Below are 60,948 nucleotides of genomic sequence, written 5' to 3' on the forward strand. Positions count from 1 at the left end.
ATGGAGAAAAATCTTCGTGAGATTCAAGAGCATATAAGGTTAATTCAGGAGGAAATCACTGGGTTAAAGGAACAGATGGATCAAAAAGACAGTGTGATATTTCTGAAGGTGAGGGATTTTATTTCAGTTTGTTTCTGTCAAAGGGCACTAAATGAACAGTGGTATATTTGAAATAAACACAGCACAGCGGCCAATTCTAACAAGCCAATTGCTGCCGTTGGCGACGTCACACACATTGTTATGATTGTATGACGAGCCCTCCAATCACATGAATAACGACCTTCCAAAATGTCGAAAATATGTATTCAGTCCTTCATCTGCAAGATACAATCATGAAGCGATGAAACATCAGCGTAATTAATCATAAATTAATCAGCCACGGAGCGGTCAACAAACGATACGATATTGGTCCGTCCTCAGCTCAAAACTGCCCAGAACAAAGCACAAATACGTAACTTATGCCCTTCACTATTACCAGGCCCCCACACACGTGACTAGTTACTATAACAATCACGTAACACAGAAAACAATGCAGACAGGGCTATCAAAGACAGAAGACAGATGCGTCGCTCCTACACACAGCATTAATAAATGGCAGTAAACTGTTTTTCACTGGACAATTGATGCATCTATTCAGGGTTGTTGTTGTCCCAAAACTGGACTTCCACGACTTCTGTACATCCAGCACAGAATGCAAACTTCTCTGAAATAATTTATTCTGATCATAACACAGAGCTGCTGATTGTGTCCTTACTTATCACGTTAAATATCCTCTAAATCTCCCATTAGCACCCAGTTCCAGTCACAGGCTGTGAGTGTGTTTGGTGCGGTGGGTGTGAGGGTCTCTCTGTCAATCCGTGAAAACACAGAATGTGACCCACACATCAGACTTATCCTCTATATCTGGTTTTCATCAGGTTAGGGAAACATTCAATGTTTCTTTAATATTTAACATAAGTTTCACATTAGAGACGTAGAAATATAAACATTGAAAACCTACAGCACAATACAGGCCCTTCAGTCCAACATGTCCTTACTTTAGGAATTACCTAGGGTTTACCCATAGCCCTCTATCTTTCTGAGCTCCATGTGCCTATCCAAGAGTCTCTTAAAAGGCCCCATCGTATTGGCATCCAGTACCGTTGTCGGCAGCCCATTCCACACATTCAGCACTCTCTACGTAAAAATATTACCCCTGACATCTCCTCTGTACATACTTCCAAGCACCTTAAAACTGTGTCCTCTCGTGCTAGCCATTTCAGCCCTGGGAAAAAGCCTCTGACTCCGATCAAGGCCTCTCATCATCTTATACAGCTCTATCAGGTCACCTCTCATTCTCCGTCGCTCCAAGGAGAAAAGGCCGAGTTCACTCAACCTATTCTCATAAGGCATGCTCCCCAATCCAGGCAACATCTTTGTAAATCTCCTCTGCACCCCTTCTATGGTTTCCACATCCTTCCAGTCGTGAGGCGACCAGAACTGAGCACAGCACTCCAAGTGGGGTCTGAACAGGCTCTTACATAGCTGTGAGATTACCTCTCGGCTCCTAAACTCAGTCCCGCGGTTGATGAAGGCCAATGCACCGAATCCCTTCTTAACCACAGAGTCAACTTGTGTAGCAGATTTGAGTGTCCTATGGACTTGGACCCCAGGATCCCTCTGATCCTCCACACTGCCAAGAGTTTTACCATTAATACCAAAGTCTGCCATCATATTTCACCATTATCTGGTTTGAACTCCAAACTGCCACTTCTCAGCCCAGATTTGCATCCTATCACTGTCACGCTGTAAACTCTGACAGACCTCCACACTATCCACAACACCCCCAAGCTTTGTGTCATCAGCAAATTTACTAACCCAACCCTCCATTTCCTCATCTAGGTCATTTATAAAAATCACAAAGAGAAGGGGTCCCAGAACAGATTTCTGAGGCACACCACTGGTCACCGACCTCCATGCAGAATATGACGTGTCCACAACCACTCTTTGCCTTCTGTGGGCAAGCCAATTCTGGTTGCACAAATCAATGTCCCATTGGATCCCTTGCTGAAATCCATTTACACTACATCTACTGTTCTACCTTCATCAATATGTTTTGTCACATCCTCAAAAAATTCAATCAGGGTCGTAAGGCACGAACTGCCTTTGACAAATCCTGCCTCTCAGGATCTTCTCCATCAAATTACCAACCACTGAAGTTGACTCACTGGTCTATAATTTTCTGGGCTATCTCTACTACCTTTCTTGAATAAGGGAACAGCATCTGTAACCCTCCAATCCTCCGGAACGTCTGCCGTCCCCATTGATGATGCAAAGATCATCGCCAGAGGCTCAGCAATCTTCTCCCTCACCTGCCCACAGTGGCCTGGGGTACATCTCATCCGGTCTCCATCATAAACAGGCCATTCGGTCCGTCATCCTCTAACAATTTCCCTGCTTCAGAATTCTTATCCCACACCCAACAACAGTGCCCTGAACTCCATGGTCCCTCACGTGTTTATCCAGTTTTTTTTTAGATTATGAAGACACGTAGTCCTCTTTCATTTTCATTTAGTAATGCATGCATTAAGAAATGATACAATACAGTTTTCCCATTACATTCAATCTCTGCTGTTCCGCTTCAACCACTCCTGTGGTAGCGAGTTCCTCTTCACTAAATTTCTTCTGGGATTTATTAAAATCCATCTGAACTTCATCTTCCACAATCCTTCCCATAAATAGAGGTACATCCCTCACCCCTGCACACAATTAAATCCATCATTGATCTTAAATTCCTACATCTTATCACCCTAATGTCTATCCAGATGAAAATACACAACCTGTCCTGTCTTCTCTGTAAGTTTCATCCTCTTAATAATGGTCTGACATTCAGGAACTTTCCCTGTAATTTAACCAGTGGTTCTGTATTGGTTGTGTTTGTGAGTTACTGCGGGAGTGGGAATTTTCAACACCTTGTCATGACTTGGATGAAATTCATGATGTGGGCCGTAAGTCCAAGTCTAATCAGATTTATGTTTGATTTATTTCAGGAGGAAGCTCGTCGGAACAGGAGGTAGGACATACTCTTTATTGAAAATCGGTATAGTTCAAACTAGCAGTTTATAACAAGTAGTTTAATATTTACAGGATTAATGACCATGTCCAGGAATTGTCAGTGACAGATGAGGCCCAACCGTTTGAAAAATTCCATCACCCCTATTTGTTAAACACAGTGCTGAGAGAAACACTTGATGCCGTTAATCGAGGTAAAACTTACAAAGATTCATTTCTCCTTGTTTAATTAAGTTCCAATTTGAAGTGAGAATCGTCTGTAATTTGGTTGTAGGGGGTAGGGTTGGGAACGAGTGAAGCGACAGGACTGATAGTAAAAATGCAAAGATATCATGCAGTCAGACTGTCAGATAGGGCGGACAGGTACAAGGACAAAATTGCAGCCAGCAGGGTGAGTATCAGTGCATCAGGGATGCAGAATAAAATGGGTAGCAGATACACTACACAAAGTGTTATATCTCAATGCATGGAGTATGAGAAATAAGGTGAATGATCTTGTTGCACTATTACAGATTGTCAGGTATGGTGTTGTAGCCATCACTGAATCGTGGCTGAAGGATGGTTGTAGTTGGGAGCTGAATGTTCAAGGTTACCCAATGTATCGGTGGTATAGGAAGGGAGGGTGATGGGGTGGCATGGCTCTCCTGGTAAATCGGTAGAAAGATGTGACATAGGATTGGAAGATATTGAATCCTTGTGGATTGAGTTAAGGAACAGCAAAAGTAAAAATGACACTGATGGCAGTCACATACAGGATCCCAACACTAGCTGGATGTGGACCACAGATTACAACTGGAAATAGAGAAGGCCAATGAAACAGACAATGTTACAATAGTCATGGGAGATTTCAACATGCAGGTCAATTGGGAAAATCCGGTTGGTAATGGATCTCAAGAGAGTGAATTTGTTGAATGCTGTGTGATGTTTTATCGAGCAGTTTGTCGTTGAGCCTACTCAGGGAACAGCTCTACTGGATTGGGTGTTATGTATTGAACCAGAGGTGATTAGGTAAACGAACCCTTAGGAGAGAATGCTCACAAGATGACTGAGTTCAACCTGAAATTTGATCAGCAGAAAGTAATGTTTGACGTTGTAGTAATCAGAGGATAAAATAAATACAGTGGTCTGAGAAAGGAGTTGGCCAAAGTATATTTGTCAGAAATGGTGTCAGTTTCTGGCAAAATGAGGAAGGTGAAGGATAGATGTATTCCAAAAATCAATAAATACTCAAATGGCAAAATGGCTGACAAGTGAAGACAAGCTAATGTAAATGCAGAAGAGTGGGCACACAACAAAGTAAAAATTAATAGGAGACAGAGAATTGGGAAGCTTTTAAATACCTACAGAGAGGAACTGAAAGAATGATTGAGAGGAGAAAAATGAAATATTAAATTGAATTGAACTGACTGTTACTTGCATTCTTCATATGAACGAGCAGTAAAATTCTTTACGTTATGTCTCCGTCTCAATGTGCCATTTACAGTGTCCGTGCTGGGTTGAGCGTCGAGCTAGCAACGCGGCCTCATAAGAATAAGAAAGCCGGCTTAAAAAACGCCATCATGACAGCATCCCGATGACTCCACTCGGAGTTAAGGGCTTTCTTCTTCTTCTCTTCCTGATAAACTACATGTAGAACATGCTTGTCAATATAACGTAGAAATACAGTTACCTCAGCATGAGGTAAGCAGGCTGATGGCCTGGTGGAAGAAATTGTCCCTGGACTCTGTTGGGGTTTTTATGCTAGGGTACATTCCCCAGACGGTAGCAACCAGCACAGTTTGTGGTTGGGGTGACTCGGGTCTCCAATGATCCTTCGGGCCCTTTTTACACACCTGTCTTTGTAAAACAAGTGAGCAAACAATATCATATTGTTTTTCAAGTATTGTAAAAAATAAAATAGAGATGAGAGTGGATATAGGACCACTAGAAAATAAGGTTGAAGATATAATAACGAGGCACAAAGAGATGGCAGATGAACTAAATGAGTATTTTGCATCAGTCTTCATTGTGGAAGACAGTAGCACTGTGCCAGATGTTGAAGAGTGCGAGGGAAGAGAAGTGAGTGCAGTTACTGTTACAAGGGAGAAGGTGCTCAAAAAGGGACATAAGTCACTCAGACCAGATGAACTGCACCCTAGTGTTCTGAAAGAGGTAACGGTAGACATTGTGGAGGTATTTGAAATGATCTTTCAAAAATCATTGGGCTCTGGTGTGGTGCAAGAGGACTGGAAAACTGTAAATGTCACTCAACTCTATAAGTAAGGAGGAACGCAACAGAAAGGAAATTATAGACCAGTTAGCCTCACCTCTGTGGTTGGGAAGACATTAGTGTCAATTGTTAATTATGAGGTTATGGAATACTAGGTGACACTGGACAAGATAGGAAAAGTCAGCATGGCTTCCTTTAGGGAATATTTTGCCTGGCAAACCTGTTGGAATTCTTTGAGGAGATTACACGTAGGGTAGATAAAGGGGTTGTAGTGCATGTTGTATATTTGGACTTTCAGAAGGCCTTTGACAAGGTTGAACACATGAGGCTGCTTACCAAGTTAAGAGCCCACGGTATTACAGAAATGTTATTGGTATGGTCAGAGCATTGGCTGGTTGGTAGGATATACAATGCTGGAAAATTCATGGTCATGTACTTTGGTAGTAGACATAATATGCAGATTATTTTAAATGGGGAGAAAATCCAAAAATGTGAGATGGAAATGGACCTGGGGGTCCTTCTGCAGAACACCCTGAAGGTTAACTTGCAGGTAGAGTCATTTGTGGGAAAGGTAAATCCATTGTTTCAGTTCAAGGGGTTTAGAATACAAGAGCAGGGATGTGATGCTGAGGGTTTATAAGGCACTGGTGAGGCCTCACCCTGAGTATTGTGAACAGTTTTAGGCTCCTCATCTAAGAAAAGATGTGCTGGTATAGTTGAGTGTTCAGAGGAGGTTCACAAGGATGGTTCCGGGAATGAAAGGGTTATCATATGAGGAATATTTGATAGCTCAGTGCCTGTACTCACTGGAATTTAGAAAGATGAGGGGGGAATCTCATTTTAACCTTTTGAATGTTGAAAGGCCAAGACAGAGAAGATGTGGAAAGGATGTTTCCCATGGTGGGGGAGTCTAGGACAAGAGGGCACAGCCTCACGATAAAGGCGTGTCTATTTAGAAACAGAGTTTGAACACAGTATCAAACGTTGTGGGGAGATGGCCGGGGAGTGGGGTTGAGGAGGAGAGAAACAGGATCAGCCATGATTGAATGGTGGAGCAGACTCGATGGGCCAAATGGCCTAATTCTGCTCCTATATCTTATGGTCTTATGGTTATCAAACCACTACATTGAAGCATTGTGAGAATGAGCCCAGACACACCAACCAGCATTGACATTTTTCAAGATTTCATTTCGGGAGAAGCACACACAGCATAACCGGCCTGGCAAAACTCCCCCACACACATACACAAGAGGAATTGGCAGATTGTAGTCAGAGTCTCAGCAATGTACGTTGTTATTTCCCTCAGTAACCTGGAAACTATTCTCTTCAGACACGGTAATTTACTTATTTAAACAACTCACACTTGTCACACATTGTCAGCACACACCAGACATGTGATGACACACAGTGACATACAAATATTTCAATGTGCACACTCTCCCTCAATGTGTACACACAAACACACTGATATTTACCACAATCAACACATAAACACACACATAATATCAGAGTGTGACACACGGTCAAAGAGACAGGCACAAATTCCCATTTAGGAATGAAATCTGTGCTCCTTACCCAGTCTGTTCTGTGCAGAGAGCTGCCCTCTGACGTGACGTCATATCAACAGTTCACAGACAGACTCCAGGGTGAGATTCCTCAGGATGATGGTCTAGGAGGGGTTTGATGGATGTTTAACCAACGGCCCACTTCATCCATCTGCAAGACTAAGATGTCTTCCTGAGCATGTCCCGTTTGTGTGTGTTTGCCCATATCCCTCTAACCATTTCCCATCTATGTACCTGTCCAAGTTTTTTTCACGCAGAGAGTGGTGAGTGCGCGGAATGGGCTGCCGGCAGTGGTGGTGCAGGCGGAAACGACAGGGTCTTTTGAGAGACTCTTGAATGGCTACATGGAGCTTAGAAAAATAGAGGGCCATGGGTAAAGCCTAGGTAGTTCTAAGGTAGGGGCATGTTCAGCACAGCTTTGTGGGCCGAAGGGCCTGTATTTTGCTGTAGGTTTTCTATGTTTCTATTTTTCCTCATATTCAGGGAAGCGGAAATGCAGAGAATACCCCCAGTGTGGTCTGTAATTGACATCAAAGACCTTGCTTAAGTTCCTGTGGACAGTGTCGAATAGGCTGATGAATACAGGACTGAAGGTGTTATATTTGAATGCTCCAGCATACGGAATAAGGTAGATGATGTTGTAGCACAGGTAGAGATTGGCAGGTATAACTTTGTTGGCGTCACTGAGTTGTGGCTGAAAGGAGATGCTGGTTGAAGCCCAACATCCAAGGATACACCTTGTATTCAAAGGACAGGCAGGTAGGCAGAGGGGATGGGGAGGGTCTGTTGGCAAAAAGTGAAATGAAATCCTTAGAGAGAGGTGACATAGGATTGGAAGATGTTGAGTCATTGTGGGTAGAGTTAAAAAACTGCAAGGGTAAAAAGACCCTGATGGTAATTATATACAGCCCTCCAAATAGTAGCCTGGATCGAAATGGGATACAAATCACACCAGGAGATGGAAAAAGGGCACAGTGAAGGTCGGAATGGGGGGATTCAACAGCATGTAGATTGGGAAAATCATGTTGTGCTGCATTCCAGGAGAGGAAATTTGTAGAATGCCCCCAAGATGGCTTTTTAGAACAGATTGTGGTTGAGCCCGATGGGAGAAAGGCAATTCTGGAGTGGGATTTTTATAATGAACCAGATATGATTTGCGAGCTTAAGGTAAAAGAATTGTTAGGAAGCAGTGATCATAAAATGATAGAATTCACGCCAGAGTTTGACAGGGAGATAAAGTCAGATGTATCATGAGATGGAAAGGGAGATGAGTCAGAGAGGAGTAAAGTTAGTTGCAGAGGCTTGAGGGAGTTGCTGGGCAAAGTAGATTGGAAGGGGACACAAGCAGTGATAATTGCAGAACAACAAAGACTGGAGTTGACAGTTTGGGATGAAACCCTGCATCAGAACCCGTGTTGTTTAAGGGTCCCTGCAAATACTTCCCCTGTCCTAATGAGGGGCTGCGGGTGATGGGGTTGTGGGAAAGGGGACAAATGGATCCTCATCTCCATCTTTGTCCCCCTCCAGCTACTCGTTACGTCTATGCACACAGTTTGCCCACAGGCTTTGCATCCCTCCCTCACCTGGCTCTGGTTCAATCTGCCATTCATCTCTCCCCTACTGGTTCCTGTTATCACTCCCTTTACTGTCTCGAATCTTCACACTCCCCACTCACAAATGAATGTTAACATTGAATGAAGGGCCTGTTCCTGTGCTGTACTGTTCTATGTTCTCTGTTCCCTGTTCCCTGTTCAGAAGAATGAGACGAGATCTCAGGGAAGCACAAAATTCTTTCAGGAGTTAACTGGCAGCAAGGATGCAGCCAGGATGTTTCCCTGTCTGAGGAGTCAAGGGTCAGGGGTCACTGTCTGTTTGGAATTCTCAGCACCCGTCGGGGGAAGGGGTTTGGGGGTTCTTATCCATTCAGTTCACAGAGCCATCGCCGTACAGCATTGAAATGTGCCCTTCGACCCATCACCTCTGTGCTGACCTATTTACCCATCTACATTCATCGCATTGGCCAGCATTAGGTCAGTCTCCTTCTGTGCCTTGCCTATTGAAGTGTCTGTCCAAGTGTCTCTTAAACACAGAGGACTGGAGGCCTGTGACCTGCAGAGGTCGGTGCTGGGGCCGCGGTTGTTTGTCAATCATACTAATGATTTGGATGATAATGTAGGTGACATAATTAGTAGGTTTATGGGTGACACTAAAATTCATGGTACAGTGGACAGGGAAGAGAGTTAAAGCAACACTCACAACATACTGGAGGAACTCAGCAGGTCGGGCAGCATCCGTGGAAAAGATCGGTTCACGTTTCAGGCCGAAACCTTTCGTCAGGATGTAGAGGGAAGGGGCAGAGGCCCAATAAAGAAGGTGGGGGGGGGCGGGTGGGAAGGAGAAGGCTGGTAGGCTCCAGGTGAAAAATCAGTAACTGAAAAGATAAAGTGGAAGGGGAAGAGGGTTATCTCTGTTTACAGGGGGCCCTTGGTCAACTGTAGAGATGGGTACAGGGAGAATGTTTTAAAATAGATCTTGGCAGGTACGTGGATAAGAAAGGTGAAAGGAATAATGGACAAATGGGACTAGCTCATTAAAGGAAGCTGCTCGGCACGAACAAGTTGGGCCGAAGAAACTCTGTGACCTCCTGATAATCCAGTCACCCAGCCCCTGCCCATCTTAATCCATCCCTATCCCGCTCTAGTTTCTGCTGTTTATCTCCCCTATGTATTTCCGTTCATGAGGGAAGATGTCGACCTGAAATGTAGACTGTCCATCTCTCTCCACACATGCTGCCTGACCCGTTCGGTTCCTCCAGCATTTTGTGTCTGTTTGATCGGGAAATCTCTGCTCTCCGTCCAGCGGAAACCCTTGGGGAGACTTTAGTTGTCCATCCGCTTTCGTCTTTCAAACCTCGGGAAAGGTTCCTGTCGGCCATCCGACCGCGCCTGAGGCCTAGCGGCCTTTCCACTGGTCCCCGGGGCCGCGCTGACCGAGTCTCCCCCCGATCCCCGGGGCCGCGCTGCCCGAGTCTCCCCCCGATCCTCGGGGACTCTCTAATTCTCTGCTTCTCCCCCCAGTCTCTGTCACCCTGGATGTGGAAACGGCGAATCCGTGGCTCGAGGTGTCTGAGGATCGGAAGAGTGTGAGATTGACCCGGACCCGGAGGAATCTCCCTGACACCGTGAAGAGATTCACAGTCTGGCCTTGTGTGCTGGGATCGGAGGGATTCACATCGGGGATTCATTACTGGGAGGTGGAGGTGACGGGGAGTCGGCGCTGGTGTCTGGGAGTCGCCGCAGAGTCTGTGGAGAGGGAGGGAGTGTTCAGTCTGAGTCCGGAGACCGGATTCTGGGTCATCGGGCGGGTGTATGACGTGTTACATCGGGATTGTGACCTGATCTCCTATTTCCCCTCCCCTGGGCCCCGTCTCCCTGCCGGTCCCATCCCCGGGAGGGTGGGAGTTTATCTCAGTTACCAGTCCGGGACAGTTTCATTTTACAACGCGGAGACCAAGTCCCATCTCCACACCTTCACTGGGAATAAATTCACGGGGAAACTTTATCCTCTCTTCTGGCCTCGGAATGTAAACCAGTGGCTGAGAATCTGCTCCGGTTCCGCTCCGGGTCTGTAATCGGGTCGGGTCCTGGGACCGGTGTCAGGAGTAAAGTCCCTGTAAATATAAATGTGCGGAGAGTGAAATAAACACGAGATGAGAATTATCGATCCATTAATTTTAACTCGTTCACCGCATCCGACAACGGAACAGAAACACCGCAGATTCAGCAGCAGCCGCGGGGCGGCGGGTCCTGAGCTCCCCCGGGTCCTAAAGTCCACCTTCACTGAGACAGGTTAAATGGGACAAGTGGGGGCGGTGCTGACTGGGGGAGGGGGGTCAGGGTGAATCTTGGTCAGACCATAACACACAGGAGCAGAATTAGACCGTTCAGCCCATCGACTCCGCCCCGCCATTCCATCATGGCTGATCCCGGATCCCACTCAACCCCATACACCTGCCTTCTCTCCATGTATTTTGATGGCCTGATCGATCAGGAAATGATCAACCTCCGCCTTAAATATACCCACAGCCTTGGCCTCCACCGCAGTCTGTGATAGAGTATTCCACAGGGTCACTACTCTCTGGCTAAAAATATTCCTCCTGACCTCTGTTCACAAGGTCCCCTCAATGTTGAGACTGTGTCCTCTAGTCTGGGTATCCCCACCACATGAAACAACCTCTCCACATCCACTCTATCTAGTCCGTTCAACACTCGGTAGGTTTCAATGAGACTCCCCTTTCCTCTCTAAGATATGGGACCCAAAACGTTGATTAAACTCCAAGTACAGCCTAACTTGTGTCTTATAAATGCTCAGCATTATTTCCTTGCTTAAATATTCTATTCCCCTTCAGAGAAAAGCCAGCATTGCATTTCCCTTCTTTATCACAGACTCAAAATGTGAAATAACCTTTTGGGACTCTTGCAGGAGAACTCCTAAGTCCCTGGCACCTGTGAATTTTCTGTCTAGTTAAATAATACTGAGTAATATTATTCCTTGGATCAAAATGCATGATCATATATTTCCCAACACTGTATTCAATCTGCCATGTTTTTAACACTTCTTCCAATTTGTCCAAGTCCTGCTGTAATCGTATTGCTTCCTCAGCACTACCTACCCCTGCACCTTTCTTTGCATCATCCACAAACTTTGCCACAAAGCCACCAATTACATTATCTAAATCACTGACAAACAACGTGGCAGTCCCAACACTGACCCCTGAGGAACACCACTAGTCACTGGCAGCCAACCTGAAAAAGCACTATTTATTCCCACTCGCTGCCTCCTGCCTGTCAGCCATTCCTCTGTCCATGCCAGTATCTTTCCTGTAATGCCATAGGATTTTATTGTGTTCAGCAGCCTCGTGTGTGCTACCTTATCAAAGGCCTTCTGAAAATCCAAGTAAATGATATCCACTGCCTCTCATTTGTCCACCCTCCTCTTCACTTCCTCAAAGACCTCTAAAGGTTTGTTAGGCCCGGTTTTCTTTCACAGAAATCATGCTGACATTGACTTATTTTATCATCAGTCTCCAAATACCTTGAAAACTCCTCCTCAGAAAAAGAACTACAATACTATCCCAACTACTGCGGTTCGGTTAACTGGCCTATAATTTCCTTTCTTTTGCCTTTCTCCCTTCTGAAATGTGCAATTTCCTATTTTCCAGTCCTCCTGGACCATGCCAGGATCAAGTGATTCTTGAAAGATCGTGACCAATGCATCCATTATCTCTTCAACATCCCTGAGGACTCTGGGATGTAGTCCATCTGGTCCAGATGACTCATCCACCTTAAGACCTTTGAGTTTGATCAGCACTTTTTCCTTTGTAACAGCAAAGTCACTCAATCCTGTTGTGTCTTCCACAGTGAAGATTGTTGCAAAGTATTCATTAAGTTCATTTGCCATTTCTTCGTCCCCCATCAGCATCATTTTCCAGTCGTCCAATGGCAACTCTCGTCTCCGTTTCACTCCTTATTTAACTGGGAAAAAAAACTCTGAGTGTCCAGCTTTATTTTATTATTGGCTCATTTGCCTCATATTTCATCTTTAACGTTCTTATTGCTTGTTAGTTGCCTTTTTTTGGATTTTCAAAGAATCCAATAATCCAGCATCCCACTCACTTGTGCTACCTTATATGACATTTCCTCAGGTTTTAAGCAGTCCCTAACTTTCCTTGTCAGCCACGGGTGCCTACCCCTGCCACTTGAGAACTTCTTCTGTGGGACATGTCTATCCTGCACCTTGTGAGCTATTCCCAGATACTTCAGCCACCTCTGCTCACCGTCCTCCCACCAGTATCCTCCGCCAATTCACCTCTCTCATGCCTCTGTAATTCCCTTTATTCCATTGTGAGACTGATACATGTGACTTAAGCTTCTCCCTATGAAATTGCAGTATGAATTCAATTATATTATGATCACTGCCTCTGATGGGTTCCTTTACTTTAAGCTCCTGAATAAGGTCAGGGTTATTGTACAACACCCAATGAAGGGTGACCTTTCCCCAAGTCGGTCCAAGCACAAGCTGCTCTGAAAAGCCGTCTCGTAGGCATTCAACAAGTTCCCTCTCTTGTGATCCGACACCAACCTGATTTTCCCAATCCCCTTGCATATTGAAATCCCTCATTACAATTGTGACATTACCATTATTACATGCCTTTTCCCAGTAAATGCTGTGAATTAGCTTAAAGTCACTCCCATCTGGCCCCCAAAGTTCATACTGAGACTGCAATTGATCTTTCAGCCTGATACGCTTCAGGCTGAAATAGTATGTGTTTAACAGTTTCATAATGTCAAAATGTACATGACACAGAATGAAGTTTTCCAATTAGATACAAGGTATAATTAAGCATAGTGTGGACAATTCCAAGTTCTGTCAATATAATTCCTTCCCCCTTCTTGTTTTCAGGCCTTCTTCTATAAACCCAACAGGTTTATGTATTCTGTAAAGGTGTCTGTCCTTGTGTCCATTATCTTACAAGTCTTGCCATAAGCCACTAATTCTTAACCCTTAGCTTCTGATTTGCTAAGTGGAAGGTTGATTTCCACAGTTGAACTTTTAACAGGTGTTTTTGCTAAACAGTCAGCCTGATCATTTCCCTTAACAGTGCGCTGTGCAGGATCCATAATGTGTAGACATATGAACCAAACCTTGTATATGAAATACTGTTTGATGAGTTTCTAAAGGCAAATCTGACCTACTGCTAGAATAACCTGTTTTAAGTCTTATCAAAACCGAAAAGGATTCTGAAGAAATTACAAATTTGCACGGACCAATTTCTTCCACCCACTGTAAGCCTAAAAGGATGACAATGAATTATGCTTCATATACTGATTAGTGGCTGGTAAGTCATTTCTTTATCATTACCTGCAATTCAGACACAAAGAAAGAAAACAGCCACACCAATATTCCCAGTTAAATTATCATTTCATCCATCCGCAAAAATGGTTTCTGTATGATAACAACTTTCATTAATATACCGATGAACCAGCAGACTCTCAGGCAGAACATAATCCTATTGTGTTACCTAAAATCAACTGAAGTCATTGGAAAAACAAGGTGGTGCTACAGAGAAAGCTACAGTGGGAGATGTTGTATCATCCAATACACACATATTCCCAGTTTGATAAGAACCCAGCCACCCAACACTAAAAACATTCTTCTTGTGATGTTCCCAACAGTCCTCTAGCACACCTTTAACATGATGATATTTCTTTACCCCTCAAATTAATCCAGTATGTTAACAGCAACTTCACCCTCTGTCATTGTGAGGGCAATTATCCTATTTCAACCAGTAAAGCCAAAAAAGGAGACGACCTTACTGCACCACAACACAATCTTAAAGCCTGTGCTGGTATCACACCCAAACAGAATAAAGTTGAAGATGAAGCTGATCCTTAAGCCACATAGCCAGAATCAAGAACAGATTGAATTAAACAAATATAGAAAATCAACAAAGATTTTCCTGTTGCACCCTAGAATAGCCACACATATAAATTATTTTACTGATAGGGTGTTTCCATGTCAGTTTATTATCCATCCGCATGTCTGGAAAACTTATGACAGACTATTCCTCAAGAATTTAATCATATCATTTCATATCATGTGCCCACCCATTCCTGCACAGTCCGTCCAAATAAAAAACTCAGATAAATTATGCAATCTCCCCTCATTCCTAATCTCCAAAATTTGATCAAAAGTCCTTCCGTCCATAACATATCATATGTGGTAACAATAGCAAATAATACTGCTATTACAACATCTTTATTTAACTGTGCTTTCCTAATATCATCTGCCAAATCTAAAACTGAATCTAATGTTATTCTCCCCTTCCAAGATCCACTCTGATAAAATGCTATATCACCTCTCTTTTCCAAAATATAACTCAAGCACTCGATTACCATACATTCCATCAGTTTACATGAATGAGACATTAACGATATAGGCCCAAAACGAAAAGGATCAGACGGGGATCTCCCAGGTTTCAGAACAGGCACAACTGCTGCCATATTGCATGAGGGAAGAAGATAGCCTGATCTCCAAACACAATTCAAAAATTTAATATTTTCACAAGAGAGAATTACAATTACATATATCACACTTTCCTGGGGTGCCTGACCTGAATTAATAATAGATTTCTTAAATTTCTGCAAAGAAAACTCTACATCAGTGATACTATGACTGGGTTCCAACACATCAGGGTATTTATTCACTGAAAAACATATCCCTACATTGTTTAACTTCTTCACTTAAATGGTCTTGATTTTGAATGACAGCAAATGACCCAGCCAGTAACACAACCTCCCCTGTTTCAGTCACAATCATTTTGCCCTCATTAATCAACACTGGAATAATATGATCATTTCAAATCCCCCCATTTCCTTAACCACATCGCAAACATCTCCAAGTTTAATATCCCTTCCAATATTATCTCAATATAACTCCAGTAAATCACCGCCTTCCTCATCACGGCCTGCGCCCTTCTATTATTAATAGTGTTACTCGGAGACTGATGCATCATCACATAAAAACTTACATTTCTCCCAATTTGCTTTACCAAACACATTCAAATATATCGGCTTCCAGTCCCCGATATACAGTAAATCCAAACTCAAGCGCGTCAGGACAGGAGGCTGACTGACGTTCATATTAACTAATCACCGTGTGAGTTCTGATTTGACCGACATCCACTGTAGCCACTGAAAGCAGGGGTTAGTGGTGGGTCTGCGCTACGATAGGCTGGTGGAAATCTGCCCCATGTTCCGCCCCTCCTCTTCCGCTCCATGTCCATGGCGAAGTTCAGCGAGTCGCTGTTGTCGATGGTCGCCGGACTCGGCGTCCACAAGGACGGGCGCGGTTCCCCTTCGTCGCCTCAGTCAGTCCGTTCCGGCAAAGCTTGTGGTGGCTGAGGAAAAATGTCTTTGCAGGGAGCGTGCGAGGAGGCGAGGGGTATGACTACAACTCCCAGAAGGCCCCGCTGATTACAGACATTTACACCACACGCTGCCCCGCAAAGCTAACAGTATTGTGAGGGGCCCCACGCACCAGTGGCAGGTATTTCTGGCAATAATACAGAAGGTGCAGGGTCAGTTCATTCCAAAGAGGAAGAAAGATCCTAAGGGGAGTAAGGGCGACCGTGGCTGACAAGGGAAGTGAAGGACAGTATAAAAATAAAAGAGAAGAAGTATAACATAGCAAAAATGTGCGGGAAGCCAGAGGATTGGGAAACTTTTAAAGAGCAACAGAAGATAACTAAAAAGACAAAACGAGGAGAAAAGATGAGGTAAGTTAGCCAAGAATATAAAGGAGGATAGTAAAAGCTTCTTTAGGTACGTGAAGAGGAAAACATTGATAAAGACCAAAGTTGGACCCTTGAAGACAGAAACGGGTGAATTTATTATGGGAACAAAGAAATGGCAGACGAGTTGAACAGGTACTTTGGATCTGTCTTCACTGGAGAAGACACAATCTCCCAGATGTAATAATGGCCACAGGACCTAAAGTAATGGAGGAACTGAAGGAAATTCACATTGGGCGGAAAATGGTGTTGGATAGACTGATGGGACTAAAGGGTGATAAATCCCCAGGGTCTGATGGTCTGCTTCCCAGAGTACTTAAGGAGGTGGCTCTAGAAATCGTGGACGCATTGGTAATCATTTTCCAATGTCTTATAGATTCAGGATCAGTTCCTGTGGATTGGAGGGTAGCTAATGTTATTCCACTATTTAAGAAAGGAGGGAGAAAGAAAACAGGGAATTATAGACCAGTTAATCTGACATCAGTGGTGGGGAAGATGCTGGAGTCAATTATAAAAGATGAAATAGCGGAACATTTGGATAGCAGTAACAGGATCGGTCCGAATCAGCATGGATTTACGAAGGGGAAATCATGCTTGACTAATCTTCTGGAATTCTTTGAGGATGTAACTATGAAAATGGACAAGGGAGAGCCAGTGGATGTAGTGTATCTGGACTTTCAGAAAGCCTTTGATAAGGTCCCACATAGGAGATTAGTGGGCAAAATTAGAGCACATGGTATTGGGGGTAGGGTACTGACATGGATAGAAAATTGGTTGGCAGACAGGAAACAAAGAGTAGGGATTAACTGGTCCTTTTCAGAATGGCAGGCAGTGACTGGTGGGGTACCGCAAGGCTTGGTGCTGGGACCGCAGCTATTTGTAATATACATTAATGATTTAGATGAAGGGATTAAAAGTAACATTAGCAAATTTTCAGATGACACATTGCTGAGTGGCAGTGTGAAATGTGAGGAGGATGTTATGAGAATGCAGGGTGACTTGGACAGGTTGGGTGAATGGGCAGATGCATGGCAGATGCAGTTTAATGTGGATAAATTTGAGGTTATCCACTTTGGTGGCAAAAACAGGAAGGCAGATTATGCTCTGAATGTTATCAAGTTCGGAAAAAGGGAAGTACAACAAGATCTGGGTGTTCTTGTACATCAGTCACTGAAAGTAAGCATGCAGGACAGCAGGCAGTGAAGAAAGCTAATGGCATGTTGGCCTTCATAACAAGGGGAATTGAGTATAGGAGCAAAGAGTTTCTTCTGCAGTTGTACAGGGCCCCGGTGAGACCACACCTGCACTATTGTGAGCAGTTTTGATCTCCAAATTTGAGGAAGTACATTTTTGCTGCTGAGGGAGTGCAGCGTAGGCTCACAAGGTTAATTCCCGGTATGGCAGGACTGTCACTTGTTGAAAGATTGGAGCGACTGGGCTTGTATACACTAGAATTTAGAAGGATGAGAGGGGATCTGATTGAAACATATAAGATTATTAAGGGATTGGACATGCTGGAGGCAGGAAGCATGTTCCTAATGTTGGGGAGTACAGAACAGGGCCACAGTTTAAGAATAAGGGGTAGGCCATTTAGAACGAGGTTGAGGAAAAACATTTTCACCCAGAGAGCGGTGGATCTGTGGAATGCTCTGCCCCTGAAGGCAGTGGAGGCCAATTCTCTGGATGCTTTCAAGAAAGAGTTAGATAGAGCTCTTAATGATAGCGAAGTCAATGGATATGGGGAGAAGGCAGGAATGGGGTACTGATTGTGGCTGATTAGCCATGATCACAGTGAATGGCAGTGCTGGCTCGAAGGGCCGAATGGCCTACTCCTGCACCTATTGTCTATTGCACCCCTCATACAAACTCTTCTTCCTCCCGCCATCTGGCAAAAGGTACCGAAGCATTCGGGCTCTCACGACTAGACTGTGCAACAGTTTCTTCCCCCCAGCCATCAGACTCCTCAATACTCAGAGTCTAGACTGACATCTACATCATTTATTATTATATTGTAATTTGTCCTCTGCTGCACCTATTGTCTTGTGTATTAATTATTGTACTGCCCTGCACTGTTTTGTGCACTTTGTGTAGTGCTGTGCAGGGCTGTAGTCTAGTGCAGTTTTTATGTTGTTTTACGTAGTCTAGTGTAGCCTTGTGCTGTTTCACACAGTCTAGTGTAGTTTTGTGTCGTTTCATGTAGCACCAGGGTCCTGGAGGAACATGGTTTTGTTTCTACCGTGTATTGTACCAGCAGTTTATGGTCAAAATGACAATAAACTTGACTTGACTTGATGACACAAAAGTTGGGGGAGTTGTGGACAGTCTGCAGGGTTGTCAGAGATTACAGTGGGAAATAGGATGCAGAACTAGGCTGAGAAGTGGCAGATGGAGTTCAACCCAGATATGTGTGAAGTGGTTCATTTAAGGAGACATTTATTCCCCATTTGCAGTACTGTGTTCAATTCTGGTCACCTCACTACAAAAAGAATGTGGATACGAAAGAGGGAGTGAAATGACTAACACGAGGGGGACATAGTTTTAAGGTGCTTGGAAGTCAGTACAAGGGGGATGTCAGGGGTAGGTTTTTCACACAGAGATTGGATGGGGTATGGAATGCGCTGCCAGTGACTGTGGTAGACCCAGATACAATAGGATATTGTAAGAGACTCTTCAATAGGTACATGGAGCTTAGAAAAATAGACCGCTATACGATAGGGAGATCCTAGACAGTTTCTAGAGTACTTTACATAGTTGGTACAACATTGTGGGCCGAAGGGCCTGTAATGTGCTGTAGATTTCTATGTTCTATGTCAAAGGCAGGCAGAGGGATTAGTTTAAATGGATACCAGGACAGCATGGAAAGGTTGGGCCGAAGGGCCTGTGTCAGTGCCGTAAGGGAGGGGCTCTGTCCCAAACATCGACTCTATTCCTCTCAATAGATGGCTGCCTGACTTGCCAAAGTTCTTGAAAAGTTGCTTTCAGTTCTGCTTAGCATTCTGTACAAAGGGTGTTTTGTGCTGGAAGACTGCAGAGGAGATTCATCATGATTGAGGGGGTTTGTGTCCATAAGACCATAAAACATAGGAGCAGAATTAGGCCATTCAGCCCATCGAGTCTGCTGCCTTTCTGTCATGGCTGATCCCGGCTCGCTCTCAATTCCATACACCTGACCTCTCACCATATCCTTTGATGCCCTGACCGATCAGGAAACGATCAACTTCCGCCTTAAATATACCCACAGACTTGGCCTCTACCGCAGTCTGTGCAGAGCATTCCACAGATCCAATACTCCCTGGCTGATAAAAAAAAAAAAAATCCGCTTAACCTCTGTTTGAAAAGGTGGCTCCTCATTTTGTAGATGTACCCTCTGGATCTTGATATCCCTGCCATCGGAAACATCCTCTCCACATCCACCTTATCTGGTCCTTTCAGCATTCAGCAGGTTTCAATGAGACCTCCTCTGCATTCTTCAGAGTTCCAGGGTGTGCATGCTCAAAGTTGCCAAATGCTCCTCATATGTTAATCCCTTCATTCCCAAAATCATCCTTCTGAACCTTCTTTGTACTCTCTCCAATGACAACACATCCTTTCTGAGATATGGGACACAACACTGTTGACAATACTCCTCGTGTGGCCTGACTAGCGTCTCATAAAGGCTCAGCATTATCCCCTTGCGGTTATATTCATGGGACGAGATTGGACAGTATTGATCTGCAGAGGGGAGCTTGGAATCTGAGTTCATAACTCCCAGATAGTGGTTCCAGTGTCATGCAGTTACGTTGCCTTTGGAGAATTGCATTCTAATGTAGGAATAATGCGGAGGTTTTGGATGGTGATTGGAAGAGGCTTAACAGGATGCTGCCTAGATAAAGCGAGACTGGACAATCTCGGGAAATCTACGGCAGAGGCTCAGGGAGGTCTGACAGACGTTTACAGGAACGTACCAGGCACAGACGGAGTGGACAACCGGTATTTTTTCTCTAAGGAGGAAATGTCCAATGCCAGTGGGCATGCACTTCAGGAAAAAGGGGAAAAACTACCTCACTGGTCCTTTTGAACTATTTAAGTATTTTATAATTTAGTGCTATTTTGTCTCTGTACAGCTGCTGTTAAAAAAAAGCAGTTACAAAAGACAATGATTTTAAAAACCAGACTCAGAATGTTGAAAGGAGATTTGCGTTTCAAGTTTTGTTTTTCATACCCATCGTGGTGAGTGTCTGGAGTGAATGTCAGGGGTGGTGGTGGAGGCAGATGTGATGGAGGCTATTAGATACCACCTGAATGTGTGGAGAATGGAGTGATGTGGAGCTTGTGCAGGCAGAGGGATTGGTTTAATAAGGCATGAAATGACCGGTTCAGTTGGTTCAGAACAACACAGTGAGCAGAAGGACCTGTTCAAGGACAAGTAGAGCAAGCAGATCAGGTAAACTGGATAAAGTGATCCCACTCAGAGAACAGACTGTGACGTTAGTGGAGATATATCAGCATCACAGTTCTCTCACCAAAGATAATTCACTGCTGGATAAAATGAAGTTTGTAATCTTTATAACTGATGTGGTGAATTGTACTGCTCAGACATCTCATCCTACTGAGTAAATTAAAATTATTGTGAAAGCTGCAGAAAGGTATCTTGGTGTAACTGGTGTTTTGTGGGAAGCCTTAAATGAAGTTTTGTTGGGTGGGGTATCTGTATCCGAGTCTACTTGTGAACGTACATAACAGGATTAAAATATTGCAATGAAATGCGAGAACTCTGATTGATAATAGTCAAGAAGTTAAGAAGTTTATTTCTGATTTGTCAGATTCTTCCAATGTTATATCTGTTCAGGAAACCTGCACATTTTTTTTATTCCTGTGTAGGATTATATTGTTGTTCGGCTTGACAGGTTAGTTGGCAGAGGGGTGGTGTTGCCAGTTTTATAAGGAAAGGGGCAGGGTATAGAGTTGTGAATGGGAATAAAATGTATGAGGTTCTGTAGTAGAAATTCTTGATTCAAAAAGAATGTATGTAATTTTCCTTTGTGAAAACATTAACTTTTTGAATCATATTTGGAGGTTTGGCCATTGACTTTCCTCGTGGAAAATCGTTGTAGTTGTGCCCATTCTAAAATCTGGAGCTCCCCGTCTGATCCTCCTTGTTATAGGACAATATCATTAATGTCTCATTTATGTAAACTTGTGGAAAGTGTGGTAATCAAGTGTTTGAATTATATTTTCGATAAAAGAAGTGATTTCACGTTTTATCAGAGGGGAATTCGGAATAGTAGAATAACATCGGAATCAGTTTTGGGTTTGGAAAGTACGGTTAAATAAAGATGTAATAGCAATATTTTTGTTATTAAAAAGGCCAATGATATTTATTGAAGGACGGACTTCTGATTATTTTTTGGAAATGCAATTGAGGGTGTTATTGTGCAATTTTTTTCTGATTGCTTTTATTTGGAAGTCTAGTAAAAACATCCTGGACCCTGGAACCTGGGAGGCAAACTACCCTCCGAGTTACTTTCTTGTGTCCACAGTATCGCCTGTCTGACCCTCTAACTATAGAGTCCCCTATCACTGCCTTCCTCTTCACTTCCCTACCCTTCTAAGCTACAGTGCCAGAGGCACGGCCACTGCCGCTTCCCCGAGGTAGTCTGTCCCCATCCCCAATCAAACAGGAGTACTTATTGTCGAGGGGTACAGCCACAGGGGTACTCTCTAATACCTGACACTTCCCTTCCCCCTCCTGACTGAGACCCACTTGTCTGTCTCCCGTGGCTCCTCTATGACCACCTGCCTATAACTCCTCTCTATCACCTCCTCACTTTCCCTGACCAGGCGAAGGTCATCGAGCTGCATCTCCAGTTCCCTAACTTGGTCCCTCAGGAGCTGCAGCTTGACACACCTGGTGCAGGTATGGCCATCCGGGCGGCTGGCAGACTCCAGGACCTCCCATATCTGACACTGAGCACAGAAAACTGGCCTCACACTCATACTATAACACACACCAAAGTTGCTGGTGAACGCAGCAGGCCAGGCAGCATCTCTAGGAAGAGGTTCAGTCGACGTTTCAGGCCGAGACCCTTCGTCAGGACTAACTGAAGGAGGAGCTAGTAAGAGATTTGAAAGTTGGAGGGGGAGGGGGAGATCCAAAATGATGGGAGAAGACAGGAGGGGGAGGGATGGAGCCAGGAGCTGGACAGGTGATAGGCAAAAGGGATACGAGAGGATCATGGGACAGGAGGTCCGGGAAGAAAGACAAGGAGGTGGGGGAGAACCCAGAGGATGGGCAAAGGGTATATTCAGAGGGACAGAGGGAGAAAAAGGAGAGTGAGAGAAAGAATGTGTGTATAAAAATAAATAATGGATGGAGTACGAGGGGGAGGTGGGGCATTAGCGGAAGTTAGAGAAGTCGATGTTCATGCCATCAGGTTGGAGGCTACCCAGACGGAATATAAGGTGTTGTTCCTCCACCCTGAGTGTGGCTTCATCTTTACAGTAGAGGAGGCCGTGGATAGACATGTCAGAATGGGAACGGGATGCGGAATTAAAATGTGTGGCCACTGGGAGATCCTGCTTTCTCTGGCGGACACAGCGTAGATGTTCAGCAAAGCGGTCTCCCAGTCTGCGTCGGGTCTCGCCAATATATAAAAGGCCACATCGGGAGCACCGGACGCAGTATATCACCCCAGCCGACTCACAGGTGAAGTGTTTCCTCACCTGGAAGGACTGTTTGAGGCCCTGAATGGTGGTAAGGGAGGAAGTGTAAGGGCATGTGTAACACTTGTTCCGCTTACACGGATAAGTGCCAGGAGGGAGATCAGTAGGGAGGGATGGGGGGGGGGACGAATGGACAAGGGAGTTGTGTAGAGAGCGATCCCTGCGGAATGCAGAGAGAGGCGGGGAGGGAAAGATGTGCTTAGTGGTGGAATCCCTTTGGAGGTGGCGGAGGTAACGGAGAATAATATGTTGGACCCGGAGGCTGGTGGGGTAGTAGGTGAGGACGAGGGGAATCCTATTCCTAGTGGGGTGGCGGGAGGATGGAGTGAGAGCAGATGCGCGTGAAATGCGGGAGATGCGTTTAAGAGCAGAGTTGATAGTGGAGGAAGGGAAGTTCCTTTCTTTAAAAAAGGAGGACATCTCCCTCGTCCTAGAATGAAAAGCCTCATCTTGAGAGCAGATGCGGCAGAGACGGAGGAATTGCGAGAAGGGGATGGCGTTTTTGCAGGAGACAGGGTGAGAAGAGGAATAGTCCAGATAGCTGTGAGAGTCAATAGGCTTATAGTAGACATCAGTGGATAAGCTGTCTCCAGAGACAGTGACAGAATGATCTAGAAAGGGGAAGGAGGTGTCAGAAATGGACCAGGTAAACTTGAGGGCAGAGTGAAAGTTGGAGGCAAAGTTAATAAAGTCAACGAGCTCTGCATGCGTGCAGGAAGCAGCGCCAATGCAGTCGTCGATGTAGCGAAGGAAAAGTGGGGGACAGATACCAGAACAGGCACGGAACATAGATTGTTCCACAAAGCCAACAAAAAGGCAGGGAATGCTAGGACCCATACGGGTGCCCATAGCTACACCTTTAGTTTGGAGGAAGTGGGAGGAGCCAAAGGAGAAATTATTAAGAGTAAGGACTAATTCCGCTAGATGGAGCAGAGTGGTGGTAGAGGGGAACTGATTAGGTATGGAATCCAAAAAGAAGCGGAGAGCTTTGAGACCTTCCTGATGGGGGATGGAAGTATATAGGGACTGGACATACATGGTGCAAATAAAGCGGTGGGGGCCAGGGAACTTAAAACCATCGAAAAGTTTAAGAGCGTGAGAAGTGTCACGAACATAGGTAGGAAGGGATTGAACAAGGGGGGATAAAACCGTGTCGAGGTATGCAGAAACGAGTTTGGTGGGGCAGGAGCAAGCTGAGACAATAGGTTGGCCAGGACAGGCAGGTTTGTGGATCTTGGGTAGGAGGTAGAAACGGGAAGTGCGAGGTGTGGGAACTATAAGGTTGGTAGCAGTGGATGGGAGATCCCCTGATGGATAAAGTCAGTGATGGTGTGGGAGACAATGGCCTGGTGCTCCTTAGTGGGGTCACAATCGAGGGGTAAATAAGAGGAGGTATCCGCGAGTTGTCGCTGTGCCTTGGCAAGGTAGAGGTCAGTACGCCAGACTACAACAGCACCCCCTTATCGGCGGGTTTAATAATAAGGTTAGGATTAGTGCGGAGGGAGTGGAGAGCAGAGCGTTCCGAAGGAGTGAGGTTGGAATAGGGACAAGGTGCGGTGAAGTCGAGACGGTTGATGTCCCGTCGGCAGTTAGCGATAAAGAGATCCAGAGCGGGGTGTCCATGAAGAAGAGGAGGGTTGAAGACGGGAGAAAGGGTCATCGGTGGGGGTGGAAGAGTCCTTGCCGAAGAAGTAGGCTCGGAGACGGAGACGGCGGAAGAAAAGTTCCGCATCATGGCGAACACGGAACTCGCTGAGGTGTGGGCGAAGGGAGGCAAAGGTGAGGCCCTTACTGAGGACAGAGCGTTCTGCCTCCGACAGTTGAAGGTCGGAGGGGATGGTAAAGACCCGGCACGGATGAGAGCTGGGATCAGAGGCGGGAGGGGGGAGGCTGGGGGTGTCAATGGAGAGGGGAGGGTTGGGGTGAGAGGAAGATGGAGCCTCTGAGGACCCAGGAGCTGACAATGGGATCTGAAGGAGATGGGATTACAGAGTATTGGTGGGGGAAGGGGAGACGAGAGTCACATTAGCAGCACATAAAGACCTGGCGGAATCAGTCCTTACTCTTAATAATTTCTCCTTTGGCTCCTCCCACTTCCTCCAAACTAAAGGTGTAGCTATGGGCACCCGTATGGGTCCTAGCTATGCCTGCCTTTTTGTTGGCTTTGTGGAACAATCTATGTTCCGTGCCTATTCTGGTGTCTGCCCCCCACTTTTCCTTCGCTACATCGACGACTGCATTGGCGCTGCTTCCTGCACGCATGCAGAGCTCGTTGACTTTATTAACTTTGCCTCCAACTTTCACCCTGCCCTCAAGTTTACTTGGTCCATTTCCGACACCTCCCTCCCCTTTCTAGATCTTTCCGTCTCTGTCTCTGGAGACAGCTTATCCACTAATGTCTACTATAATCCTACTGACTCTCACAGCTATCTGGACTATTCCTCTTCTCACCCTGTCTCCTGCAAAAGCGCCATCCCTTCTCGCAATTCCTCCGTCTCTGCCGCATCTGCTCTAGGATGAGGCTTTTCATTCTAGGAGGAGGGAGATGTCCTCCTTTTTTAAAGATAGGAGCTTCCCTTCCTCCACTATCAACTCTGCTCTTAAACGCATCTCCCCCATTTCACGTACATCTGCTCTTACTCCTTCCTCCCGCCACCCCACTAGGAATAGGATTCCCCTGGTCCTCACCTACCAGCCCACCAGCCTCCGGGTCCAACATATTATTCTCCGTAACTTCCGCCACCTCCAACGGGATCCCACCTCTAAGCACATCTTTCCCACCCCGCCTCTCTCTGCTTTCCGCAGGGATCGCTCCCTACATGACTCTCTTGTCCATTCGTCCCCCCCATCCCTCCCCACTGATCTCCCTCCCGGCACTTATCCGTGTAAGCGGAACAAGTGCTGCACATGCCCTTACACTTCCTCCCTTACCACCATTCAAGGCCCGAGACAGTCTTTCCAGGTGAGCAACACTTCACCTGTGAGTCGACTGGGGTGATATACTGCGTCCGGTGCTCCTGATGTGGCCTTTTATATATTTGGGAGACCGCTTTGCTGAACACCTACGCTCTGTCCGCCAGAGAAAGCAGGATCTCCCAGTTGCCGCACATTTTAATTCCACATCCCATTCCCATTCTGACATGTCTATCCATGGCCTCCTCTACTGTAAAGATGAAGCCACACTCAGGTTGGAGGAACAACACCTTATATTCCGTCTGGGTATTCCAACCTGATGGCATGAACATCGACTTCTCTAGCTTCCACTAATGCCCCACCTCCCCCTCGTATCCCATCTGTTACTTACTTTTATACACACATTCTTTCTCTCACTCTCCTTTTTCTCCCTCTGAATATACACCTTGCCCATCTTCTGGGTCTCCCCTCCCCTTGTCTTTCTTCCCGGATCTCCTGTCCCATGATCCTCGCGTATCCCTTTTGCCAATCACCTGTCCAGCTCTTGGCTCCATCCCTCCCCCTCCTGTCATCTCCTATTATTTTGGATCTCCCCCTCCCCTTCCAACTTTCAAATCTCTTACTCACTCTTCCTTCAGTTAGTCCTGACGAAGGGTCTCGGCCTGAAACGTCGACTGCACCTCTTCCTAGAGATGCTGCCTGGCCTGCTGCATTCACCAGCAACTTTGATGTGTGTGGCTTGAATTTCCAGCATCTGCAGAATTCCTGTTGCTCACACTCATACTACCTCCTTTCTGAAATTAACACATTTAAAGCTACCTCGCCTCGTCCCGTTACCGCCTCAGCACGTTGAGACAAAGCCCTATCACTCTGCTGCCTCTCACTCTGCTGCCCGTTCCGAAGCTGCCCGCTGGATATGGCGGACTTCTTTCTAAACCTTTCGTGTTCTACTGGCTGACGTCACGCGCCTGCGCAGTCTCGCCTCTCTTTTACCCCGAGTAGTAGAAAACTCTCTTCGCTCCGAAAAATCAGCCGTTTACTCGCAGTCTTCTTGCTTGGAATCAAAAATGTTGTAACAGCCATATTATTACTATTCAAAAGGGCAGATGGTATTTATGGAAGGAAAGACATTTTAATGAAATTTTGGAAATGATGATGGAGGGGTTAATTATCTAACTTTTTCTGAGTTTCTAATTTGGACGTCTTGTGTCAGGTACAGGTGGGCAAGTTATATTTGGGTTGTTACGAGATAAAGATTGGGATCCAACAAGGCAGTATTTATTACTTAATATTATAATTAATGATATTTTCCTCTGAGATAGGTTTTGGGGTGTGTAAATCACTAGATGCAGATGATGGAGGATTATGGATTAGAGGTAGAAATTTCAATTTTAATGTATATAGGATGCATTCGCAATTAATAAGGTCGAACAGTAGGCAAATGGATGGGATTTAAGCTTTCAGTAGCTACAAGACGAGTTATGTGTTTTATAAACAGGATTAATGGACCTGCACTTGATTTGAAATGATATGGTCAAACTCCTTGAAAGGTGTCAGTGGTAAGATTTCCAGGCATGTGGATGGATAATAAGCTGATATGGAAGCTCCATATCAGTAAAATAATTGATAAATATAAAGAAACATTAAATACTCTCCATTATCTCTATGGATATTCTGGGGTGTTATATGAAAATATTTGTTAACCAATTTTGTTTGTTTAATTGGATCTGTTCATGATTATGTCTGCTTGGTTTATGGATCAGCTTCATCTTCAACTTTAAAATGGTTGTGTGTGATACAAACACAGGATTTAAGATTGTGTTGTGGTCCAGTCAGGTCGTCCCCTGTTTCGGCTTTTCTGGTTGAAATTGTGGTTGTTAAATTTAATGTTAACATACTGGATTAATTGAAGTGGGAAGAAATGATTAATCTGTTCAAGGTGTATTGGAGGACTGTTGGGAACTTCACAAGAAAAATGTTTTTGGTTTTGGGTGGGTGCCTGGGTTCTTATCACGCTTGAAATATGGGTTCGTTGGATTATGCAAAACTACCAAAATAATATCAAAAACGACTTTCCAATATTTTTCCAGAAGAAGGCAAAACCAGAACATACGTGTCAAGAAAGCTACCTCAGAATTACATCGATCACGAACAGGAATTATATGGCAATAAAAACGAGCTAAATTATCCTTTGACATATGGGCCGTATGAACCACCTCAAATTCTATCAAAGCGTGCCCAGCACACATTGAAGAAGTGTTAACTAGTTGAAGAATTTTCTCCCATTTCTCTCTAGGTAAAGATACCCAAAGTTCTCTTTCCAATTAATTCTCAATTTTGTCAGAAGTACAATGACGTATTTTCGTAATTAATCATAAATAAATGCTATTAAACTCTTCTGATAGGGATTTAAACATATTTTTTTCCCCTACGATTTCAGTTTGATGTGGTATCGGAAAGGTAGGTAAAATAACGTTCAAAAAGTTTTGAATCTGTAAATATCTGAAAAAATGTGATGCAGGCAAATTATATTTATTAGACAACTGTTCAAAGGACATAAAACAATCATCCATGAATAAATCACGAAAACACGTTATTCCTTTCATTTTCCATAAAAGAAAAGCTTGATCAATTCTGGCTGGTTGGAAGAAAAAAATTAGATATAATAGGACTTGATAGGATAAATTTACTCAATCCAAAAAAAATTATAAAATTGAAATCTTAATCGTATTGTATGTTTAATTATTGGATTTATTGTTTGTTTATTCAGTTTAGTAAGTGCAAAGGGAAGTGAAACCCCTAATATAGAAGCCAATGTGAACCTCTGTACAGACTCACACTCGAGATTCACCCATCATGGACACTGAATTTCATCAACTCTTATGGCCAGAATGTTAAAAATCGAATATTTATTGCCCAATAATAGAATCTACAGTCCGGCAATGCCAAATCCCCCTTTTTTTTTGATTTCTGTAAATATTTCTTACTTAACATCGGATTTTTATTCTGCCATATGTATGAAGAAATTTTAGAATCAACAATAACAAAAAATAATTTAGAGATGAAAATTGATACCGCCTGAAGTAGATACAGAACTTTAGGTAAAATAATCATCTTAATAGCATGAATTCGACCAATCAATGATAAGGACAGTGGGGACCATTTAGTAAACAGTTGTTTAACGTGATCAATTAAGGGTAAAAAATTAACTTTAAATACATCCTTATGCTTCTGTTACAAAGGGGGCACTGGTAGCGGACCCAGATGCAAGACACAGACACTGAAGTACGAGGAACAGGACAAAGATGCAGGACCTGGGCTAGAACATGGACAAGAAACAGGGAAACCGGACAAGGAACTGTGAACTAGGAGCCTGGACTTGAACCCCGAGCCAGAGACTGGACAAGGACCGAGAACCTGGATCTTGCCTCGGGCTCGGGCCCCAGAACCAGGCAAGGACATGACATGACTGCAGGACTGGAGATTGGGGTCTAGAGGCTTGAGGCTTGGAGACAGGCTAGGTGTCTTGAGGCTTCAGGCTTGGTGTCTTGAGACTTGAGGCTTGGAGACAGACTTGGGGTCTTGAGGCTTGCGGCTTGGAGACAGGCTTGAGGTCTTGAGGCTTAGAGACAGGCTTGGGGTCTTGAGGCTTGAGACTTGGAGATAGGCTTGGGGTCTTGAGGCTTGAGGCTTGGAGACTGGCTTGGGGCATTGAAGCTTGAGGCTTGGAGACTGGCTTGGGGCATTGAAGCTTGAGGCTTGGAGACAGGCTTGGGGTCTAGAGTACTTCGAAGCTTGGGTATGGACTCCGAGCCAGAGACTGGGCAAGGACCCAGAACTTGGGACTTGACTCAGGCTCGGACTCCAGAACTAGGCAAGGGCAAGACGAGGCTACAGGACTGGACATGGCTTGGGTGAGGAACTCCTGGGTAGGGCGAAACACGGAGGCACATGGACAGGACTCGGATAGGACTGGACTAGGCACGGACTGGACGAGGGCCTTCAGGAGCACGGAGCCTTGGACTAGAAGAGACGGGAGCACGGAACACAGAGCCGGGACCCTCCCCCCCTTGAGAACAGGACGTAGGGCCAGGACTCATACACAGATCGCTGAACATGACGAGCCGGATCTCAACACAAGGTGGAGGCAAATGGCCTCGCGAAGGCGAGGACACGGAGACAGTTCCCAACAATCGGTAGCAGCAAACGGCTGGACCTACCTAGCGAAGGCGTGGACACAGAGAGACATTTCCAGGCAAAGAAAGACAGGTCCTTATCTTGATCTAACAAGGCTTCGGTCTTGCTTCGTCGATAAAACGTCAGCAATACAAGCGGGTTATCCAGGCTAGGTGAGCAGCTGGAGAGTCAGGCGAGGTATCCAGGCAGAGATTCTGGTGAGGTATCCAGGCAGAGAGTCAGGCGAGGTGTCCAGGCACGGAGTCAGGCGAGGTATCCAGGCAGAGAGTCAGGCGGGGCGGGGGGGAATGACAGGGAGGGGAACAGGACAGTCCAGCAGGGAATCCCTGGTTTGCAGGGGTATTTGAGTCTCAGCCCCAAATGAGAATCATTTGCCGACAACAGAAACTGGGGAAAACCAGAAACCTTGGAATAAGGAACCATGGACCAAACCGTCAACCGGAATACGGACTTCACGGCCCTGACCATGACAACTTCTTAGTAATTTTAACACCCAAATAAGTAAAATAATCATTAACCAGTCTAAATGGTAATTGTCTACAAATTGGAATTTGCATATGTAATGGAAAAAGCTCACTCTTATTAAAATTCAATTTATAACCAGAATAAAAACTACTAAACTGAGCAGGTAGTGATATTAATACAGGGATGGATTTTTCTGGGTTAGAGATATACAGTAACAGGTCATCTGCATATAGTGATACCTTGTGCGTCCCATTTCCACGAATAATGCCAAATATATTGGGTGAATCACAAAGAACGATTACCAAGGGTTCCAAGACAATATCAAATAGTAAAGGGCTTAAAGGACAGCCCTGTCTAGTACCTCGAAAAAGCCTAGAAAAGGGGGGTCTCCTATTATTGGTAAGCACAGAAGCCGAAGGTGTATGATATATCAGTTTAATCCAAGATATGAATTTTGGGCTAAAATTAAATTTCTCAAGCACGTTAAATAAATATTTCCATTCAAATCTGTCAAACACCTTCTCAGCGTCAAGCGAAATAACACATTCTGGAGTGTTAGATGAAGAAGTATATACAATGTTCATTAACCTCTGAACATTAAAATATGAATAACGATTTTTGATGAATCCTGTCTGATCCTCGGAGACAATTTGTGACAATACAGTTTCCAATCTAACATCAGTTAATTTAATTGATAGTTTCAAAGGCACGTGATCAGAGATGACAATTGCATCATACTCACAGGCAATAACAGACGAAACTAATCAGCAGTCTATAAAAAAGTAATCAATTCTGGAGCAGTTATGAGATACATGAGAAAAGAATGAAAACTCTTTATCGTTAGGATCTAAAACCTCCAAGCTTCTAAAATTCCGGAGTCAACTAAAAAGAAACTAATAAGAATAGCAGATTTGTTTGGAAGTACCTGATTAGGCGCAGACCTATCCATCAAATGATTCGGGGAATAACGGTTAAAATCTCCTCCCATTATCAATGTATATTCATTTAAATTAGGAAGAGATGCAAATAAATGCTTAAGGAATTCAGGATAGTCGGCATTTGCTGCATAAATATTAGCCATAACAACTTATAGAAATCTACCATACGGGTCTCAGATTGTTTCATAGTGAACAAATGATATCGAGGAGTCTATAAAAACAGAGACACCTCGCACCTTAGTCAGTGAGTTGGATTGAAATTGTTTACCCTTCCAAAACCTGAAAAAAATCGCTGATTATCCTCCTTCCTTACATGAGTCTCCTGGGCAAAAATAATCTGAACATTGAATCTATGAAAAACCTTGAAAATCTTCTTCCGTTTAATTGGGTAATTCAAACCGTTCGTATTCCAAGGAACAAAGTTAATATTATTATCCATTTTCCTTAAGTAAACCATGTGGTAATTAAAGGGTAACCATGTTGCATAGGAAACTCATGAATCAGGAAGAGGGAGAAAAGTTTAAAGAGGAACCGGAAGTTACAACAATTCACATATTTTTGCAGTTTCACATCAGCCCAGATGAAAAAAATCTAAACTAAAATTAGCCAACCTCCCACCCACAAAAGCCCGAAATCTGGCCAATAGACAGCCAGAAATCTATCTGAAAACTCCCCTACCCCCATCTGTCTTGAAAGCAAATCTCCAACATTGAAAAGAATGTAAAATACCGCTCGCAGTCAAAACATAGAGAAAAGAATGCCAAACAAGTATTTAAAAAAACAGCCATTTGCAAAACATTTTAAAAGGCGAGACCTTGAAAAGTGAAACAATACAATCTTATTAATATTTCAAGAAAAAAAAATTAATCACCAAGTCAAAATCTTAATTATTTTCAAAAAGGAACAATTAAAAATAATAAAATAAAATAATAAAGGAAAAAAAGAAACTTTAACATAAAGGCATGGTAAACATCCATACTCCAAAACAAGGTACAAGTAAAATCAACCCAGGGGCAAAGTTCTACAACCTTTGCGTGTCCAAGTCTATGAATTGGTTATTAACGTATAAGCCAAATGAATACAAACATGAAGAAACAGCAAATTTATTAGACATCTGAGCTTGAATCTTGATCCTCAAGAAACTGATATCCTTCTTCCACGGAGTTAAAACATTTACGCGAACAACCCTTAGGCGAGCTGGTCGGGAATTTCTTTGATATGACTCGGACATCACCGGTTTAAAAAAAAGCGATCCTTCTTGCATTACCTCTGGACTGTAGCCTTTAACCAGACGAAACTTGAGATTTCTATGTTCAACAACCCCTGTCCGACGAGAAATTCGAATTAAATGCTCCTTAGTATGCAGATAGTGAAATCGGAGTATCGCAGGTCGGGGTTTCAACTCCTCAGGGGGTGTAGCTATTAAAGACCGGTGAGCGCGATCGAGTATAGGGGGAGAATAAAAAAAAACATCAGAAGTGAACACCTCCATTAAAAGTTGAGAAAAAAATTTAGTAAGGTCACCGCTCTCGACGTCTTCACTGAATCCTATTATTCACAAATTCTGTCTCCGACTACGACTCTCCGAGTCAATAGTCTTGACTTTATAGTGTTTTTGAGAAGTGGAAGTTAACTTCTTTCGCAATAGATCCAGTCTCCGATCTCTGTCTCCCAGCTTCAAAGGGTTCAGAAATTTGCCATTGTTGTTTTTCGCTCTCCTGCATAAGTACTGCCAATCTACCTTCGATCTCCTTTAACAATACTTACAAAGTAGCAAACCTGTTATCGAATGTATCATCCAGGAGCTTCGAGATAACCTCCAAAGTAAGTTGAGACTGTTTAGGCCGTTCAAAAACACATTCTTTCTTTCTTTCCATTTCCATTAGCGGCTTCCCTGCCTTCAGCTTATGCCTTTCAGCTAATGACTCTCTTGGGGCGCTAGATGGAGTAGTTCGCATCTTGACTTTGTTTAGGTGGCAGGGTTCTTATCACGCTGGGAATATGGGTGTATTGGATGCTACAAAAGGCCTTGGTGAGTAGAGTAAAGGCAGAGTAAACCCCAAGGCATTCTTCATTTATTCTTCATTTATGTGAAGAACAAAAGGATGACAGGAGTGAAGGTAGGACCGATTAGAGATAAAGGTGGGAAGATGTGCCTGAAGGCTGTGGAACTGAGCGAGGTCCTCAATGAATACTTCTCTTCGTTATTCACCAATGAGAGAGAACTTGATGATGGTGAGGACAATATGAGTTAGGTTGATGTTCTGGAGCACGTTGATATTAAGGGAGAGGAGGTGTTGGAGTTGTTAAAATATATTAGGACTGATAAGCCCTCGGGGCCTGACGGAATATTCCCCAGGCTGCTCCACGAGGCGAGAGAAGAGATTGCTGAGACTCTGCCTAGAATCGTTATGTCCTCGTTGCCCATGGGAATGATACCGGAAGATTGGAGGGAGGCGAATGTTGTCCCCTTGTTCAAAAAAGGTAGTAGGGATAGTCCGGGTAATTATAGACCAGTGAGCCTTATGTCTGTGGTGGGAAAGCTGTTGGAAAAGATTCTTAGAGATAGGATCTCTGGGCATTTAGAGAATCATGGTCTGATCAGGGACAGTAAGCATGGCTTTGTGAAGGGCAGATCGTGTCTAACAAGCCTGATAGTGTTCTTTGAGGAGGTGACCAGGCATACAGATGAGGGTAGTGCAGTGGATGTGATTTATATGGATTTTTGTAAGGCATTTGACAAGGTTCCACACAGTGGGCTTATTCAGAAAGTCAGAAGACATGGGATCCAGGGAGGTTTGGCCAGGTGGATTCAGAATTGCCTTGCCTGCAGAAGGCAGAGGGTGGTGGTGGAGGAAGTACATTCAGATTGGAGGATTGTGACTAGTTGTGTCCCACAAGGATCTGTTCTGGGACCTCTACTTTTCGTGACTTTTATGAACGACCAGGATGTTGGGGAAGAAGGGTGGGTTGGCAAGTTTGCAGACGACACAAAGGTTAGTGGTGTTGTAGATAGTGTAGAGGATTGTCAAAGATTTCAGAGAGACATTGGTAGGATGCAGAAGTGGGCTGAGAAGTGGCAGATGGAGTTCAACCCTGAGAAGTGTGAGGTGGTACACTTTGGAAGGACAAACTCCAAGGCAGAGTACAAAGTAAATGGCAGGATACTTGGTAGTGTGGAGGAGCAGAGGGATCTGGGGGTACATGTCCACAGATCCCTGAAAGTTGCCTCACAGGTGGATAGGGTAGTTAAGAAGGTTTATGGGGTGTTAGCTTTCATAAGTCGAGGGATAGAGTTTAAGAGTCGCGATGTAATGATGCAGCTCTATAAAACTCTGGTTAGGGCACACTTGGAGTACTGTGTCCAGTTCTGGTCGCCTCACTATAGGAAGGATATGGAAGCATTGGAAAGGGTACAGAGGAGATTTTACCAGGATGCTGCCTGGTTTACAGAGTATGCATTATGATCAGTGATTAAGGTGGCGAGGGCTTTACTGTTTGGAGAGAAGGAGGATGAGAGGAGACATGATAGAGGTGTACAAAATAATAAGAGGAATAGATAGAGTGGATAGCCAGCGCCTCTTCCCCAGGGCACCACTGCTCAATACAAGAGGACATGACTTTAAGGTAAGGGGTGGGAAGTTCAAGGGGGATATTAGAGGAAGGTTTTTTACTCAGAGAGTGGTTGGTGTGTGGACTGCACTGCCTGAGTCAGTGGTGGAGACAGATACACTAGTGAAATTTAAGAGACTACTAGACAGGTATATGGAGTAATTTAAGGTGGGGGCTTATAAGGGAGGCAGGGTTTGAGGGTCGGCACAACATTGTGGGCCGAAGGGCCTGTACTGTGCTGTACTATTCTATGTTCTATATGTCCCACTGCATCTTTATCGGTAATCCCACCTTATTTCTTCCAATGGTTTTAGCTGATTTTAGGTTACACGATTGGATTCGGTTCTGCTGGAGAGTCTGTTGGTTCATGAGTTTATTAATGACAGTTACTATCATACAGTAACCATTTCTACAGATGGATTGAAACATAATTTAACTGGGAATGTTAATGTGGCTGTTTTCTTTTTTCTGTGTGTCTGAATTGCAGGTACCATAATGATTAAAAAAAAAATGACTTACCAGCTATTTATCGGTATATGAAGCAGAATTGTTTCCCATCATTTTAGGCTTACAGTGGGTGGAGGAAATTAGTCCTTGACAAGTTTGTTCAGTGTTTGATGAGCCTTAAAACAGGTCATTCCATCAGTGTGTCAGATTGACTGTTGGAAACTCATCAAGCAGTATTTCATGTACAAAGTTCGGTTTATATGTCTGCACCTTATGGGCCCTGCACATCGCACTGGTGAGGGAAATAATGGGGTTGACTGTTTAGCAACAAAAGCTGTTAAAAGTTCAACTGTGGATATAGACTTTCCACTTCGCAAATCAGAAGCTGAGGGGTTGGTCATGTTAAGAATTAGGGGCTTATGGCAAGACTTGTAGGATAATGGTCATAAGGACAGACACCTTTACAGAATACATAAACCAATTGGGATTATAGAAGAAGGGCTTAAAACGAAAAGGGATGGAATTATATTGACACGACTTAGAAATGCCCACATGATGGTTAATTATACCTTGTATCTAATTGAAAACTCCATTCTGTGTCGTGTACATTTTGTAATTATGAAACTGTTACACACATACTATTTCGGTGTGAAGCATATAAGGCTGAAAAATCAATTGCAGTCTCAGTACAAATCTTTGGGGGGGTCTGCTCGTAGTTTTCAGATAAAACTTTATTAATTTATGGGAGTGACTTTAAGTTAATTCACAATCAGGAGCTGGAAAAGACATGTAATAATGGTAATGTCAGAATTGTTTTGGGAGACATCGATATGCAACGGGATTGGGAAAATCAGGTTGGTATCAAATCTCAAAAGAGGGTATTTCTTGAATGCCTACGAGGCGGCTTTTTAGATCAACTTGTGTTGGGGCCTGCTTGGGGAAAGTCCATCTCAGATTGGGTTTTGTGTAATAATCCTGACCTTATTCGGGAAATTAAAGTAAAAGAACCCTTAGGAAGCAGTGATCATAGTACAATTGAATTCTTACTGAAATTTGAGAGGGAGAAGCCTACGTCACGTATACCAGTCTTGCAATAGAATAAAGGGAATTACAGAGGCATGAGAGAGGAACTTGCCCAGGTGAATTGGAGGAGGATACTGGTGGGATGACGGTGAGCAGAGGTGGCTGAAGCATCTGGGAATAGTTCACAAGCAGCTGGATAGACATGTCCCACAGACGAAGTTCTCAAATGACAGGTGTAGGCATCCAAAGCTGACAAGGGAAGTTAAGGACACCGTAAGATCTGTTGAAATGGCATATAAGGAAGCAAAGGTGAGTGGGGTTGGATTATTGGGATGTTTTTAAAATCCAAATAAGAGCAAATTAAAAAGCCGTTTAAGGAGGGGTATTTTCAGGCAGAGTCGTAAACCTGTGGAATGCTTTGCCACAGACCATGGTGGAGGCCAATTCTGTGGGTATATTTAAGGCGGAAGTTGATCATTTCCTGATCGATCAGGCCATCAAAGGATATAGTGAGAAGGCAGGGTTATGGGGTTGAGTGGGATCCGGGATCAACCGTGATGGAATGGCAGAGCGGAGTCGATGGGCTGAACGGCCTAATTCTGCTCCTGTGTGTTATGGTCTGACCAAGATTCACCCTGACCCCCCTCTCCCAGTCAGCACCACCCCCACCTGTCCCATTTAACCTGTCCCAGTGCGGGTGGACTTTAGGACCCGGGGGAGCTCAGGACCCGCCGCCCGCGGCTGCTGCTGAATACACGGTGTTTCTGTTCTGTTGCAAGATGCGGTGGATGAGTTCAAATGAACGGATCGATAATTGTCATCTCGTGTTTATTTCACTCTCCGCACATTTATATTTACAGGGACTTTACTCCTGACGCCGGTCCCGGGACCCGATCCGTTTACAGACCGGGAGCGGAACCAGAGTAGATTCTCAGCCACCGGTTTCCATCCCAAGTCATGAAGAAAGGATAACGTTTCCCCGTGAATTTATTCCCAGTGAAGGTGTGGAGATGGGACTTGGTCTCCGCGTTGTAAAATGAAACTGTCCCGGACTCGTAACTGAGATAAACTCCCACCCTCCCGGGGATGGGACCGGCAGGGAGACGGGACTCAGGGGAGGTGAGAACCTTCATCACGTCATAAAACCACCCGATGACCCAGAATCCGGTCTCTGGACTCAGTCTGACCCCTCCCTTCCTCTCCACGGACTCTGCGGCGACTCCCAGACCCCAGCCCCGATTCCCCGCCACATCCACCTCCCAGTAATGTCTCCCCGATGTGAATCCCTCCGATGCCAGCCCACAAGCCCAGAATGTGAATCTCTTCCCGGTGTCAGGGAGATCCCTCCGGGTCCCGGTGAATCTCACACTCTTCCGATCCTCAGACACCTCGAGCCATGGATTCGCCGTTTCAGCATCCAGGGTGACAGAGACTGGGGGGGAGAAGCAGAGAATTAGAGAGTGTCCGGGGATCAGGGGGAGACTCGGGCAGCGCGGCCCCAGGGATCAGGGGGAGATTCGTGCAATGCCGCTCCGGGACCGGTGGAAAGGCCACTGGACCTCAGGCGAGGTTGGGTGGCCGACACGAACCTTTCCTGTGATTTGACCTAGCGGAAATGGATGGAAAACTATTGTTTTCTGCGGGACGGAGAGCAGAGATTTCCCGATCAAACAGACACAAATTGCTGGAGGAACCGAGCGGGTCAGGCAGCATATGTGGAGAGCGATTAACAGTCTACATTTCAGGTCGAGATCCACCCCCAAAATAGTAATGAATAAGGGAGATAGACAGCAGAAACAAGTGCGGCAAAGGGGTGGATTAAGATGGGAAGGGGGAGGGTGAATGGATTTAAACAGCCGTCACAGCGGTTCTTCGGCCCAACTTGTTCGTGCCGACCAATTGCTTTAATGAACTAGTCCCATTTGTCCCATTCCTCTCCATCTTTCTTATCCATGTACCTGCCAAGATGAATATTAAAACATTGCAATTGTACCCATCTCTACAGTTGATCAATTGCCCGGTCTAAACAGAGATTACCCTCTTCCCTGTCCACTATACCATGTATTTTATTGTCACCCACAGACCCACCAACTACGTCAGCCACATCCTCACCCAAATCATTAATATGAATGACAAACAGCACCGTCCTCTCCAGGAACAGGCCTCCAGTCCTCTGGTTTAAGAGACACTTGGACAGACACTTCAATAGGCAAGGCACAGAAGGAGACTGACCTAATGCCGGCCAATGGAATGATGTAGATGGGTAAATAGGTCAGCACGAAGGTGATGGGTCGAAGGGCACATTTCGATGCTGTACGACGATGGCTCTGTGATTTTAAATGCACTGAATGTCTGTTAGCCCACTCCCGCCCATGCCGTGCAGAAAATCCCAAAGAGACAGTAACCCCTGAACCTTGACACATCACACAGAGGAAACATCCTCACTCTATTCTGCCTGTTGACTCCTGAAATAATTTTTTGTTTCCCTGAGATCTCCTCTCATTCTTCTGAACAGGGAACAGAGAACATAGAACAGTACAGCACAGGAACAGGCACTTCATTCAATGTTAACATTCATTTGTGAATGTGAAGTGAGGGAGTGTGAAGGTTCGAAACAGTAAAGAAGGTGATAATGGGAGCCGAGCAACTCACACACAAAATGCTGGTGAACGCAGCAGGCCAGGCAGCATCTACAGGAATAAGTACAGTCGACGTTTCAGGCCGAGATTCTTCGTCAGGACTAACTGAAAGAAGAGCTAGTAAGAGATTTGAAAGTGGCAGGGGGAGGGGAGATCCAAAATGATAGGAGAAGACAGGAAGGGAAGGGATGGAGCCAAGAGCTGGACATTTGATTGGCAAAAGGGGATACAGAGATGAAGAAGGGAGAGGATCGTGGGACGGGAACCTTATCGAGAAAGGAAGGGGGAGGGGAGCACCAGAGGAAGATGGAGAGCAGGCAAGGTGTTATTGTGAGAGGGACAGAGAGAGAAGGGAAAAAAGGGAAAAAAATAAATAAATAAATAAATAATTAAATAAAGAAAGCAGGGATGGGGTAAGGGGAGGAGGGGCATTAATTGAAGTTAGAGAAATGAATGTTCATGCCATTAGGTTGGAGGTTACCCAGATGGAATATAAGGTGTGGCTTCATCTTGACAGTAGAGGAGGCCATGGATAGACATATCAGAATGGGAATGGAACGTGGAATTAAAATGTGTGGCCATTGGGAGATCCTGCTTTCTCTGGCGGACAGACCGTAGGTGTTCAGTAAAATGGTCTCCCAGTCTGCGTCGGATCTCGCCAATATATAGAAGGCCACATCGGGAGCACCGGACGCAGTATATCACACCAGCAGACTCACAGGGGAAGTGTCGCCTCACCTGGAAGGACTGTCTGGGGCCCTGAATGGTGGTTAGGGAGGAAGTGTAAGGGCAGGTGTAGCACTTGTTCTGCTTTACAAGGATAAGTACCGGGAGGGAGATGGATGGGAAGGGATAGGAGTGACGAATGGACAAGGGAGTCGCGTAGGGTGAGATCCCTGCGGAAAGCAGAAAGAGTGGGGGAGGTAAAGATGTGCTTAGTGGTTGGATCCCGTTGGAGGTGGCGGAAGTTACGGAGAATTATATGTTGGACCCGGAAGCTGATGGAGTGGTAGGTGAGGACAAGGGGAACCCTATTCCTAGTGGGGTGGCGGGAGGATGGAGTGAGGGCAGATGTGCGTGAAATGGGGGAGATGCGTTTAAGAGCAGAGTTGATGGTGGAGGAAGGGAAGCCCCTTTCTTTAAAACAGGAAGACATCTCCCTCGTCCTGGAATGAAAAGCCTCATCCTGAGAGCAGGTGCGGCGGAGACGGAGGAATTGCGAGAAGGGGATGGCGTTTTTGCAAGAGACAGGGTGAGAAGAGGAATAGTCCAGATAGCTGTGAGAGTCAGTAGGCTTATAGTAGACATCAGTGGATAAGCTGTCTCCAGAGACAGAGACAGGAAGATCTAGAAAGGGGAGGGAGGTGTTGGAAATGGACCAGGTAAACTTGAGGGCAGGTAACTTCAGGGAGGGGGAACAGACACCAGTCCTCGTCGAGCCACTGAGGAAAGGCTGAGCAGTTTGAAATCCCTAGGTGTGTGAACATCCCTGAAGATCTAATCTGGGCCCAAGATATTGAGGCAATTATGATGAAGACATGGCAGCCGGCTACTTCATTATGAATTTAAGCAAATTTGACACGTCACCGAGGACCCCAGCAAATTTAAGTGGATGCGCCGTGAAGAGACGTCGGACTGGTGGCATCATTGTCTGGCGCACAGGATCAGAGAAAGCTGTAAACACGTCCAGCTCCACCATGGGCACAGGTCTCCCCAGCACCGAGGACGTCTTCGAAAGGCGATGCTATCAGAAGGCTGCATCCGTTCCTGTCCGGCATCCGCACCCGGGACCGGCCCACGTCTCGGTACCACCACCAGCGAGGAGGCTCGGGAGACCGGAGACACGCACCGCGATTTACCAACAGTTTCCGCCCCTTCACCATCAGATCTCCGGATGGACCAGGAGCGCCGTCTCACTTTTTCCTACATCTTTACACGGCTTCTAGTTATTTTTTCAGAGTAACACACGCAAAATGCTGGAGGGATTCAGCAGGTCGGGCGGCATCTATGGACAGGAATAAAGATATGACGTATCAGGCCCGAGGCCCAAAAGGACCTCTTCCCCTCGGAGTTTGCCAAAGGTTCGGCGTGACATCTAAAACTTTGATAAACTTCCATGGATGTGTGGTGGAGGGTGTATTGACTGACTGCATGTACCACAGCCTGGTATGGAAAACACCAACGCTCTTAAACAGAAAATCCAACAGAAAGTAGTGGATACGGCCCAGTCCACCACGGGTGAAGCCCTCCCCACCATTGAGCACATCTACATGAAACGCCATCGCAGGAAAGAAGCATCCGTCATCAGGAACCCCCACCACCCAGGACACGCTCTCTTCTCACTGCTGCCATCAGGAAGGAGGTACAGGAGCCTCAGGACCCACACCACCAGGTTCAGGGACAGTTATTACCCCTCAACCATCAGGAAGGAGGTACAGGAGCCTCAGGACCCACACCACCAGCTTCAGCAACAGTTATTACCCCTCAACCATCAGGAAGGAGGTACAGGAGCCTCAGGACCCACACCACCAGGTTCGGGAACAGTTATTTCCCCTCAACCATCAGGAAGGAGGTACAGGAACCTCAGGACCCACACCACCAGGTTCGGGAACAGTTATTTCCCCTCAACCATCAGGAAGGAGGTACGGGAACCTCAGGACCCACACCACCAGGTTCAGGAACAGTTACTACCCCTCAACCATCAGGAAGGAGGTACAGGAGCCTCAGGTCCCACACCACCAGGTTCAGGGACAGTTATTACCCCTCAGCCATCAGGAAGGAGGTACAGGAGCCTCAGGTCCCACACCACCAGGTTCAGGGACAGTTATTACCCCTCAACCATCAGGAAGGAGGTACAGGAGCCTCAGGAACCACACCACCAGGTTCAGGGACAGTTATTACCCCTCAATCATCAGGAAGGGGGTACAGGAGTCTCAGGACCCACACCACCTGGTTCAGGGACAATTATTACCCCCTCAACCATCAGGAAGGAGGTACAGGAGCCTCAGGAACCACACCACCAGGTTCAGGGACAGTTATCACCCCTCAACCATCAGGCTTATCCAGATAATTATATATACCATCTCTAAGAATACTTTCCATCAATTTACCCACCACTGACGTCAAATTCACAGGCCGATAATTGCTAGGTTTAATCTTAGAACCCTTTTTAAACAGTGAAACAATGTGAGCAATATGCCAATCCTCTGGCACCATCCCTGTTTCTAATGACATTTGAAATATTTCTGTCAGAGCCCCTTCTATTTCTACCCTTACTTCCCTCAAGGTCCTAGGGATTATCCTATCAGGACCCGGAGACTTATCAACTTGTATATTCCTTAAAGGCGCCAGTATTTCCTCTTCTTTAATCATCATAGTTTCCCTACCTGTTTCCCTTACCTTACACAATTCAATATCCTTCACCTTAGTGAATACCGAAGAAAAGAAACTGTTTAAAATCTCCGCCATCTCTTTTGGTTCCACACATAGCTGTCCACTCTGATTCTCCATGGGACCAATTTTATCCCTCACTATCCTTTTGCTATTAATATAACTGTAGAAACCCTTTGGATTTATTTTCTCTTTACTTGTCGAAGCAAACTCGTATCTTCTTTTAGCTTTTCTAATTTCTTTCTTATGATTCTTTTTAAATTCTTTGTTTACATTTTTACAGATCCCTGTGGCACACCACTAGTCACAGGCCTCCACTCAGAGAAGCAATCCTCCACTACCACTCTCTGGCTTCTTCCATTGAACCAATGTCTAATCTAATTTACTACCTCTCCATGTATACGTGGCGTCTGAATTTCCGAACTAATCTGCCATGTGGGACATTGTCCCTACTGGATAATCTTTGCCCAGTTTCCTCATCTAGCTATGTCCCGATTCTGAGCTTATACAGCACTACTTGTCCCTTCACCTGTCTTCATATCATCTGCAAGCTTGGCCACAAAGGCAGCAATTCCTTCATCCAAATCATTTGTTTTTCTACATTGGCTTTGTGTTCCTCGAAGAATTCCAACAGATTTGTCAGGCAAGATTTCCCTTTCAGGGAAGGCATGCTCTACTTGCCCTATTTTATTATGGGCCTCCATGTACCCAAAAGCTCATCCTTAATACTGGACTCCAACATCTTCCCAAGCACCCCACCTCCAGACTAACACTCCTATAATTTACTTTCCCCAGCGGCTCTCCCTTCATAAAGAGTGAAGTGGCCTTTGCAATTTCCAGTCGTCCTGAATGACCAAGTATCCAGTGATTCTTGAAAGATCATTCTTAATGCCCCCATATTCTCCTCAGTCAACTCTTTCCAAACACTGGGCTGTAGTCCATCTGGTCCAGGTACCTTCAGACCTTCAATCTTCCCACGCACTTTCTCCTTAGTAACAGCAACAACACTCATTTCTGTCCCCGGACACTCTCACATTTCTGACATTCAGCTGGTATCTTCCACAGTGAGGAATGACACAAAATACTAAATAAGTACCTCTGCCATGTCTTAATTTCACATTTCTCCTCTCTGGTGTCATTTTCTAGGGGTCCAATATCCACTCTCATCTCTCTTTTACTCCTTACAGTTTTGTGACATCCGAGTATGGTTGGTAAGGTTTCCCTCATATCTCATTTTCTCTCCTTCTGGCTTTGATATTGCTTTGTGTTGATTATCAAAGTCTTCTCGATACTCCAAAGTCCTGCTAATTTTGTTCTATTCTATGCCCTGTCTTTAGCTTTTATGCTGTCTTTGACTTCCCTTATATAATACTACTTCATGTTTGGGATTCATCTATCTGAATTGCCCCTGGAACTTCAGTCTTTGCTGTTCTGCTATCATCCCTGCTCATGCCACCTTTCAATCTACATTGGCTAGCTACTCTCTCAATCCTCTGCAATTATCTTTACTCCTCTCTAATACTGATACATCTGAATTTATCTCCCCCTCAAACTCTGGAGTGAATTCTATCATTTTATGATCACTGCTTCCTAAAGGTTCTTTCACCTTAACCGCCCAAATCATACCTTTACATTATACAAATCCCACTCCAGCCTTGCCTTTCATTGCCTTTCTCCCATTTGGCTCAACTGCAGGTTGTACTAAAAAGCCATCTTGGGGGAATTCTACAAATTCCCTCTCTTGGGAGGCAGCACCAACAGGATTTTCCCAATCTACCTGCATGTTGAAATCCCCCATTCCTATCATCACCTTGCCCTTTTTGTCTATCTACAGTGTAATTTGACTCCCATTTCTATCCTTGCTAGTGTTTGGATGCCCGTACTCATCAAGTTCTTTTTACCCTTGAAGTTTCTTAATTCAACCCACAATAATTCTACATTTTCCAATCCTATGTCTCCTCTGTCTTTCATTTCATTTTTTTTACCAACAGACCCTCCCCAGCCTCTCTGCCTACCTTGTGTCCATTGAATACAAGGTGAGTCCTTGAATGTTGGGCTTCAAGCCAGAATCTCCTTTCTACCACAACTCAGTGATGCCAACAACGTTGTACCTGCCAATCTCTACCTGTGCTACAACATCATCTACCTTATTCCGTATACTGGAGCATTCAAATATAACACCTTCAGTCCTGTATTCATCAGCCTATTCGACACTGTCCACATGAACTTAAGCCAGGCCTCTGTCACTGATAAACCACACTGGGGGTATTGTCTGCCTTTCTGGTTCCCCTAATATGGGGAGGATGTCATTACACTGGACAGGAAGCTTCAGGAGGATGTTACCAGGACTGTGCGGCTTGGTTTAAAAAAGAGAGCGTGGATAAGCTGGGGCTATTTCCCTGGAGTGTAGGATGTTGAGGGTTGACCCCTTATCGAGGTAAATAAGTTTATAAGGGCTTAGATAAAGTAGGAGTATTTTTCCCAGAACATGGGAGTGGAGAACCGGAAAGCTCAGATTTAAGGTGAGGGGGATCTATGGGGTAACTTTCTCACAGTTACCCCATAAGAGGTGAATACTTGGAATTTGCTGTCAGCAGAAACTGTTGAAACAGATAAACAGATAATTGAACTATTCTTTTTTAAAAAGTTAGACAGGTACACAGATAGGAAATGGTCCGAGGGGTATTGGACAAACACACACAAATGGGACCTGTTCAAGGAGACATCTTTGTATTGCAGACGGATGAAGTGGGCCGTGGGTTCAACATCTGCCAAAGTCCTTCCTAGATCGTCGTCCTGAGGAATCTCACCCTGGAGTCTGTCTGTGAACTGTTGATGTGACAGAGGGCAGCTCAGTGCCACAGAACAGACAGACTGGGTAAGGACGGTTGATTTCATTCCAAAATGGGAATTTGTGCCTGTGATGAAATCTTGACCAACGTCAATGCTGATCGGCGTGTCCGGACTCGGTCTCACAATGCTTCAATGCAGTGGTCTGATAACCATAAGACCATAAGACATACGAGCAGAATTAGGCTATTTGGCCCATCGAGTCTGCTCCGCCATTCAATCATGGCTAATTCTTTTTCCCCTCCTCAGCCGTACTCCCTGGCCTTCTCACCGTAACCCTTGATGCCGTGTTAATCTAGAACCTAACAAGCTGAACGTTAAACATGAAGGACAACCTGGCCTCCACAGCTGCCTGTGGTATCAAGTTCTGCAAATTCACCACCCTCGGGCTGAAGGAATTCCTCTGCATCTCTGTTTTTAAATGGACACCCCTCTATCTTGAGGATCTGCCCTCTTGTCCTACACTCCCCCACCACGGGAAACATCCTTTCCACATCTACTCTGTCTTGGCCTTTCAACATTTCACAGGTTTCAATGAGATCCCCCTTCGTCTTTCTAAATTCCAGTCAGTACAGCACAGAGCATTCCAACGTTCCACGTATGATAACCCTTTCATTCCCGGAATCACCCATGTGAACTTCCTCTGGACCCTCTACGATGCCACCACATCTTTTCTCAGATGAGGGGCCCAAAACTGTTCACAATACTCAAGGTGAGGCCTCATCCGTGCCTTATAAAGCCTCAGCATCACATCCCTGATTTTGTATTCTAAACCCCTTGAACTGAATGCTAACATTTCCTTTGCCTTCCTCGCCACTGACTCTACCTGCAAGCTAACCTTTCGGGTGTTCTGTAGAAGGACTCCCAAGTCCATTTGCATCTCATATTTTTGGATTTTCTCCCCATATAAAATAAACTGCATATTATGTCCACTACCAAACTGCATGACAATGCATTTTCCAACATTGTATATCATTTGCCACTTGCCCATTCTCCTCATCCAAGTCCTTGTGCAGCCTACCAGTCTGGTCAACACTACCGGCTCCTGCATCAATCTTCATATCATCTGCAAACTTAGCGACAAAGCCACCTATACCATCAGCTAAATCATTGAGGTCCATATAGCATAAAAAGAAGCAGTCCTAATACTGACCCCTGTGGAACACTACTCGTCACTGGCAGCCAACCAAAAAAGTGTCCTTGTATTCTCATTCGCTGCTTCCTACCAATCAGGTGATGTTTCAACCATGCCAATAACTTTTCTGTAATACCGTGGCTTCTTAACTTGGTAAGCAGCCTCATGTGTGCCACCTTGTCAAAGGCCTTCCGAGATTCCAAATATACAACGTCCACTACATCCCCTTTATCTAAACTACTTGTAATCTCCTCAAAGAATTCCAACAGGTTGTCAGGCAAGATATTCCCTTAAGGAAGCCATGCTGACTTATCCTATCTTGTCCAGTGTCACCACGTATTCCATGACCTCTTCCTTAACAATTGACACTAATGTCTTCCCAACCACAGAGGTGAGGCTAACTGGTCTATAATTTCCTTTTTGCTGCCTTCGTCCTACGTTAAAGAGTTGAGTGACATTTGCAATTTTCCAATCCTCTGGAACCATGCCACGGTCGAATAATTTTTGAAAGATCATTGCTTTTGCCTCCGTAATGTCTACGGTTACCTCTTTCAGAACACGAGGGCGCAGTTCATCTGGTCCGGGTGACTTATGTACCTTTAGGCCTTTCAACTTTTTGAGCACCTTCTCCCTTCTAACAGTAACTGCACTCACTTCTCTTCCCTCGCACTCTTCAGCACCTGGCACAGTGCCAGTGTCTTCCACAGTGAAGACTGATGCAAAATTCTCATATAGTTCATCTGCCATCTCTTTGTGCCCCGTTATTATGTATCCGGCCTCATTTTCTAGCGGTCCTATATCCACATTCATCTCTATTTTATTTTTTTACAATACTTAAAAAACAATTTGATTTTGTTTGCTAGCTTGTTTTACAAAGACAGGTTTGTTAGAAGGGCCCGAAGGATCATTGGAGACCCAAGTCACCCCAACCACAAACTGTACCAGTTGCTACCATCCTGAAAACAGTACCGCAGCATAAAAGCCAGAACCAACAGGCTCCTGGACAGCTTCTTCCACCAGGCCATCAGACTGATTAACTCGTGCTGAGACAACTGTATTGCTATGTTATATTGACTAGCATGTTGTACATATTATTTGTCGTATGTTACTATAAATTTCACATTGCACATTTCGACAGAGATGTCACGTAAAGATTTTTACTCCTCGTGAATTTGAAGGGTGTAAGATAAAGTCAATTTAGTTCAATGTCTTATTTCATTTTTCCCTTCCCAATCATTCTTTCAGTTCCTCGCTCTCTGCAGGTGTTAAAAATCTTTCCAACTCTCTGTCTTCCTACTATTTTTTGCTTTGTTCTATGCCATTCTTTTGCTTGTCTTCCTATTTTGGCATTTGAGTATTTATTTATCTATGGAATACATCTATCCATCACATTCCTCATTTTCAAAGAAACTGACACCATTCCTGCTCTGCTGTCATTCCTGCCAGCATCTCCTTCCAATTTACTTTGTCCAACTCCTCTCTCATACCTCTGTAATTTCTTCTACTCCTGTAAAATACTGCAACGTCAGACTTTACTTTCTCCTTATCAAATTTCAAGTTGAACTCAGACGTGTTGTGAGCACTGCCTCCCAAAGTTGTTTTTTTTTTCCCCTTAAGCTCTCTTAGCACCTCCGGTTCAATACATAACCTCCAATCCAGCAGAGTTGTTCCCCTAGTAGGTTCAACGACAAACTGCTCAAACTGCTCGAAAAGCCATCAGAAAGCATTGAACAAATTCAGTCTCCAGAGATTCATTACAAATCGGGTTTTCCCAATTGATCTGCATGTTGAAATATCACATGACTAACAAAACATTGTCCCTTTCATCAGCCTTTTCTATTTCCAGTTGTGATCTGTGGCCCACTTCCCAGCTACTGTTGGGAGGCCTGTATATGACTGCTATCAGGATACTTTTATCTTTCAAAGTTGCTGGTGAACGCAGCAGGCCAGGCAGCATCTCTAGGAAGAGGTACAGTCAACGTTTCGGGCAGAGACCCTTCGTCACGACTAACTGAAAGAAGAGCTTGTAAGAGATATGAAAGTGGGACGGGAAGGGGGAGATCCGAAATGATAGGAGAAGACAGGAGGGGGAGGGATGGAGCCAAGAGCTGGAAAGTTGATTGGCAAAAGGGATATGAAAAGATCATGGGACCGGAGGCCCAGGGAGAAAGAAAGGGGGAGGGGTGAAGCCCAGAGGATGGGCAAGATGATGGCATGAACATTGACTTCTCTAACTTGCGTTAATGCCCCTCCTCCCCCTCGTACCCATCCGTTATTTATTACATATATATATTCTTTTTCCTCTCTCTCCTTTTTCTCCCTCTGGCCCTCTCACTATACTCCTTACCCATCCTCTGGGCTTCACCCCTCCACCTTTTTTTTGCCCTGGGCTTCCCATCCCATGATCCTTTCATCTCCCTTTTGCCAATTAACCTTCCAGCTCTTGGCTCCATCCCTCCCCCTCCTGTCTTCTATCATTTTGGATCTCCCCCTCCCCCTCCCACTTTCATATCTCTTACTCGCTCTTCTTTCAGTTAGTCCTGACGAAGGGTCTCGGCCCGAAACGTCAACTGTACCTCTTCCTAGAGATGCTGCCTGGCCTGCTGCGTTCACCAGCAACTTCTCTGTGTGTTGCTTCAAATTCCAGCATCTGCAGATTTCCTCGTGTGTACTTCTATCTTTGCTGTTTCTTAACTAAACCCATAGGGATTTTTCCGATCCCACATCTCATGTTTCTACTGATTTACCAGCAGAGCCATTCAATCCTGTCTGCCGACCATCCTATACCACCGATACATTGTGCAAACCCGGAGATTCATCTCCCAACTACAACCATCCTTCAGCCACAACATCACACCTGACAATCTGTAAAAGAGCAACAAGATCATCCACCTTATTTCTTATACTCCATGCATTGAGATGTAACACTACTGCACTGATACTCACCCTGATGGCTGCAATTTTGTCCTCGTATCTGTCCACCCTATCTGACAATCTGACTGCACACTATCTTTGCTCTTTTATCATCAGTTCTATCCCGTCACTCCAGTTCCCAACACCCCAAATGTGTTAAGCCCTCCCCAACAGCTCTATCAAACCTCTCTGTGAAAATATTTTCCTCCCTCTGGTCCAGGTGCAACCCATCCCTTTTCAGTCGGTGATACGTCCATCACAGGAGATCCCAATGCTGCAAGAACCCGAAGCACTGCCTCCTGCACCAGCTTCTGCGCTGGACTTTACTCTGCCGAATTACCCCGTTTCCACCCTCACCAGTACGTGCACAGGCAGCAATCCAGAAATTACAACCCTGGACGTACTGCTCTGAGCTTCGTGCCAAGCTCTCCAAACTCTATTTTCAGCACCTCTTTGCTTTTACTTCCTTTGTAATTGGTCCCAAAATGTACCAACATATCTGTTTGTTTCCCTCCCTCTCTGAAATACTGTGGACACGATCCGAGTTGTCCCTGACCCTGGCACCTGGGAGGCAACATAACAGTCCACAGATAGTCTTGTCTGTTCTTCCGTCTATTGAATCCCCTATCACCACCACTCCTATCTTCTCCCTTTAACAACAGTGAGAGTTGCCAATCCAGAAGGAGGGAGACCTGCGTCAATCAGAGTCTGCACTCACAGCGCACGAAGGACTTGTGTATTTTTCTGATAATCCCAGTTACCACACTGAAACCCGCTTTTGTTCCCTGCAATATCATCAAGTCAGTATTAATTTCCCAGCTCCTGTGGTAGGATTCAAATGCTTAGCTTGGTGTGTTAGTGCAGTGTGCCTTGGATCAGGCCACAGTGGTTCATCTGCCAGTCCCGTGTATTGGTTGTATTGTGACCCTGTGCTGGTGTGTTCAGGGGTCTGAATTCTGCAGCTGACCATGTGACAGTCGGTGGGGTTGATGTGAAATAAACTTCAGTTCCCCTTCAGTCCATTATTACAGCCAAATTTGGCTTCAGATTAGAACTTAATTATGTGTGTCTCAGAAACAAGGAGAAATTAACCTTCGTAAGTTTTACCTCGATTAATGCAATCAAGTGTTTCTGTCAGCACGGTGTTCAACAAATAGGGGTGATAGAATTTTTCAACAAGTAGTTTTCCATCTGTCACTGACAATTCCTGGACACCGTCATTAATCCTGTAAATATTAAACTACTGGTGAAACCTGGAATTCTGAACTATTTTACAAATCCATACAGGGTTTTGTTAAAGAGCATGTCCTACCTTTTGTTCCGACGAGCTTCCTCCTGAAATAGATAAAACACAAATCTGATGAGACTTGAACTTACTGTCTACATCCTGAATTTCATCCAAATCATTACAAGATGTTGGAAATTCCCACTCCCGCAGTCACTTGCACACACAAACAATAAAGAAGCACGAGGTAAATTACAGGGAACATTTCTGAAAGTTAGAGCATTGCTAAGAGGATGAAACTTATGGGAAAGACAGGACAGACTGTGCATTTTCATCTGGATACGAAGTCAGGGTGATCAGGTGGGAGAATTTAAGATCAGTGATGGATTTGATTGTGTGCTGGTGGAGAAGGTACCACTGTTTATGGGGAGACGAAATGTCGGTTGGATTTTTAATAAATTTGTGAAGAGGATGTGGAACTCACTGCCACAGAACTGGTTGAAGAGGAACAGCAGAGATTGAATTCAATGGGGAAGCTGAAGAAACACGTGAGGGACTATGTAGTTCGTGGCACTGCAGCTGGGAGAAGTGAGCAAGTGGGAGGAGGATTGTGAAGCAGGGAAATTGATAGGAGAAAATGGACCAATTGGCCTCTTTATGATGGAGAATGGGATATAATCCCATGTGAAACTTATCTGAAAATGCAAAGAAACAGTAAAAGTTTCCCTAATCTGACGGAAACCATACAGAGAGGGTAGATTGATGTGTGTGCTACATTCTTGCTCTTATTAATTGACAGAGAGACCCTCACAACCACCGCACCAGACAAACTCACAGCGTGTGACTGGAACTGGGTGTTAATGGGAGTTTTAGAGGGTATTTAAATTGTTAATTAAGTGCAGAATCAGCACTTCAGAGAAGATTGTATTCTGTCCTGGTATGTACAGAAGCTGTGGAAGTCCAGTTTTGGGACAAAAACAACCCTGAATTGTTGCAGCAGTTGTCTGGTAAAGACAGTTTGCTGCCATTTGTAAACGTTGTGTGTAGAAGCAACGCATCTGTTTTCTGTCTGCGTTGTATTCTGTGTTGCGTAGTAATGAAGGCAACTAGTCACGTGAGTGGGGCGTGGAAATAGCAAAGCGAAAAAGTTATGTATTCACAAGATCACAAGGCAAAGGAGCAGAAGTAGGCCATTCAGCCCATCGAGTCTGCTCCGCCACTCCACCATGAGCTAAACTATTCTCCCATCTAGTTCCAATTTCCGGCTTTTTCCCCATATCCCTTGATACCCTGACTAATTAGATACCTATCAATCTCCTCCTTAAACACCCTCAATGATCGGGCCTCCACAGCTGTATGTGACAACGAATTCCATAAATCCACGACCCTCTGGCAAAAAAAAAAATTCTCCTCATCTCTGTTTTAAATGGGTACCCTTTAATTCTAAGACTGTGGCCTCTTGTCCTGCACTCACCCATCAAGAGAAACAACCTTTCCACATCTATTTGGTCCAACCCTTTCAACATTCAAAATGTCTCTATGAGATCCCCTCTCATTCTTCTATTATCTAATGAATACCGTCCAAGAGCCGACAAACACTCCTCATATGTTAGCCCCTGCATTCCAGGAATCATCCTCGTACATCTTCTCTGAACTCTCTCCAAAATCAGTACATCTCTTCTAAGATAGGGGGCCCAAAACTGCACACAGTATTCTAAATTACCAAGGTAATTAAAGCTAGTCTTATGTTCAATCTTTTGGTTACCGATGTGCAATTGGCTGTTGGGAGTATACTGCTGTTTTGATATTACCATACATTTGATTTTTTTACAATTGATGGTTAGACCAAAATCTACACTTGTTTGTATTACTTTCTCTAGGAGGATTTATAGGTCTTCTGCAGCACTTACTATTAGGGTGGGATTGTTTCCTTACAGTATATTGTTGATGTAACACCTCCAATTTTTATCCCATCTAGGTCTTCTATTTCTCTGAGAATCACTTCACTATAAATATTAAATAATTCCTGTGAGGCAACTCATCCCTGTCGAACTCCTCTTTGAATTTTAGTCCAACTGCTTATACTATCATCAATTTTTACCTCCGCTGTTTGATTGCAATATAAATTTAGAAGCAGTTATTGGTCCCTTCTGTCAATGTTTAGTTTAGTGAGAATTTGAAATAAGTTTTCTTGTTTCACTTTGTCAAATGCTTTAATGAATTCAATAAAACATAAAAAGACATTATTTTGATATTCAATTGCCCTTTCTGAAAGCATTTATAGTATGAAAATTGTGTTCCTCGTTCCTCTATCCTCAATAAACCCATATTGCAGTTTTGAAGTTTCTGGCCTTAACCTGTTTTTAATTCGACTCAGAACAATTATCAACAAAATCTTTAATATGTGAATCATAATACTGATTGTTCTATAATTTTCGCAGTCAATATTTCCAGGAATTTTTGGCAGAGTTATAAATACTGATTTCAAGAGATCATCAGGCAATACACCAGAGCATATGCCATTAAACAGTTCAAAAAGGAAATCTATGCCCAGATCTTTTAGGGCTTGTATCATTTCCACTGAAATGTCATCAAGTCCACTGGCTTTACCAGGTTTCCTGCTTTTCATTGCTTTAGTTATTTCTTCTTTGGTAATAGGTGGGCCAGAATTAGGATGTTTAATATCTGGGGGTTCCCCTCTATTATCTTCAAAAAGCTGCTGTATATACTGAATCCACCTCTCACATACTTTATCTGGATCTGTTAGTACGGATCCGTCTGCTGATCTTATGCATCCTGTAGAGGAGATTTTCTTAATTCCAGTAATTTCTTTAGTTTTCTTGACTGCTTCATTGCAGCTTAATTTATGATGAATTACACCTTAAGTTTCATTGCTTCTGGGTTGTATGTTGCTGACAAAGAATCGAACACTTATCTTCAATATTTTGAAACGTATGTCATATCATTTGTTGACCGTTTCATTGCAGCTTAATTTACAATTAATTATGCTTAACTTTCATCATCTCAAGGTTGTATGTTGCTGATAAAGGATCGAATATATATCTTCGACATTTTGGAATTTCATTATTGTAGTGATTGGCAGGCGCGTCATACAAGTATAACAATCTGTGCGAGATGGCCAGCCGTGGCAAATGATTTGTTAGAATTGGCCGCTATGGGATCCAGTGACGTCATCGTCCACAATGGCAGCTTAAATCAATAGCTCCTCCGGAAAAATGCATATTTTGCCCCGTTAATCCATCAAATATAAGATCTTTTGAAAATATCTGAATTGATAAGGAGAGCAAGAAGGGGGAAAAAGAATGGAGATTTAAAAAAAAGCGTCACTGTGGAGCCTATGGAAGAGAGAGGTATCACGAGCAGCTCTCCTACACGTGCGTGTGGTGGCAAAGCTGACGCTGGGCCTCGTTCAGGCGATGCGGCAAATATGAGAAAGTTTCTGGAAGAGATAAGGGAAGTCCATAAACATATGAAACAGCAACTAAATGATATAAAGTCAGAGCTCGCCAATGTCACTCAGAAAATAGTGATGGCAAAGACATGAATTGAGATGGTAAAAGATCGCGTACAAAACGTGCGATGGATACTAAGAAAGACGATAAAAATATTAAATCAACAGGAAAGTAAATTGTTTGACCAGGAGGGAAGAATATCAGGAAAAATATCAAGATTTATAATGTTCCCAAAGGAGCGGAGGGATTGTCGATGATGGAGTTTGTAGAAAAGTTGCTGAGGGAAGCACTGGAGATTCCGCCGACTATGGCAATTGAAATTGAGAGGGCGCATTGTGCGCTGCTCCCGCGGCCTTGAAGTAAGCCGCCTTCAATAGTACTTAGATTCCTTCGATTCAAGAGCAAGGCGGAGATTCTATGAAGATTCTAAGAAGAGGAGATTTTCGAACGGGAAATTAATGTACTTTGATCAAGATTATCCCCCGGTGGTCCTACAGAAGCAGAAGGAATATTCCGAAGCAAAATGAATATTAAAGCAAGAAAAGATTAAATTCCAAACCCCGTACCCTGCTAAACTGAGGGTGTTTTACGAAGGAGGGATACAACTACATCAGACGGTGGAAGAGGCGACTACAGACATGAAGAACAGAGGGCTGCCTGCTAGCATGGTCAAACCAAGGGAAAGGCTGGCTGAGCAGTTATCCCGATCTGCTTGGGAAATAGTAAGAGAACCGAGAAAGCAGGGGACAGGAGAAGGACAAGAGAACAATATTAGGAAGAGACTGTGAGTTCTCCGAAGACAGCCCTCACCTCCTCCAAAAGAGCCATATGGTTCAGCTAACTTTGAAAGTGCTGATAAACTAAATGGAAGCAAAAATAGACGGTGATATACCCATCTCAAGATATATGTATTATAATGTGAATTTTATATTACTCAATTTTTTTTTATTCATTCATTTACTCATTTTCCCCACCTAAATGACAATATATACGTGGGATGATTACACAGGGAAATTATTTCTGTGTAACGAAAATAGATGTTTTTACTTACTTTTATAGGTACTGCAGCGGGGGCCTCAAATCACAGGTAGGAGGGCCTATCCCCCACGGCTAGACATTTCTTCTAGCTCAACCCAGGGTCATCTAGACCCCAGCCTGGGAATCACACCTTCATTACCTTTTTTTTTATTATTCCCGTTTCTTGGATCTTATTTGTTCAAGGAGTAGATCGATTAAGTTATATTCTGAAACTTTCAATGATATACTAACAGATACATACACATGGCTATGGACAAAGTAAAATTCATTTCTTTTAATGTCAATGGGCTGTTAAATCTAATCAAACGCAGCAAAATTCTATCAAAAAATGAAAAAAAAAGAAGCCCATGTAGTATATTTACAGGAAACTCACTTAAGTGATAATCAGCATGGGAATTTAAAGAGAATGGGCTTTGCTAATTTGTTTTTCTCTGCATATAAATCAGAAAAGGAGTTTATATTCTCATCTCAAGCGAGCTAAATTGTCAAAAAGTATTCGAAATGGGAGATAAGGAGGGCAGATATATTCTGGTAAGGGGGGACATAGATGGAAATCCACTTACTTTATTGAATATATACACAACCCCTGGAAGTGATTTTAGTTTCTTCCAGAAAGTTACTAATATTATGGTAACGGAAACAGAACGTCTCTTGATATGTGGGGGAGACTTAAACTTACAATTGCAACCATAGTTAGACTCTTTCAATACATCACTAATGAAACAAAGTCCTTACATAAGAAAGTTAATACTCTTGTTGAGGATGTTGGTCTAATTGATATATGGAGGGATCTTTTCCCTGACAGAAGGGGAAAATACAAGAAAAGACTATTTCATAACAATTGGAAAAGAAAAAGATAAAATAATCACCTATGGAATTGGGACAATAGATGTAAGTGACTATGTATCTATATATTTAACTGTTGATTTTGACCTGCAACCTAAAAGAACTTTTTGGAAACTAAATTCAAGTTTACTCAATGATCCCGATTTTAAGGAACAAATTAAAAAAGAAATTGGTCTTTACTCAGAATTCAATGACAATGGAAAGGTTTCACCTCCCATTCTATCAGATACTCTGAAGGCTGTCTTAAGAGGGAAAATTATAGCAATATCTTCATATAAGAAAAAAGAAAGGAATAAAACTTTAGAGGAATTACAAAATAAGCTGAAGGAACTAGAAAAAAAACACGAATTGAGTTTGGCACAGGATACAGTAGAGGAAATTTTTAAAATTAGGAATGAAATTATTAGTTTGGCTACACAAGAAATTAGAAAAAAAATGTTTCTGAAACAGAGACACTATGAAAGTCGATCTTAATCTATGATAATACTGGCGTGAAAACTGAAAAAAAGATAGCAGAAAATATAATTCATAGAATTAGGGATCCAAGAACACAAGTGATAAAAAATAAGCTAAGTGAAATTCAAGAAGCTTTTGAAATGTTTCACAAAATGCTATATTTTAAAGTTCCAGGGGGAAGCATAACCCAAATTGACACCTTCCTGAATTCTTTAGAGTTGCCCACTTTAAGCAAAGAACAAAATAGAACGACAACTGCTGACATAATTGAAGCTGAACTAAAAAATGCAATTGGTAGGCTTAAATTAAGAAAGTCACCAGGATCAGATAGATATACCTCAAAGTGGTATAAGGAATTTAGAAATGAGTTAATTCGTGTCTTACTCCCCATACTGAACAGGACTCTAAGGAAGGTACAAATGCCAGCCAGCTGGAAGGAGGCGATAATCTCAGCTATACCGAAAGAAGGCAAGGATAAAATGGAATGTGGGTCATTTAGACCAATATCTGTTTTTGATGTAGATTTACCTCCATCATGGCCAAACAATTAGAAGCGTTTCTACCCACACTGATACATAATGATCAGAGAGGTTTTATACAACAACGCCAAACACAAGACAATATTTGAGGGACACTTCACATTATGGATCACATAAAAAAAATGAAATTGAAGCTGAAAAGGCATTTGATTCAGTTAACTGGAATTTTCTTCACAGAGTTTTACATAGATTTGGTCTACGTGACACAATCATTAAAACTATACAGGTACAACATGACAACCCTACTGCTAGGATTAAAATCAATGGATATTTATCTAATAGATTTACCCTAGAAAGGGGCACGAGATAGGGTTGTGCATGGTCACCACTACTCTTCGCATTATATCTGGAACCATTAGCTCAATACATCAGACAAAATGAAGATATCACGGGAATTACTATTAAAGGGACAGAGCAGAAATTGGCCTGTTACGCGGATGACATTTTGATCTATCTAGGGGAACCAACATACTCTTTACCTAAATTGATGCAATCCATTGAACAATATGGCCAATTATTAGGATACAAGATCAACACAGATAAAACCCAACTACTTTCATATAACTACAGCCCACCAAGAGAAATTGAAAGTACATATCCTTGAGCATGGCAAACAGAGTCTGTCAAATATTTGGGCATAATTATGCCAAAAGATTTGGCAAAATTATCAGAATGCAACTATCAGCCTATATATTACAAAATTAAGGAAGATATAACAAGATGGATCCTAATTCCTTTAATTGGTCTCAGAATTAAAATGAATATACTGAGGTATCAATGGAAGTGTACCAGTTCACAGAAATGGAGGGAGTTTGGGTGGAAAAACTTGATACAATATTGTATTACACCCTCTCAGAAATCTCATTATGCTAGTAACCTCCCTGTTTGCTGGAGAAATTGTGGAAATCAAAATGTAAACCATTATCATATTTTCTGGGAATGCCCTGTTATCAAAGACTATTGGAGTGGGATACACAATGCCCTACAAGACATCTTTAAATGTGAAGTACCCTTAGAAAGTAAGACCATATATTTTGGGTATATACCTCAAGAATGGTTGAAAAGAGATAAATATTTAATGAATATACTGCTAGTGGCTGCTAAAAAAGACCCTTACCAGGAAATGGTTATCACAGGACAGCCCTACTTTAAATGTATGGATGGAAATTACAATGGACGTTTACAAAAAGGAGAAGATAACAGCATCTGTTAATCATAAGTTGGAACAATTCAATTCATACTGGGAAAAATAGTTTAACTACATAACACCTCATAGGCCTTATTTTATTCTCACAAGTCAATGAATATGCTGTAAAAAAAAATCATTCCCTACTCTGTACATAGTTTTCTCCGTTTGATTGTTCTTTCTTTCCTCTTCTTTCTATAAGTGTATACCTCAGATAAATATAATGTGGAGATTTGTAACAACTATATGTACAGTATCTGAAATACATCTTACGGAAATATTTGTTTGATGATCAACTTCAATAAAAAAATAAATTACAAAAAAAAAGAATTGGCCGCTCCACTGTGTTTATTTCAAATATACCACCGTTCATTTAGTGCTCTTTGATGGAAACAAATTAAAATATAATCCCTCACCTTGAGAAATATCACACCGTTTTTTTGATCCATCTGCTCATTTAACTTTGAAATTTCCCTCTGAATAAACCTTATATTCTCTTGAATCTCTCGAAGGTTTTTCTTCATTGGATTCAGAATCCTCGCCTCTTCTTTCCTGAGATCCCTAAGTAAGCTCTGCTCTTTCTCAGTGATAATCTGGCGCAGTTCAGCAAACTGGGATGCGATGTGGGTCTGAACGCTGTGTGACTGAACCTGTCAAATGAAAGGTGAAGATTAATTTACTGTATTGCTGTGTTGTATTTGCTTATGACATTAAGGTGGCAATTCGGTCCATTGAAGACCATGCTAGTTCTGAGAGCATTCCCGTCAACCTCATTCCCTCACGTTTTCCTGAAACCTATTATCCCTCAATGACCCAGTAACTCCCATCTGATTCACATACACCCTCCTCCACCTTCACAGGGTTAATTGTAATTAACCATTCATCCAGCATGTCCTTGGGATGTGTCTGAAACTGTCGGGGTCACAGGGAGAACATGCAAACTCCACACAGACAGCACCAGAGGCCAGGATTGAACCCAGGTCACTGGAGCTGCAATACTCGGCTATTCTGCATTAATGGGAGCAAAACTAAACAGTAATATCAGAACTTCCGCTCAGGAATCCTCACCCGAACTCTGGAAATCTTCTCTTTCTGTTGCTGCTCCTTTTCCTGGAAGTCTGATTTCTTTTTTGTGAGAGAGTCTAAGGAAGATTTTAGCTGATCCTGGAAGTCAGAGTGCAAAGGAAATTGAGACAACAACAACAACAACAACAACAACAATAGAAACAAGTGATCAAACACGATTATCGCACAAAATGCTGGAGGAACTCAGTGAGTCAGGCAGCATCTACGCAGGGAAAATAAACAGTCGGTGTTTCGGGATGAGACCCTTCATTAAGACTGGGAAGGAATGGGGCTGAAGCCAGAATAAAAAGGTTGGGGATGAGAACCAGCTGACAGGTGACGGGTGAGACAACGTGAGGGGGGACGTGGGGGAGGGTGATGAAGTGAGAAGCTGAGAGGGGACATGTGGAAGAGGCAAAGAGCTGAAGAAGAAGGTATCTAATACGAGAGGACAAAAGACCATGGAGGAAACGGGGGGATTTGGGGCTGTTTGTGGCCGTGAATGGTGACGAGGGAGGAGGTGCAGGAGTCAGGTTTAGCACTTGTCCCGCTTCCAGATATCGGTGTCAGGAAGGAGATCAGTGGGGAGCAGCGAGTGGATAAGGGAATTACGTAGAGACCGATCCCTATAGAGAGCCGAGAGTTGTAGTGGTGGAGGGTGGGAGTGGGAGTGAGAGGGAAAGATGTGCTTCATGGTAGAATCAGACTGGAGATGGCGAAAGGTGGGGGAATGATGTGTTGTTTATGGAGGCTAGTTGGACAGGACAAGGGAGGATGGGGTGAATATCAAATTCGGATTACTTTTACCTTGTAGAGTGTAACAGCTTCTTTAATCGGCATGAAGCGGTGCTCCCTGTGAACCTGCGTAACTGCACAGATCAAACAGGTCAATGTCTTGTCCGTTTCACAAAACAGCTTCAGTTCTTCCTCATGTTCCTCGCAGTGAAGTTTACTTTCCTTCCCTTTCCGATTCAGGTTTATATTTCGAGCTTTTTCAGCCAGATTTGCTAAAGCCCGATTTACCCTGAGGGTGCCGTCAGCAAACACCTCTCTACATTCCGGGCAGGAGTTTCTCTCCTCACTTTCCCAACACCGGGTGATACAAGAGCGACAGAAGTTGTGTCCACACTCCGCTGATACCGGATCGGTGAAGAAATCCAGGCAGATGGGACAAATTGCCTCCTCGCTCAAACTCTGGACCGGACCTTTCGAAGACATGTTAACTCCCGGCACTTCCTGGTTCAGAATGATTGCACTTTCGGGGAGCTGCTGATCGCCTGCAGTACCGCGATTGACCACTACACGCGCTGCAGACTCAGGGAACGAACATTATGCTGCTGGGTATGTTCTGTGGGAATTGTGGCCTTTTCCATGTCAGTGTGGAATGAGAAACACATTAAACAGGTCAGAACACAAATGACACCGGCCATGGACTGCCCAAGTTCGGCTGCCATAGGAGGAAGGTTTGGCATGGCGCTAACAACCCCATCCCTTAAAAATCCAGTGTGACAGATACGTCAACTGAACCTCGACAGGCCTCATACCTGGGATTGGAAGGACCTTCCCCTGGAAGACGATTGAAGTCATGAGGTGAAAGGAAAAGCCACAGGGCTGATCACCCTTCGCCCCGGACAGGGGATTCTGGCGAGTCGCTGTTGGCGGCCTTTGCCCTGGTAGGCGTGATGGGCTAAAGAAGAAACAGAACAGAAATGAAGCCGG

The 60,948-nt window shown here is 44.0% G+C and overlaps 1 protein-coding gene and 1 pseudogene across 1 annotated transcript; one reads left to right on the forward strand and one right to left on the reverse strand.

The window, feature by feature from the left end:
• LOC140185276 (E3 ubiquitin-protein ligase TRIM39-like) overlaps positions 1-10,544 on the forward strand; it is a 12,392-nt pseudogene extending 1,848 nt beyond the window's left edge.
• A 26,753-nt stretch (positions 10,545-37,297) lies between these two features.
• On the reverse strand, positions 37,298-60,452 carry LOC140185026 (zinc-binding protein A33-like). The gene is made up of 4 exons (XM_072238251.1): positions 60,037-60,452; positions 58,581-58,814; positions 40,810-40,939; positions 37,298-37,906 (listed from the first exon to the last, which is right to left on the reverse strand). Exons 1-4 carry the CDS (start codon positions 60,445-60,447, stop codon positions 37,374-37,376), a joined length of 1,308 nt encoding a protein of 435 aa, XP_072094352.1. The 5' UTR covers positions 60,448-60,452; the 3' UTR covers positions 37,298-37,373.
• Between the last annotated feature and the right edge of the window lie 496 nt (positions 60,453-60,948).

The sequence above is a fragment of the Mobula birostris genome, chromosome 20 (genome assembly GCF_030028105.1).
Source record: "Mobula birostris isolate sMobBir1 chromosome 20, sMobBir1.hap1, whole genome shotgun sequence".
Lineage (NCBI taxonomy): Eukaryota > Metazoa > Chordata > Chondrichthyes > Myliobatiformes > Myliobatidae > Mobula > Mobula birostris.

Bases quoted from the DNA above. Each gene is read 5' to 3' on its own strand.
- LOC140185026 (XM_072238251.1), bottom strand. From the start codon at position 60,447: ATGTCTTCGAAAGGTCCGGTCCAGAGTTTGAGCGAGGAGGCAATTTGT. The intron at 58,815-60,036 runs GTAAAAGTAATC...TTCATTTGACAG, and splicing joins AAGCTGTTACACTCTACAAG to GTTCAGTCACACAGCGTTCA. The intron at 37,907-40,809 runs GTGGAGCTGGAC...TCTCCCCCCCAG, and splicing joins TGGGGAGACCTGTGCCCATG to TCTCTGTCACCCTGGATGCT.